Raw genomic sequence first — 72,089 nt, forward strand, 5'->3', positions numbered from 1 at the left:
CTCTCTAGTATTACACTGCTAAATTAGGGACGGCTAACGCAGCTAGCCCTCGTGTAGCTTTGATCGACATTTAAAACAAACAACATTTTCTGTGTCTCATCGTAAGTTTGATATGTACGGTTTGTCATTACATACAACTCTTACAACTTTACTTGGAGAAACACTTGCCAAAGACAAATCTCACAGTACATTGTTCCTTTCTTATCCGCTAGGTTCTTCTTGACCTAGCCTTTCACTCAGCAGGAATTGAGGTTTAAATACAAGCCCAGTTACGAAATTAGGTTCAGAATAACTTAGACGAGTTTTTTATTTCATTTACTATTATTTTAAAATACAGAAGCTTTTAACAAACAACTACTGTCCACCTATGGTTTTAAAATACGATTCAATAAACATCAGCTTACTTAGCAAACGTAAAAAAGTGTATTACTGAAATTTACTTTTTTCACGGCCGTTACGATGTCTTTTCATATGCAAAAAAAATATTCCAGTTTTTTTCTTTACTCTGAAAACCTGGTAACCCAAAAATATTTCAAAACTTTTGATAATATTGATTTTTGTGTTTTAATATTGCCACAAACTCCATTTTTGTGTTTATTTTAAGACAGTTCAGGTTTGGTTTCTTTTGGATTTCACGCAAAGCTACACGAGGGCTATCTGCGCTAGCCATCCTTAATTTAGCACTGTAAGACTAGAAAAAAGGGAGATAGTCATCACCACTCACTGCCAAGTCTTGGGCTAGTCTTTTACCAACGAATAGTGGGATTGACCGTCACATTATAACGCCCCCACGGCTAAAAGGACGAGCATGTTTAGTGTGACGTGGATTCGAGTGTCTTAACCACCTGGCCGTGCCGGGAAGACAGTTTAGGAATAAAACATATTCACATATTTAAATTTGCAGGTAACTATTTTTTTGTTTTTACTTTTTCTTTTGTCTTCATATCGTTTGTTTTTCTACAAAATAAAATCGTTAAAAAAAACCTTTTACTTCACTCTGTGTGAAATTAAATTATCTACACCATTTTGAACATGCAAATAATTTTGTGTGAGATCACGTTGTATAGAGTAAGAGTTTCCAAACTTTATTAGCTCAAGTCTCCCCATGATATTAAACAACATGTCTCAGGAGCCCCTCCCAGTAAATCCATAGATATGGATCAACCTACTTTCATTTGTGTTATTTTTACACATTTTCTTCTCCTTAGAATTACCCCGTATTATTTTTCTAATGGAAATCTGATAGCGTGGGCAATTTTTCAATGTTTGTTTTTCGAATTTCGCGAAAAGCTACACGAGGGCTATCTGCGCTAGCTGTCCTTAATTTAGCAGTGTAAGACTAGAGGGAAGGCAACTAGTCATCACCACCCACAGCCAACTCTTGGGCTACTATTTTACCAACGAATAGTGGGATTGACCGTCACTTTATAACGTCCCCACGGCTGAAAGGGCGAGCATTTTTGGTGTGACGGGGATTCGAACTCGCGACCCTCAGATTACGAGTCGAACACCTTAACCCACCTGCTCATGCTGGACCAATTTTCAATGTCAGGAATATTTCTGTACGTCCTGCTTCTCGTCTCCTTAAGTATCGCACCCCTTAGAGGACCTTCAGTTTGAGCCCTTGGTACAGAAATAAATGTATCATAGAATTTGTACAACTACTTTTACTGTTCGTAGAACTATGACAGTGATGAAATTTGATGTTTCATGAACAATAATCAGTGGAAACAGTATCCAAGACTTCAAGCAGAAGAAGGTTATCAGACTGCAGGGTCCTCCAAAAGTTGCACACTAACGGGCGTTTTCAGGGACCTCGTAATTTTGTTGCGCGGTTGTAAGAGATAAACACTCCGTTACCTTATAAAAATCAGTGTTATATATGACAGAAAATAAACGGCGTCAAAATATCCGAGCGTATAATAGAATTTACAGTTTAGTACAACGTGAAATACAAATTATAAAAAAAGTACTGTATAAATATACGTATGTAATTACAAGCATTGTTGATTAATGTATTTATGTGATTAGCAACTTGTTGAACCGGTATGGCCAGATGGGTCAAGGCGTTCGACTCGTAGTCACGGGATCGAATCCCCGTCGCACCAAACCAGCTCGCTCTTTCAGCCGTGGGGGCGTTATAACGTTACGGTCAATCCATTTATTCGTTGGTAAACGAGTAGCCCAAGAGTTGGCTGTGGGTGGTAATGACTAGCTGCCTTCCCTCTAGTCTTACACTACTAAATTAGGGACGGCTAACGCAGATAGCCCTTGTGTAGTTTTGCGCGAAATTAAAAAAAAAAAACAAGCTAACTTGTTCAATCGGAAATACTAGATTACACGCAATTTGACTATTGAAAGCTTTCACAGAATGTATTAACCAATCGAATCTGTTTTTCGGGCCTCAGTTCTTGTTCGATAACTTCATACTTTTTGTTTGAAATTCAGAGATATATAATAAGCAATCTTGTTCAGCTACATTTCTGCGACTCGTTCTCTTAGAAAATTGTAAAGTATGTCTCATCCAGATAATGAAATTTAAAGGCTTAAAAAGAATCAGCCAATAGGTTTCTACCATTTTCTACAGAATAAGCTAAAAGAAATTAGCAGGCGCCGTTATGCAAGTGTTTATGTATTTCACGTACATTCATGATGACGTAGAAAATATGTTTTCACTTTGAATCTATCTTTGAGCGACGAATGAAAAAAAAAAAAAACCTCGTGTTCTTAATGAAGCCGCACGGTTGAAAACAAGCGAGTATTTGTGTGCAAATAACTGTGCCAAAATGTTTTGATTATTCAACATTCACAGAAAGTCCATCAAGTAACTTATTTGCTCCAATAACCTCACCCCTCTATAGTTCTGTTCTCCTAAGGTAGGGGGACGTAAGGTTGGTTTCATACCACATTGGGTTGTCGGGCAACATTCACGTGAACTGTCGCTTCAGTGAAAGACATTCAAGTCACAAAGTTATTGATATCTACTGTGATTCGATCGATGTTGGTGGTTGTCAGTTTAGCAAATCAGACATTACAGTAAATACCATGGCAACATTTGTTTATTGGCTGAACCTGCACTTATGACTGAAAATATATATATCTGCTAATTATAAAGCAAGTTTTAAGTTCTTGTGTTAAAATACCTACTTATTCCAGAGAAACGGCTGTGATGTAGGTGAGGTTAACATTTAAAAATATTAGTGTTGTTTGGAATTTTGTGCAAAGATACACGAGGGCTATCTGTACTAGCCGTCCCTAATTTAGTAGTGTAAGGCTAGAGGGAAGGCAGCTAGTCATCACCACCCACCACTAACTCATGGGCTACTCTTTTATCAACAAATAATGGGATTGATTATACATCGTAACGCCCCCCATGGCTGTAAGAGCGAACATCTTTGATGTAACGGGGATTCGCTACTTTCAGATTGTGAGGCGAGTGCTTTAACCACCTGCCCATGCTGCGCCTGAAAATATTAGTAATATAAATATGAGCTTTACATGTTTACCCTTTTTATGTGAACTGATACTGTTGGTTTGAGCATTGAAGCAATGATTTGGGGCCTAAATATACAGAGTATATATTAAAAACTTTGTATTTGCACATAATGATTTCAATTTTTTTTAAACGGAAATATTAAAATAAATGATTGATAGAAAAACTAAAGTTCCCTAGCTTTACCATTAAGTTTCTAACTTAAACTAACATAATTTAAAGTTTGTATCAAAACATCCATGATATGAAATATTGAAAAAACATAACACTACTTAGAACTAATGAAATTTAAGCACCTACAAATTTTGTTTTACATTTGTAATACTCAGTTAAAGAGTCTGGACGTGTTCTAATAATTAGGAAACAACAAGCTTATTATCCCCGCCCCAGTGACACAGTAGAATGTTTGTGGACCAACAGAGGTAGAAACCGAGTTTCGATACCCGTGGTAAGCAGATCACAGATAGTCCATTGTGTAGCTTTCCTTAACTGCAATCAAACGAAGGAAGTATTGAAATGTCCAAGGACTGAATTAGCGATATGTCGCTGAGAAAATTCCGCATTTTCAGCTGTATACGTGTTATAAAAGTGACAGTCATTTTCACTATTCGTTTAAGTTCAGCCACGTACGTGGCAAGTCTTCTGACTAGTTATCCTTCCTTAGAGATCTTTGACCCAGCTGTTTAACCCATATTTCAAACAAGGTGCCGTTCAGGTTCTCGAAAAATAATAATAATAATCTGATCGTTTAATTATTTGATTTTTTATAAATCATTAACATTATTATTTTTGCCTTAAAATATTTATATGAATGTAAAATGTAGATGAAATAAACTCCGAAAATAGTTTAGCAAACCAAAGAAGCAGAAAGTTATATAAACATAAAACCATTCGGATTTAAGTTAAAACATAACGGAAATAGATATTTCTCTCACTCTATTTATTTCATTATGTCTCACTTTTTCGCTGTTTTGTAATCGAGAGGAAACCATAGCGAAAAAGCAGTGTGTGTGTGTGTGTGTGGAGCTTGTGTAACCTTCAGATAATTACGGTGATATTTCCAGGTGGTATTTACGTGTATCGGGATATTGTTGGCAAACAATCACACTGCTTCAGTATGGGCAGTAGGGCGTGACTGTGTTTGACCTCTGCAACATGGTACGAGAAAATTTTCTCAGGCTTCTATGACCATTGGTTGAATTTTCCAGAAAAATATTTAGATCGAAAGACTAACGTACTTGACCTATTTTATGTATACGTACGGTTCGCAAGTGTAGCGTTTTTAGTGGAAAAGTGCTGATAAGGAAAAGTGTTTTCAAAGAAAGTAACAGAATACAATAACGAATGTGTTATCGATCTGAGATACTTTTATATATATCCAATACTTATACGGCATTAATGTATGTGAAGATTATGGCAAAGGTGGGGGTTAAACTCCGAAATATAATAAGTTATAAATGTTTCATTCTACTCAATATTTTTGATAACGTCAACAGTAATCAAACTGTATTTAGTTCATAAAATTCCATCATTCAACTTTCATTTTTTATAATTTGTACCGTTCTATATCTTCACTTTTAAAAATTTGTACTTCACTAATTCACTAAAATTTGTATCATTCTGAACTTTCACTTTTTAATTTGTACCATTCTAAATTCTCGCTTTTCAATTTGTACCATTCTAAATTTTCGCTTTTTAATTTGTACCATTCTAAATTTTCACTTTTTAAAATTTGTACCGCACTGAATCTTCACCGTTTCTTGTTACTTTGAAATGTCTTAATTCTTCGATTGATCTTTAAACGTCTAATACTTTTACAACTGCATTCAGAGAAACAAGGAAGCTGCGCCACAGTTAGCATTAGTCTGATTTTGTAACTACTCTCGCTTTAATAAGCCCTTAATAAACAAAATAAATTATAGAGTTTTCCTGCGCTATTGCTAAAGCTGTTGTCAGTTTTATTTTTTTGCTAGAACTAGTGTGTCTTCTTTAATATTCATCAATGTATTTCCCAATTGGCAATGCCGCAAATTTCTGCCCAAGAATATCTCTTGACTTCTTCTAGGGCCCGTTTCCATTGAAAATATAATAAAATGTTCAATAAATGAAGTGCGAGTCTCGTGTTACATATATATGTATACAGTACATTATAGTGTACCCAATAGTCTTTTAAGTTCATAATATTTATACAGTGATTGTGTGCTTCACCTTTAACTTTTTCATAAAAAGACCTCCGGGTGTAATGTATGGTGTTCAGATAAATAATGTGTTATAGTATACTACCTTACCCTAAATCTGATGTGTTGTGACATAACTAAACTGGATGAAAACTTTTACTCTTCTTACCGTCCAGTTTGTATCGCAATAATTCTGAAGATCCCTGGTAGAGCGTTGTTACACTTTACTTTCACACATATAACCTAGTGTGGTTCTCTCTGCCTTTGAAAGAAAAACAAGCAACCACGTAAAGTTAATTAATTATTTGATTCTCAAACATATGAGAACAGCTTTGTTACCCGTGGCTTGATTTAGTGATGAGAATGTTATTGTTCGGACTACAAAGTGACTAACACTAAAGTCACACAACAAACATTCAAGTTTTCTGATGACCTTGTTAAGCAGTCGATTATTGCTTGTTTGTTTGTTTGTAGTTATGCACAAAATTACACAAAAGGCTACCTGTGATCTGGCCATCATGGGTATCGAAACGCGGTTTCTAGCGTTGTAAAGTCCACAGACTTGGCACTCTACCACTAGAGGGCGTTACGTAATTACCTGACAAATAAATAAATGAAATACTTAGTTACCGGATCGCTTTCTTAAGCTTTTTGTCATAGTTTTATGACGAATACGCATCACTTTAACCATAGTGTTAATACTATTACTCAAGTCTTATCGTTATTTGTTTGAATACTTAAGGCAATAATAAATCTTAGGATCTGGTAAGCTAGAAATCTGCCTGAAGCTAATGCGTACAATAACCACTGTGCCACGCCCTATAAAAATCAAGGACATTGCTGGCCTATATATGCAGTTTTCAAATCAAATCGCTTTATGTATTATTGTCTAGCTTTGTACAGTTTATACTTTTTACGTGAAAGGAAAACGTTTAAGTTACAAACGGAAATGATAATCACGCATGGAAAATAAATAGTCATACAACGATGTCCTTTAGAAAAAACCGGATTCGAAGTTATTTGTTCCATATATGACGTCACAGATAGTTCAAGTCCTTATATACCCATTCCTAAGCTACGTTTGTTCGCTGGTGCGTAAAAAAAACAACAAAGTTCTCTTGTTTGGTGGGTTAAGGCAAGCCGTTAGAAATACATACAGTATACCACTATTAAACATACGCTGCTATGTGGTTAATAAACTGAAAAGATAAAGATATGGTTAAAATCGCCGTAAGATTAAAAAAGAGAGAGAGACAGTTAATATTTGGGCAAACGTTTACTTCGATCTTAACTGTTTCTATACGTTTTAAGATTTTATCACGCTAAAGCTGAAACTCTCAGTTCGTTTTGTTGCTAGTAACACTATGGCTAATAAAAAAAATAATAATGGTTAAATGCTAATTGCTAAATTATTACAAGAGGTTAAAATATGCTGATGTATGACTCGCTTACTTTGCAAGTGGTTTACAGTTGCAAGTCACCTGAAACATTTTAACAAAGATTGGATAATAAATAGTTGAAGCTTGCAAAGTTAGTTTTTGTTTGTTGTTGTTTTATTACATATTTGAGTAAAGTTCTCCAAGATTGTCTACACTAGCCGTCTCTAATTGTGGAATTGATAATCTAATGAGAAAACATTTAGTTAATAGAACCCACCGCCAACTGGATGGATTTTTTTTTCTTTAGCAATCGGGCAGGAATAATGAATCTACCAGTTTACAGTCTAGCACGCTATGGGTCTCGTTGGGCCAATCATACCAAAGGCAAAATCTATGTGACGTTTTATTCAGGATCACGTCTTCTCAGAGAGGAGCAGGCCACCACTTCTGTCTTTCGAGCCCTTGGCGATAATAAAATTTAAAACTTATGACACGTAAAAACATGAAAGTGAAATATAATTTGAATATTTAATTTCTATGCATAATTTACAACTCTAATCTGAGAATGTGTTCCACATTTCGGTCTGATTGGTAAATGCATAACAACTGTAAAAAAAAAATTAATAATTGGTTTAATTTAAAGCTTCCTCTTGACCAAATGATCATTTTGTCCCCCCCTTTGATTGGTCCTAATGGTGCAGATTTATACGTCAGCCACAATTACCTTAAAAGTACACCAGAATATAAAAGTTGAATAATATTCGACAGATATATATGTATGTAAAAACGACTCGTTTGGGTTGAGAAATTTTTTTACGTAGAGGAGCAAACAACGTTTCGACCTTCTTCGGTCATCGTCAAGTTCACAAATTCGACTGAAACATATAAACAGAGACTAAAAGTGAAAGAAGTTGGACTGAATACGAAAGGTTCTCACAAAAACCTTTGTTTACTTTACAACACACAACTGTATCAATGTAAAATAAATAACGTTACAGGTCAGTAAAATATTTTCTCAACCCAAACGAGCCGTTTTTGCATAAATATTTCTCTACAAGTGGGTTTTCTCGACATCACTGATTAAAATCTTTGAATCGTCAGTTAAAGTACGTCTCCTGTATATGGGCTTTAAACAATAATAACCTGAGATTTGGTAGCCACCTGTCGCAATTTCTTTACATAACCTACAAAGCCTGACAAAAAGCCTTGTATGTTTGGTTCTCAGACTTCGTGAAAAATACAAAAATTCTAACCAGTTCTCATGTACTGAATTCAATAAAAGCTTGACATAAGTTTTATGTTGTTTTTTTCTCAGATTTAATGAGAAATAAAAATTTGAGAACCACTTCTCATATACTTAATTCAGTAAGAGCCTGAGGTATGTCTTACATGTTTTTGTTCTCGGACTTAAGAAATAAAAAATTGGAAACATTTGTCCATTATAAAACGTGATAATAATAAATTGGAAATAATATAATTTGAATTTTATTTATCACTAAAATGTTTGAGAATATTTAACTTTTGAAATACTAAAATATTTATCACTTTTAGACCCTAATCTCGCTCAAACTTTAATTTGTATCTCCTTCAGGAATACAAATACTTTCTGTGTACCTACGTAATGCTTACAAGAACTGTCTGTTTAAAAAAAAGCAATATTGCGTATTATTAAAACAATGTTCTGATAAGCCAACTTCGCATTGGACTTCTGAAACTTTGGTACCAACCACTGATCATATAAAAATACAAGATCATGTAACGCATATTTTATCTCTTTTAAACTCCTACGGAGATACAAATGTCCCATGCGTTAGGTCTGTATAAAAACTGAAGAACAGTCATGACTTCGTGTGTGACGTAACAGTGTTTTGATATAAAATTAACCAGTTAAAATTGTTCATCAGATACTGAAGCCACGCTTTTCATTTTTTCCTGCCCCGCCCCATAAGTAATTCTCATTTACGCCTAACTACGCCCTTGATACACATTGTAAAATTGTTACGTTCTAAAAACCCGTGAACGAAAGTAAAGGAAAATATATAGCAGTATGTCAAACTTACTTCATTTGTTATAATTGTGTCCAGAGTCGACCAGACGTTTCGTACAATACCAGGGCTTGTCAGACCGGCTGAGATATAAGACATAATATTTGGTTTAGGCGCTATACATTAATTTTCATAAGGAACAATTATTAGGGTATGAATTAGATTTAAGTAAATGCAATTTAATTATTAGCAGATTTATTTAAGTAATTTGCAATTTACATTTTAAATAAAAACTAATAACACGGCATTATTTAATTTTAGCAATGTTCATTTAGTTAAGTTGTTCGTTTATTTACACTATTTTACAATTACTTTAAATGAACTAACTTTAAGTCTTTCACAAAGAATGGCAAACTAAAAGCTAGTTTTTCTGTTCTTAGAGCAGTTAATTCAATTAAACTATCAACAGAAGAAAACTGTATTAGTTTTTGTTTGGTTGAGAACAAAGATACCTGGGTTATCGGTTGTGTTCACTGAGGAGAATCGAACCCAGGATTTTGGCAATTTACATCCTGAAGCTTATTGCTGTCTGACTGCGCAGAAGCTGAATTACTAATTCTACAAACCATGAGAGAAAGCAAAGGAAAATATATTATAATATATCGACCACAGTTTAACCAGTGCTGGCGAAGCTTTTCGCCTACTACTAAGACACATAAACGCTATACGCATGTATATTGTAAATACAGTATTTACATTTTAAATAAAAACTAATAACACGGCATTATTTAAGGCTATAAAAGGTTCAAAAAGTTCTCGGTTTACAAAATGTAATAAAATAATGCGTTAATATTACACAACCACACAAAGTAGGCCATTAACATTAACTCAGTTTCATTCTCGAGACCGGTAATACATACAGACGGGCTGGGTGGACATGAGCGCCAGCGATTATGCCCAAAAAAATGCCACTTTTTTCAGTTACATAAAATTGTCAAGGACTAATAAAAGATACGACTGATCTCATTTTTTCGTTACTGCGAACTATTAGGTTGAAAAGACAAATTCAGCTTTAAAATGAATGAACACAGGGACTTGTAGGCCTTCACATTAAAATACAATAAACATTGTAATATGTTAACAAGTGTTAATACAGAATAATTCACTGTTCAGTTTTAGGTTTTGAAAGTGTTTATAAGGTACATTGGATAGGAATAAAAGAGGATCTTCTGCCTTTTTTCATCCTACGTAAGGCCCGGCATGGCCAAGCGCGTTAAGGTGTGCGATTCGTAATCCGAGGGTCGCAGGTTCGCATCCCCGTCGTGTCAAACATGCTCGCCCTTTCAGCCGTGGGGTCGTTATAATGTTACGATCAATCCCACTATTCGTTGGTAAAAGAGTAGCCCAAGAGTTGGCGGTAGGTGGTGATGACTTGCTGCCTTCCCTCTAGTCTTACACTGCAAAATTAGGGACAGCTAGCACAGATAGCCCTCGTGTAGCTTTGTGCGAAATTCAAAAACAAACAAAATCATCCTACGTATATCAAGGACAACCCGTAATCACTATAGTCTACTCTAGCACTTAACCCCCTGCAGAAAAAAATAAACAAACAAACTCGCCTTAAGATGACCTTTTTGTTTTCAATGAACCCCTACCCTTTTAATATGCCCTACACTTTATTGATTTTAACTGTTAAAGTGACTTATAAACAGAAGAACTGATATACGAAATAATTACCAAACGGCTCAAGGACAAAAACGCAGGACGAGGTCAAACTCAAAGACTTGATTCTCATAAATGTGAATCATACACCGAAGGTTCTTCATCTGACAACAGACGAATAATATACCGATCTGTACAAAAACGTTATAACTGAAACACATACCTCTTTGTTATAGCTACAAGTATTACTGATCAAAATTTTAGTCCAAAAGAGAACGTGTCGCCATCTAGTGCATAGAGTCTAAGACAGTTTCTTGGTGTTTTGCTTGCCAACGTTTGTCATCCAACACTTACTACTTTTCCTGTATTGCTTAAAGTGTTTAATATTTGTGTCTCATTATCGATTATTCACGAACATGATGGGGCGATAAATAATATTATCACATTTTCAATCAAAATATTCAAAAGATTTTATTTATTAAACTTCTAATCTTTTATAGTTCTTAACATATGTTTTTAATTTTATTTATTATTTTTTTAGTTGTATTTTATTTGTTTCTTTCACCTACATATTACATTTTTCTATCGAAGTTTATCGTATAAATTTAATTTCTATCTTTCTTTTTCTTATCACGTTTTATTTTATTTCATAACGCAATCCAATAATACGTTTTTTTCTTTCTTTCTTTAACGTTCTTAGATTTTTACATCACTAGATGGCAGCAGTTCGATTATAACGTGTTTTTTATTAAATATTTTTTGTGTACCCTTCCTCTCATGGTACAAAGTCACACATATAATTACATGTCTTTCTGTAACAAGCTCTGAAGGTCAATGTACACATAATCTTTCACAAAACTGTCTATACAACAGATATCCAGGCCAATAATAATACATTCAAAATATCCAATGCAATTCAGAACGGTCTTATCTGCTAAGGTGTTTGGAAGTGTCTGTTAAAATAGATTCAAATATTTTTTAATTAATTGAATGTTGTAAAACGTACCCACTATTTCTTTAAATGTGCGAAGTTGATTCACTTTTATTAAAATCATGTATGACAATACTATCATTACTTCGTACAAGTGCCAGTAAAAATCGACGAAAACATGTAAATACATTGAGAAGAAAGTGACGTAAACGTATTTCTTTAGTGTCCAAGTGGTTCTCAATCTTTAATCTAGGGGATCATGGAAAGGAAGCGGCTGAATGGAACAAAGGTCTTATTGTGCCCCAATGAGACACAAAAATTAGATGATCCACGAACAAATTACTTTAAGAACACCTTTTCCGGTAAGTAACGAGTTTTCAAAACCCCACATTATTTATCTTATCTTACTTTGGGTATATTTTAAATGAAGTAGAAATGAGTGGTCAAACATTGCTATAGTCTAATACAGAGCATGTCCAGAAATCATTTTGAAATTGCAAGACACCTTATATTGTACTATGAGCTCGAATGTTTGGTTGTCTGAAGTCGGGCACAAAGTTACATAACAGACTATCTGTGATCCCCTACCCACCCACCCACCCACACGCACACACACGCGGGTATCGAAATCCGGTTTCTTACATTGTTAGACATATTGCTATTCCACTTGGGAGAGGGTGCCCCAAGAGACTACTTATATATGTTTTTAGATTTTTCTAGTGATAATTCATCAGTCATACTAAATAACCAAAGTATTGTACTGCACACGTATTTTTAAATCACTTCTCCGGAATGTTTTTTCTAGCTCTAGGGATGTTCCTCTTTTTTTTTTCCTGTCATTTATTGTAAAACATGTGGGTTAAATTTTATGTTGCAAATGTAAATTGCCAATAATTTTTTTTCTCTAAATCAACAAAAATCCTGTATGCATTTATCTTAAGGAGTAAATAAACTGAATGTTTTACCAGTGTTTAGGCTATTGCGTTGTTATCTAAAGCGCATGATCATACTGTCATGGAGAACTACATCAGGACCAGTAGATATGTGATGGAATTTAACGGATTTAAAAGGAAGATTCTAGAGCGTATGAATGGGTAATTGGAATTTAATATATAAACAAAATAATGTATTCAGAGGCTCCAAATAAGTAAACTACTGGAATAAAATGCAGGTGCATTTTGGGTAGTGAGCTTACTATACTAAGGTTGAATATGTTACACAGTATGAAAACGTGTTTGGAGCCTTAACACATTTTAACAGTTCATGTCGACGTAACATAATCGAAAAGCATATCGTTTGGAAACGATACTTAACGGGGATGGATTCCCTAAAATAAAGCTTCCAGTCATACCTTTCGTTCATCCACCGCATACCTCAAACAGCTGAAGAATGAATCGCGTGTTAATACTATGTCTTTAAGACATACTGGTTGGTTTAGTCATATATGAAGTTCTCTGTAATTGGATTGTTGAAACTGGTGCTGAAAATTTTTCATTGTTGCAAATTATATCTATTACCAAAAGTAGCAGGGAGAAATGACGTGCTTTGGATATGGTAGCCTTATGACGGAGACTTTTGCAATGAAAACTACGCATGCGCTAGCCGTCCCTATTTATTTGTTTGTTAACTTTCACGCAAAATACGTAAGGGTTGTCTGTGTTAACCGTCCCTAATTTTTGAGTGATATACTAGTGGGAAGGCAGCTACTCAACACCTCCAGCTTTTATGATACTCTTTTCCAAGAATGCTGGTATTGATGGTCAAATTGTATTGTATTCGCAACCTGTAAATTGCGAGCCACGTGCCCTAACCACCAGATTATACGTGGTACATTAGTCCGCATTTGATCGCACATTGCAAATGCGTTTTGCATGTTTGGAGAACCAGTAATGTTTGTTTGTTTTAATATCGCGTGTAAGTTACACGAGGGCTATCTGCGGTAGCCGTCCCTGCAGAAGGTAGCTAGTCATCACCACCCACCGCCAATTCTTGAGCTACTCTTTTACAAAAGAATAGTAGGATTGGCCCTCATATTATAACACTCCCACGGCATAAAGTGCGATGATGTTTGGTCTCACGTGGATTCAAACCTGCGACCTTCCGATTACGTGTCGAGCGTCCTAACCAACTGGCGATGCTGAGCCGAATCAGTTATGAAAGATAACTGAAAAATAAAAATATCATGATAATAAATCATTGTCCCCTCCAGTGACACAGTGGCGTGTCTGCAGTCTTCCTAGAAACCGGGTTTCGATACCCGTAGTGGGCAGAGCACAGATAGACCTTTTTTGTAGCTTTGTGCTTAATAACAAACAATAATAATAAACAGAAAGAAGCTTAAACTAAATCAAGTGACTAAATTAATTAAATTACTGCTAGAATTTTAAGTTAATATGAGAGTTCTACACTGAATTCTTAACCTGTTTAACAAGCTTAATCCAATACATTAACGTGATATAACGCCACTCCTGAAACGTTATCGACGTAGTGGGTTTATGATTATTGCTTATTCTATTATGTACTCTGTATTTCGTTATAATCCTAAACATCTTAGCAGTTAAGCGTAAATGTGTATTAACCTATTCGACAACTGGTATAGGTATTTCTACAAACATTTTTTTTTAATTTTATATCAATGTGAAAACAAAAGTCAAGTAACAGTAAGTTGCCTGATTAATTGGTCTGGGGGAAAAATTCGCTAATTCTTTTTGTTTTGGTACATTATGTTTCTTTACATATTTAATACTTAATTTCGAACAGTTATTCAAAATGTAACAATTTTTGTCGGGTGTTTGTGAACACTTTACAGATTTCAGAATTTATTAAACACTTACTTGTATGCAGTGAAACATATTATTAGCTTACAAACCAAATATACAAATATGCACGTACGCTACCTCCGCACCCCGCTAGTACAGCGGTATGTCTCCGCCTTTATAATGCTAAAATCAGGTGTTCGATTCCCCTCGGTGGGCTGACCAGATAGCCCGATGTGGCTTTCCTATAAGAAAAACACGCGCGATACCTACATACATTAGTAATATAAGATTAGATTATTTTGTAAAAGTTCTTATGATGTTAATGCTATAACAATTATTATATCTTCAATTATACAGAAAAAGGCAATTACCTAAATCGTATTTCCAAGACAAAGGGATATTAATTAGATTATGTAAAAAGGTTGTCATGAACTTGCTTCTAACGAGAGGTTGGACGAGATAAACAGGTGTTTTGGATCACGCTGGTTTTCACTTGAAATATATGTAAAAATTTGTCAATTTCAAACATTTTTTTTTTTTTTTTTCTTTGTGTGAAAAGGTATTTTGCCAGTTCCGCAAAAAATGGAAATCTTTCCTCCTTCACAAGTATTTATTAAGTCGTAATATATTTCTAACGAAGAACCCTTGGTAACATTAGCTCAAGAACAACGTTTCGGTACACTTGTTTTCAACCAAGCTCTCTGTTAAACATGAATAAAATTCTAACAGTTTTAACGTTATGTTAATTAAAGGTCAGCGTACAAGCCGCGTTTGTCTCTGTCATTTCAGAAATACAGATTAAATTTGCATATAATTCACGAATGATCCAAACTATGCAAAAGTCTGGGGTAGCAGATTGTAACATGAAAGAAGTCTGTTCATATTGGATAACAAACCCCTTACCATGGATAGCTGAAAATAAGCTGTAAAACATATAAACATATCTCCTATAACCGACCTAAGTGAGGTGATGAAAACTTGTACCTCGAAGTTGCAGTTCTCATCTGGTCATTGGTGATGGTAAGAGACTTAGTATCCATCACGAACAAAGGCTGTTAAGATTATATTATAATCCAAATGATACCAATGCGAAACATTGTGAAGGGTTTAATTACCCAACGTAAACGAGTGGTTCACATAACGATCATCATTATAATAGAAGTAAAGAATGTAAGAGATTTATACACAACATGAGGAAATGTTACACGTATCATACTACGATCTACATCGTCACAAAGTTAAGTATGACAAGAGATTTATAACACGGCATTAACACATGCTATATATTTCATACTACAGCATACATCACCACACAGTTAAGAACGATTAAGAACTAGTTACTTAACGTGAACAAATGCTGTAGGTTTTATATCTGTAAAACTGCACTTTAAAATCATCACTGAGTCTTTGCGTATTATGCATGCGCTAAATATGATGGTAGCATAAAAACAATCACATTCGTTCAATGAAATGTCTTCTATAAGTTACAACATGACTGAACAAACTGTTTCTGAAAGTGGTGTTCAAAATAAAATGTTGTCCCCCAAGTCTCATTAAGATATTAAAATCTATGTCACCACAAAGCTGGGAAACCTCAAGAGCTAAATGTGACTGGAAAACCAGATTACCTCATGCACTTTCTTGAGAAGTAAGAATTTAAAAATGTGTGTTTGAGTTAATAAACTCTTTGTCATACAAACATTTTAACACCAGTACTAAGAATTTGCCATATTAATTTTCGGGTAATTTTAAGAGACTTTGTCAGATGATCTTAATGTAATAGACATGTCACTTCTATCTCATCAACTAACAAAGTTGACAAGATTCAAATGTTGTTTGAAATTGTTATTGTTATATTATGACGATTACGTCTATCTGTCTTAGAACAAAGTCACATTGAGCTATCTGCTATGTCTACTACGAGGAATCGAACCCCACATTTTTAGCGTTGTAAGTCTGTAGACTCACCACTGTCCCACCGAGGACCTACTAATTGTGAACATGATATTTAACTTGCTAGGTAATTATTTGTTGCTGTAATGAATTGATCAAAGATAATAGAAAAATGATAAATCAAAATATCTTGATTATAAAGCTTACGGCCCATACCTATTAAAGTGATTACAACTTAAGTTAGAAGCTTTTATTTAATCTACACTTAGGAAGAATAAATAGTAGAAAACGCATAGAAGCGTTATCTACCTGTATGAGATCTAATGCACAAAACCTACCCAAATACCTTCAAAGTGTGTAACTGCTATTTATAATCTCTGAAATACATCTGTGTAATTAATACATTTCACTTCCTGCAGTGGCCACAATTATACATTCCTTGCTTTTTTAGGCCACATTGGCAAACGTTTCTTCCAATCAATAACACTTTAAATATAAAACCACAAAACATTCTGAGTAACAACAAACCAAACACTAACTATGACCATCGACTCATCAACTACGGTGACTTTCCATACGTGTAACAGAACAGCATAAGATAATGTTACGATTAATGTCCAAAACAAATTATGTTTAATATAAGACGAGGAAAGGCGGTTACGCTTTGGTTAAGTGATTAGAGCAAGTGTCGAGGCCTAGAGCGAATGCACGTACCAGACGAATTCTACGAATTCTCGATGACTATAAAATTAGGCCTAAAACACTTTACTTTTCTCTCTCTCACACATAGATGTTTCTGTTCAAAACGGGTGCTTTACCAATTGGATTATCTATGAACAACCTTGTTATTACGAAGGTTGACCAGTTGTGAATTCTACTTCATTCAATATTATTATAATTATCCAACGTACAATAACATGTGGCGGTAGTTCACAAATATTAAAAGTCCATTCCCGACTTACAAATCTCTATTATATAACTGGATTGTAGATTAACAAGAAAAATCTCATGTAAAACCAAAACATGTTAACTTACTACAAGAAATCCTTGAATAACTGGAGTACAAACTGGTCAGACACGTTGCCAACTGCTCGTGTAGTGCCCTTAATGACCTTGTATCGCCTTCTGCTGGCCATAATGCACCAGAAAGGAATAATTTTGAAACTGTATAAATAAGAAGCCCAGACTTCAGACCTCTATCATTCCTCCACTTCAACAGACTGATCTCTTCAGCTACTAGCTTTAATCGCCTCACTCAAATTTTCATCATGAAAACCGCTGTAAGTGTAAATATACTGTGTTCCTAAGTTTACCAGAATCAATGTTATCAATGATTTAAGTATTTTCAAGCTTAAAATGTAAACTCTAAGATCATAGTATAAATTATTACGGTTAATTGCACCAAGCGAACAGTGTAAACTGGAGTGAAAATACCGTGTGATAACAACTGTACAACACTGAACTGGTCTAATAAGATGTTGTAAAATTAATGTAAATGTGTTTTGGGAGATTACATTAACAGTATGCAATCGAAATGGTGCTTAGCTTGAATTGAAAATCTGTAGTTTTGATATATTAAGACTGAATAAAAAATTGCTATGACAATTATACTGTTTGTAATTCAGAATTCAAAATCATAAGTGTTTGTTTTTAGGTTGTTCTGTGTGCCTTGATCGCCGTGGCGAGCGCTGGCATCTTTGGTCCAGGAGCTCTCGGTCCAGCCGGATTCACAGGAGCAGGAGTTGGTTTTGCAGGCGGTCCCGCCTTTGCAGCTGGTCCAGCTTTTGCCGCTGCTCCTGCCGTCGCCGCCGCTCCCGCTTTTGCCGCCGCTCCCGCCTTTGCCGCCGCCGCTGCTCCCGCTGCCGTGACCGGAAGCTCTGCCGTTACTGTCAGCACTGACAACCAGCGTGCCCTTCCTGCTGGAGGAGCCCTTGGTGGTGTTTACGGTTTTGGATATGGTCTTGGTGGCATTGGTGCCCCAGCCATCTATGGAGGCTATGGTGGTTACGCTGCTCCAGCCGCCTATGGAGCCTACGGTGCTTACGCCGCCCCTGCTGCCTTTGTTGCCCGTCCCGCCGTCGTTGGAGCAGGAGGTTTTGGTTTTGGTTTTGGTGGTAAATACCACTAAAATCAGCTCATTTACAGGTAACTAAGTGGCACGAGGTTTCTGACAATATGTCCTATTTGTTTATCATTAGTAATGCAAAAGATGAAGTACGAAAGATATGAAAACAATTGAAGTTAATAGAAAAACTACGTTTTGTAACTTAATTATAATTCCGTATTTACAGCAGGGGTGATAGAGTTATTGATGTCCGCAGTATATTTAATATACTAAGTACTAAAGTTGTGTGTATATCTCACTTTCAACCTATTTAATGTATAATATTATTTTCCTTGCAAAAACTGAAGAAAAATAATATTTTTTAAGATACAAAAGAATCTTAAGAGAAATATATGTTGCAAGACATCCTTTTCTCTGTTTTTGCTCTAATATATAGAATCCTAAAAAAGTGTGATGTTCTAAAAAATATTTTTCAGATGCAGACAGAAAACATGAAGAACGATTGTTGAATGGTTGGGTATTCAAGGCTACGACTCTTTCCGTTAATTAAATATGTACTTAATTAATTAAATCTGTCTTCAAAAGATATTTATCAAGGTTTATATGTACAATGTAAAATTCACCAATAAAGCTTTTCTCTGTAATTAATTTTCAAATATCTCTTTTAATTACTGCAAAACTGTTTTAGTTTCGAACTTTGGAACCGCATTCCTTCACAGTTAAAGATAATAACTTCAATAGTTTGGGTCAGTCGTACCTAATTTAAAAGGGAAAAGCTTGTCATCACAATAAACCGCAGACTCTTGGGATACTCTTTTTCCAAGAATAGTGGGATTGACCATCATTTTATAACGCCCCACTGCTGAAAGGGTAAGCATGTTTAGTGGGACGCGAATTCAAATCCGCAACCCTTAGGTCAAGTGCCCCAACCACCTGGCCTAGTTTCATTGGAAAACTGAATATTTAGATGAAATGAAGAATATTCAATATATTATTGGGGTATTTATAAAACGTAAATGTAATTGAACACTTTTTTAGGGGGAGCTTGAATATTTAATGAAACCAGGAATGTTTTATCTTTTAGTAACATTAAGAGATAAAGAATTCTAAGCCTTGGCTCAGGTCTCTTTGGTCGAGAGTAATTATATTTTGAGAACTTTATAAAACCTTTTTTTTTTTTAACTTTGATAAACATCGTCATTGGTGGAGTGCCAGAGCATCGAAATCATTTGCAGGTCACTAATGTAGCATGAACTTATATCCCAGAAAACTTAGCACTGATGGAAAGTCACGAGTTTAAGAATTACTCGAGAAATAGTAGATGTTGTTGTTGTTTGTTATTAAGCACAGATCTGTTATAAAAGACTATCTGTGCTCTGTCCACCGCGGGTATCAAAACCATGTTTCTATCCGTATAAGTCCGTCACGCTGTGCCAAGGGAAGGGGGTGACAGTAGATGAGTTAAATATATATATATTTAGCTCATCTACGAAACATATGTATATATAGATAATGATCCAAGTCATTTAATAGCATAATGTTCTGTTAGGACTTTCTGTGATGAAATACATCGAATAACTTCAAAATTCAGTCGCAATGTTTTTTTTTTCCTTTAACTGATATAAAAATCTAACTACTGTTTTTTGTTTGTTTATAAAATTTCATGTAAAGTTTATAAAGGACTATCTGTACTAGCTAACCCTACTTTGGCAACGATAAACTAGAGGGAACACAGCTAGTCAATCACCAACCGCCAACTTATGGACTGTTCTTTATCATTGAAACGTGGGATTAACCGCGACATAATAACGCCCCTTACCCCCTAGCTAAAAGATCGGACAGGTTTAGTGACAAAATTCGTACCCACGACCTGCAGACTGTAGCCATGTATTATGTTACCCGATTCATTGCTGACGTGGCCATACTGATCATGTTAAACAGTAGTCCCTATCTCTTCTATCTTTGTCAAAACCCATGTAAAACATGGCAACTTAACGTACTAATAATCAAATTCATAAGAAGATAATTACAAATTTCCATTAGGAATTTATATTTATTATAATCTCATAGCACCTTGCTTACTTATGTCTATTTATTATGAAGTTCACATTGTCGAAATACAATCTTACCATCATCTTTAACCCTTAACTGTCCCAGCATAGCCAGGTGCTTAGAGCGCTCGACTCGAATCCCCGTTCCATCAAATATCCTTGCCCTTTCACCCGTGAGGGGTGTCATAAAGATCAGGAGGAAGACATCTAGCCATCACCACCCACTACCAACTTTTGGGTCACTCTTTTACCAACGAATAGTGGGATTGATCATCACGTTATAACGCTCCCACCGCTGAAAGGGCGAGCATGTTTTGGTGCGACGGGTATTCGAACACGCGACCCTCGGATTACGACTCGAGTGCTTTAACCACCAAGCCATGCCGGACCACTTCACGTAAGATAATTAGTTTTTCATAAGATTACAATCTGAGCTAAACCACGTAACTATCTGTTTACATCTGAAAAAAACAAGAATAATCATAATTCATCTGGTCGAGACAACTTGTTCATGAAGTCTGAATGTATCAACGTCATAGTAATCTTGGTCTCAAGACATTTCCCATTATGTGGCAAATGAAAAACGTGTTAGCTTCTCACTCACCCTTTTAACTTTCTGTAACTGCGCTAAATAATTTCATAAAATAACTTTTAAACACATAGAGAGAAATATTTTGTTGTCCTAGCATTAATATATCTTGGCTTCAGAGCCAACTTTACAATTATTTGGTTCGATGTTAAGTGTTACATTACAAACTATCTGTTTTCTGCTATCACGAGTGCCGAAACCCAAGTTTTAGCATTATAAGCCCACAAATGTAAAACTGAGCCACTTCGATCTTAAAAATTAATCCGATGAATGTTTCAAATTTCCTTTTCAATATTTTTACAACAATGTAAGAGAGAAGCGAAGAAGATTTCCATCAAACATTCATGCGCAACTTGATAACGAAGTAACAGTGTTAAGAAAACGTATTAAGATTTGACTTCTCCCTTTCAACTATTCGATTTAACTTTAAAGACTACTTTATCTATCGTTATCGCTACTGAATAATGGAATACGTTGTACATTGCATTTGTGTCTAGCATGATGGAACGTCTGAGCTGGTGATAAGCGTGTTAGGCAGTGTCGCCAAGTCTCACGTGAAACATAACGTGCAATGCTTTTCGAAGCTGCTCATTTTAGGATAAGCCATAAAAAAACAGTTTCAAATAGCAGTACTACTTTTGCGGCTTAATTAAAATACAGAATATGTCAAGTGGAGCGGATCATAAAGTTCGCGATTGTTTTATTTTTGTCAATTCAACAAGAGTGAATGCAGTATGGTTCTAAAATTGTAATAACGTGCAAGGTATTCACCGACCTAATCATTCACTGCAACCGTTTTACTGTGTTAGAATCAATTACTACAAAAAAAAAACAAAAAACAAATACGTCCTCGAAATAAAATAAATCCCCAAATCGAAACCCATTACTTTAAAGAAATAGAGCGCTTAAAAAAAAGAAAAGATAAGCCCATTTCCGTTTATAATAAACGGGCTTGTCTACACCGATGTTGGGCTGTGAACACAAGGTTTTGGTAAAAGAGACATAATAAATCTAAACACGTCCCACAGTTTCGATTGTGTGCTAATAAAAATCCCCATTGTTTGATTCAAAGAGCTGTTGGCTGATAGACTTTCCTCTAATCAATAGTTCAAAATTAGGGACGGATATGTGTTTGTTGGAAGCACAAAGTTACAAAATAGGCTATCTGTGCTCTGCCTACTACGGATATCGAAACTTGGTTTCTAGATTCTAAAGTCCGCTGTTTCATTTAGGTGGAGGGGCGCTATAACCAAATTCTTGAAATCTCCGATCTGGTTTTATCCCGCCCACACAAAGTACAGCTAAAAGTTGAGTATTTCAATTAGTTTAGCATGAGATAATTACAAATTATAGGTCTATACAGAGAGGTCTAGAGATTTTCACAAATCATTCATAGATAAAGAATTACTTTAAGTCTTTGTAAAAACGTGGATGGGTACATGACCTCAGTAGACACGTCATCTATAGTATAGTGCCATGATTCTTAACTTCTAAATTAGCCACTGTAATAACGTATGCAATCATTCAGTTAAATAACAATTAACCTTCTTTATTCATATCTATTGTTCTCAAAAGTTTTAGTTAAGTAAAAAATAAGTAATTTGTCCAATAAACAGAGTATCATATTTTTAACACCCGGTTGGTGAATCAAGCAAAAAATGATTTGAGGGTCAGACAGCCCATATCACTTTCCAGTAGTTGTCATAATGTAATTCTGAATGTGCCAAACATTTCTTTGGTATATGCAGAATCGAATCAGCTTCATAATCATAATAATCGAAAAGAAATGACTGCAAAATCTACTTCCCCACCTACAATCTGACAAAGCACACCAAAAAAAAGATAATTTCTGCTTTAAGGAATCAGTTCTCACTAATTTAGTCAATGAAAATTACTGAGGAAGCAACTTTGTCAAAGTTTACATGCAAATAAAAGGTGCAGTAGTTACTTAAAAAGTAGTCAGTGCAGATGTTGTGAAACTAGGTTATAAGAGGACTCATCATAAATATTTGCAGACAAATACTGCTGTGTACCTGTTTATTTATCCATTAGAGCCAAAAATTCAAATATAAGAGAAACAACTATACTTTGGTTAATGACCAGGAAAATACAAAGTAGAAATCTCAAACCTTGTCTCACAGAGAATGATATCAACACAGAACTCAATGATAAGTTACATAGTAATGAGCCTTACTCTGCTCTAGGTATGCTTATGTAATTGTTTATACCCTTTTCATAGGAAAAGTATAATTGTTCTTTTACTGATGTTCTCACTTTTATATTTATAACTTGTATGCACCTTATACAACAATGGGGTAAATGGCTAATCTTCTAAGATTCAGCCATAGTTATCTCTAATTTATGACTACTTTAGTATTAACTGTGAAATCGTTTGTAGCATTAATTCACCATCATAACTGTTCGTACTCCTCGCTTGTGACTCTGTGTGTGCCATTTATGTATTCCAACAATCATTTTCATTACTACATGTCAAGTAGATGATAGCAGGAACACCTTGTTTCATTCTTTGTTTTATAAAAAGTGGTGCTGTGGAGTTCAACATACAACTTGATACGCTATAATGGAATATTACATATCTTCTTGGTATCCTGGTTATAGAACAGTAACTTTTATTGCTGATAAGTTACATTACCATTATGTTCTCCTGTTAGCAGCTGAAGTCACTTTTCTTCTAGTGTTCATTTGTTACAATTTTAATTTTCGTAACAAACATGCAACAATCACAAAGCCCAATAAAGAATTTTCTTTACATTGTTTGTTGTAATTATTGTAGTGCACCCAGTTCTCATCCAATGTTGAGGCAAATTTCTGTTTTTCATTCTTAAAATATTTTTGATAAGGTTTCCTGCAGTTTAATTTCTTCTCACCATATTTGAAAAAACTTGTGCCTTGTTGTTTGTTTCTTTACAACAATAAGATCTTTGTGAATTATCTTGCAGACAGTGAAATATGAAATGTAATCAACTCTTTAGCAATCACTTTCTAATTACAAACTTATTGTTCTTTATGAGATGTAAACTTTGTCATTAATAGCAGCTGTTCCAGCATGTCAAGATTTTATATTTTCATAAAGGTATGTTGATATTCCCTTGCTGCTGAAATTCAAAGTTCTATTCACGGTCGTTTTAGAGACTGGTCTGCATCGATCTTTGCTTATCCTTGCTATACATTTTACCTTGAAAATGGATGTTAATAAATGTTTTTGAATACTGATAAACTATAAGAAACATCATTTTGTTGAAAAAGTTTGATGTTACAGGTTTTTAAATATAAACAAGTTTGTGTTTGAACAACAAAGATATCTAAACATTTCTTACACCAAAAATGAATATTTTTCTATGCTAAAAATAATTTCTGATAGATACCTCTTTGCATGAAATAGCTGTAATTTGGAATTGAACATCAGACCGTCAGTATGTGGACAGTCATGCCTCCTACATAGGCAGAATGTCACCATCCTACTCTCAATTAAGTAGAAATGATCACACTCTAGAAGAAGCCTTCATGGTCCACCATCTTAGTGACTAGGATTCCAATACTCCTCTGGAAGAAGGGGGAAAATATTCACTGGAAAATCTGGAGAAACGTGTAACACCAAAGAAAGTGCAATGGGTGACTGCAAAACCCTATTTTTAAATCATTTCTAATTTATTCAATTAAAGGAGCAGCAAAAATGGGCAGCAATCCCTTACTGCTTTACTCATGTTACTCCATGAATGTATAGTCCAATACAAACATACTCATGAAGCAATACACTCTCAAGAAGAGCAAACAAGTGGTCTTGCAAGACATCCCATCTCAACATTAAGCATTACAGACCTGTTAGGCCATACAGTGCAGTTTTAAGAAACAATATACTACTATTTATTCACAATATTCACCTTTTGATACATGAAAAATGATGCACAAAAATTACATGGTTTTTCAATCTGAAAATGTTCTATGAGAAAAGACTATCAAAACTCCTACAAATAATCATGTTTTCAACTGATAGCTAAAGCATCATTTTGCATTTCATGACTAAGTTGAGTCTGAAGGTCACTAAGTTTCTTTTTTAATACATGTAGACCTGATAACACAATGGTTTCTGGTTTCAAGGCTCCTGAAGATTCTACATTAAAGAAGAACTTGTTAGGTTTGCTATCCCATACAAATTCTCCTTCATCTAAAAAATAAAAAAAACATGAATGAGTTAAATATACTACTTAACAAATGTCTAACTATAAAATACATACACACATACATACCTAAATGTGACCACTAACATCAAAATTGTTTAATTAGAATACATTATTACTTCTGATCACAGCAAGCTACCTATATAAATCAGAACCGACACTTGACCCAGAAATGCATTGTATTCAGTCATACCTCCAATAATATCTCAGAAGGTTCATACAGATTAGGACATTTAAGTTAATCCTAAATTTGTATACTAAACTAAAAATACATAATAACCTTTTAAATGAAAACATATGATACTAAAAGAAATAAAAATAAATTTAATATAATAAATAGTAACCAACACATATTAAAGGGAGAATACAGTACAACTTATTTAGGGACCATACATAAACATTAGTATATTACTTTATGAATCACCATAAATAGATTTCATGTTATTTGTAACCAATAAAAACACTATTGAAACACCTCAAACAGTGTAACATTTGAGACAAAATAGTAAAACAAGTTGTTGTTTAATAAGTCAGACAGCAAGACAGTACTAATAGTACATCAAAAAAAAACTAATGTTTATACAGATATAAAATAATAAATAATAATCAACAAATTATATTAATAAAAGCAAAAAACTAAAACGTTTAAACCTTCTGCAATGGGCTTTGTATAATATACACAAGTTTGTTCACACAGTTGCACGTTACGTATTTACACTATAACTTTTATACAGCATGTGCTGTATCTTCACAACATTTGGCAGACTTTTAGTAAAGATTACAAGTACTCTGTATACAAAAAATATTTTTTAAAGCAATACTTTTACTGTCGATTTGCTTGTTAAAATATTGAGTCTGTTTCATTACTAGTCTAAGTACAAAGTGATTTCATGTTATGATTAAAAAACTAATTGTCTCAAATGTCACAAATATAATATACATAATCTATAAAACCACCTAAATACATTTCAAACATATGTTTTCGGTAAGACTATATTTTATGTTACTGTCTATACTCTAACTGTGTGGAGTCTTACTTAACCAACCTCTTAACTACCATAAAACAATAAAATAATATAAATTATGCTTTTTTGTGCTAGAATGATTACATATTACAAAACAAAAATATGTCATGTCTAAGTAGCTTGAGTCTCATAACACTATACACACACACATATTTATTATTTTCTATTATATTGACCTTCCAGTCATGCCTAGCTAACATTAGATAACTTGCACTGACATGGTGCACATGCATCATGTCATGTATCCAATAGTATAAAACTAACCTTTAGTCTTGGCTGTGTGACAGTAGATTAGTATTTTGTATTATACAGTTACATTTAAATTATTATACATATGTATATATATATTACTACTAATTATAAATAAATTATTAAACTTATTTTTCTTAAAATATAGTACAACAAATTTAGAAGTAAAGTAAACAATTATCTATCCTCACTACGACCTTTGAACTTGGTTGCTGCTGCACTTAGGTTGCTAAGCCTTTTAAAATTTCACACATGGAGGATATCAAACAAAAATTGTTTTTATGTTTTATGTATGTATACCAAAAAAATAATAAATAATTGTACTGATACCATAAAATTCCATTCAATAAACTTTTGAATGGAAGTCAAACAAATGCAATGACATGGCCTCTGACCCATGATCTGTCACAAGAGAGTTAATGAGTTAATGGTTTAATTACTAATTTCATATACAGACAAAATAAAAAGAAATTTAAATGTAAACAATATTTTTAAATGAACAAACACAACTGTTTCTAATAATACATAATATTTTCCCTGCAAACAATTTTCTCACAAAGTGTGTATGTGAATGAATATTAATTAATAGAAATGTTATTTACTTAAAAGCTATTAAAAATAAAAAAAACTTTAAATCTCCAACTTACAAGCATCATCTTCAAGTTCCGAATATTCACTCTTGGGCCTGAAAATTATGCATAAATGAATTAAATAAACATATAACCACTAAAGAAAAAGATCATATAATACTATATAGAAATTTTTACTTTTTCTTGTTCCTGGGCTGAAAGTTTTATTTCCCAACTGCTTATGCCTAAAGTAAATGGAAAAGACCTACTTTTCTCTTCAAACTTAGCTTTTGTGACCAAGGTAATAAAATTTTCAAATTTACCCATGTTCCAAAACATTTCAGATAGATTCAGTGCTGAGTAGCTGATAGAGAATTTCTCAAACTTACAAATACTATCCAGGAACAAAATCTGTGCTACATAACATAATCTGTTCAGTTCTAGCTGCCTAACTGAACACATAGACCTATCTGATTTTATCAGAGATGGCATCAAGAAGCTGCAAGCATTCTCCAGATGCATTCTGTTATGTATGTGGCCAATTTATCAAGACAAGGGTAAAAATGTACTCTGTGACAGCATCTGCTAAAACTTGTGAAGCCTACAAAAAATATTCCGGCATGCCTGTTGGGGATCAAGATAAACCCTGGGTTTCCAAGGAGGCTTTACCAAGTTTCCCTGTTATCTTTGCCTTTGAGACAGCAGGGACACCACAGCACATTACAACTGGAAGCACTGGCCAACAGACAGAGTTTTCAGTGGGGAGGCACAATGTCAAGTGTGAGCCACTAGGTGACCTCCAGAAGGTGTTGTTCCCACCATTGCACATAAAATTGGGTCTTATGAAACAATTTGTCACAGCTCTTGATAAGAAGTCTGTAGCCTTCAAGTACCTTTGAGACTTATTCCCTAAGCTATCTGAGGCAAAGGTCAAAGCTGGTGTCTTCATTGGATTACAAATAAAGATGATCCTGGAGTGCACAGAATTCCCCAAGAAGCAAAGTATGAAGGAAAAAAAAAAGCTTGGGGCAGCTTTGTTGAAGTGATTCGAGGCTTCTTGGGTAATTACAAGGTCAAAAATTATGTGGAACTGGTTGAGGCTCTGGTGAAGATCTAGGAAAAATGAGCTGCAGGATGTCCCTGAAAGTCCATATCCTAGACACTCATTTTCAAGAACATGGGAGCATACTCAGAGGAGAAAGGCAAGTGCTTCCACCAAGAAATACTAGACTTTGAATGCTGCTACCAAGGAGCATATAACAAAAACATGATGAGAGACTACATTTGGGGACTGATATGTGAAAGTCACTTGCACCACAGTTGCAAATCTCGAAAAACTACTCACTTCTAAACATTTTTGTATAACTTTAGTATAAACACACGTAAATCTTGATTCATATATTGTTTTATTCCAACCTTATATAAATGAAAATGTGCAAATTTGTGCCTTTTTTATGTAGAAAATAGGTTAATTTCTAAATTTCATTATCCAGGTCACAAAAGCAAAGTTTGAAGGGAATAAAGGTCATTTTCTGTACTTTAACATAAGCAATTACGAAATAACACATACTATCCAGGAAGAAAATCTGTGCTACATAACATAATCTGTGGCACATTAACATTATATAACCATGTACCCTTCACACACAGGAACCACTAAACATCAATGTTGAATATAAACACCAATTTATTGATGAAGAAATTCTCACCACTGTAATTCCTAAATTTCTATGTCATAAAGTCTTAAAAAGAATAACAAACACTTAAAGCATAATTCTAAAACATAATCACATTTCAATTAGTAGCTCATATAAAGACATTAGTGTTTTAACTTGATAAATTATGCACAAGCCAGAAGATATATATCAAAAAAATATTTTATCTGGAGGTTCATGCTCATTACATTTAAGTATAGTAATATTAATATCATTCAGATATTACTATAAAAGGAGTACAGATGCTTTCATAAGTTTATATGGTTTTATTCATCCTCATATTATGACAATTTCACAAATCTGTTATCCCTTGATTTTTTTCCTTTTCACAGTCATATGCCTTAACCCACCTGGCCATGCCGGGACATGACGCTTATAAAACAAGAAATACTCATCTACGCGAGCGCTGATTGGGTGACAAGCACTGGTGACGTAACTATGGATTCCCCCACGTACCCAGTATGGAGAAACACCACACTCAAACTATTGGTAGACATCGGAGATACAAATATTTTTTATTATTTGAAGCACAAACATGATTATTGCAAGTAGCCATTTGGACTATGCCTTTTATTTGTTATCAAAATTTATTTGTATCTCACTAGAAATTTTATTTTCACCACTTTCAAGCCCTGAGACCTCTTGTTGGAAATTTCCTACCCTGTTTAGGATTTCTTTTTGGTATGGTCTTAAACTTTTGACCAGCTAGTATTTAAGCTAATTTTATAGTGTTCACATTTACCCTATTAAATGCTAAAAAAGTCTTTTAATTTTATTTTCCCTTTTCTTATTTTCATCTTTTGAAGTTGTACTCAAATAAGTGGTTGAGTCTAACAACTCAAAATGCATATTTTTTATATATGTTCATTGGCCTTAAGATTTTGGCTAGCAGTGTATGAGTTAAAATTGTTAAAACATGGTTATAATTATTATTCTTTAACTAAATTCTGAAAAGAATTAATGTACACCAACAGTTTGTAATTGAACATATAAAAACAATTTAAAGAAAACCAATTACATTTTGTAAATCAAATATTATGCATAATATTTACCATTCTTCAGGCTTTGGAAATGTTGTGTGTCTAAATATATTATCAGGATCATATTCAAAAGCAACACCACAAGTTGGGTTCCACTTGGCATGCTCCTTTCCAAAACCTTTCTTGGCATATGCACGGAACTTAAGCTCTTGGCCTTTCCTAAGTTTCACTATAAGAATATCTAAAAATTCAAAGTAATTTTATTACTTTTTCATTACATTACTAATGAATAAAAAATTGGTCCATTCTTTATATCTCTACACTATAACATCAAAATAATTCAGCAATACTTTTTTTTATCATCCGACATTCATTACCCATTCAAAGAGCAAATATAAGTAAGTCAAATATAATAGTTAGAAGAAAGAAATATTAAATAGCTTTTCTCCTTTACACTTTGACAGATTATTAGCACATTTGATGTTATATGCCACACCAGTGAGTCATAACTGACTTTTAGTTATGGACCTCATTACAAGCAGATATGTTTCAAAGACAAATTTCTCTTGTGGAATATGAAAGTTTCAGACACTGAGACCTTTACTCTATTTAATAATCTTATTTATACTGAATGTATTAATACTACTGGTAGCAGCCAATGTTTTAAGACTCCAATAATTTTACAATAACTTTACACACTTCACCCTTATCTACCTCTGCCTTCAAATTGCATTTAAGAATTATGTAACTGCAAATTCTATAACACTGTTTGCTGGAGGCTAGTGTCTTTCAAACATTTTAACCACCCCAGAATTAAGTCAGTCAGTCTGATTTACATCATTCAATCTTAGTCCAATCAATAAATTATGCACAGTCACGACAGAAAGTGTTCGTACTCCTGTGAGTAGTTTTTTCCTCATAACTTAAAATGTATCATGATTAGGATAATGAAATTAAAGTACATTATAAATATTATACTAACACACATCTACATAAATTTTTATGTAAATTAAACGACAAATAAACTGTTTATAAACAAATAATCAAACATAGGAGGGGCAGAAAGTGTTTGTGCATCTACTTTAATGGTCAGTTGTGTAGACTTTCAGGTGAATTACTTACCGCAATTTCTCCTCATAGCCCTCCTTGATCGTTTGACAGTACTTGACTGGTATTTTCTTCCATTTTTCTTTACAGAAGGCCTCCAATCCTTGCAAATTTTTCAGAAGACGCTGATGAACCATGAACTCCAACTCATGCCAAACGTTTTCAATTGGGTTGAGATCAGGTGACTGCGATGGCCACTACGGAACTCTTATATAGTTCTTCTGCAACAAGGATTGCACATATTTCGATGTGTGCTAAAAGATCCAACAACACCCAAGCTGCAAGTTCCAAGTATCATTCTTGATATAAGTGCCTAATATATCAACGTACTTTTCTTATTTCATGATTATGTTGACGTGGTGAAGGCTGCCTACACCAGAAGAGCTGAACGAACCCCATAGCATGATCAAGCCACCTCCTTGTTTAACTGTAGGGATGGTGGTCTTTGGAAGATTTCGTTCCCCCTTCTTACAGAAAATATTGCGAACATCATTGTGGCCGAAAAGCTCAATTTTAGTCTCGTCTGACCAAAGAATACTCTTCCAATAGGTAAAGAATTTATCTAAATGCTTTCTTGCATCCCTTATTTGTGCTTCTAAATGAACAGGCTTTACATATAGAGTTCTACAAGGACGGCATGCTTTAAACCCAGAAGAGCGTAACATGTTTGTAACTGTAGAAGTGCTTACTTCAACCTCAGTTTCCCTTACCAGTTTCTGTATGTCATTATGTGTTAAATGAGGGTTCCTACTAACTTCTCTGAGAACCTTCCTCTTGGTTCTCTCTGCAATTTTGGTGAGGCGTCCGAACGAGGGAGGTTAGCAGTTGATCCTGGAAGCTTAAACTTGGCAATTATGCTTTGAACAGTATATTTTGGCACATTAAGTTGTGTAGCACTACACATACGAAACTTATATTTTACAATAATTCGGTTTTTTAAATTACTGGACAGTTGTTTCCTGTTTGCCATGATGACCAAGCAGATAATGACAGAGATGGTGCTAAATTGCTGGAAGTAAATTTTTTACTGGCTAAATTCCAATAGTTATGAACCTAGTGTCTAGTTCTGGAATGGTATAATGTAGTTTATTTGCCAAACTAAACAAAATTGTTACAGGAATATCAGTTTTTCACATGTTCTGAAATGTAGAAACACTTTCTGCTCCTCCTATTTTTGGTTATTTGTTTATAAACAGTTTATTTGTTGTTTAATTTACATAAAAACTTATGTAGACGTGTGTTAGTATAATATTTATAACATATTATACGTTTATTAGCCTATTCATGATACTTTTTAAGTTATGAGCAAAAAAACTACCCGGGACGCAGGGGTATGAACACTTTGTCGTAACTGTATACTGATCATTTGGGTTATCAAGTTCTCTGGTGTATAACATCTATGTAAGCAAAGCATGAGCCATAGTAATGACTCAGAAATATCATGATATTAAAATCAACACTACCACACACATGTGGGTCAATTTGATGAACCTATTGTAGAGTACATTTTAAGACATTTCAAAAAAGTACAAGATGAAATAGCTTAAACTTAAGAAATTTCTAAATATTATATAATATATATGAATACTTTTACAAATACATAATATGTACAAGAACTTGCAACTCTGAAAATTGAAAATTAATTTAACGTGACATGTTTAACAATTAAAAATGCTTACCTCTGTTGCAAATTTTAACTACCAAATTTTCTCTTCCTAAATCATTATAATATCTTCTTATAGTATCATTTAATTAAACTGTAAATCATACATGTTTAGATTACTAAAACACTACATGCAATTTTGCTGTTTCAAAAAAAAAAACATTACCACATCAAAATGATAAGCAAACAGTTTTGGTTGTTAATGATAAATTTTCATCATATATTTATAGTGTTTTTACATGTCTTTTAACTGAAATATTTTGTCAAATAAAAGAATTATTTATGCCAGTAAAGCCTAAAATAGTGGCTTTTTCACCATAATGAAACATAATATAGTCATGATTAAAATAATTTTACAAAACCTATTTTATCTTTTTGTATGAAAAACATTTCTTTACCTGTTCTACAAATGATAAAGCAAGTTTTGAAAACAAAATCAGGATTGTAATCGCAGCAGAAATTTCTCACAACAATCTTTTCTGTTTCTAATAAAATATCATCAAGTTAAATTTTATTTTGTTCTAATCTCTATGTGACTCTCTGCTGAACATGCAGCCATTCTGACTTACAGTTGAAGAGAACAGAAAAATAACTTTTATTACATATGCAGTTCGCTAGCTTACGATTTCTTAAAAGCTTTTGACAGAAGCAATTTCATCAAATCATAACAACCAAGACTGAGAAATAGTAATCAACTAAACAGTGATAAACCTCTCTTCATTTTCAACATACAAGAACAAATCAGTTCTGAAAAAAATTATTGTGAATTTCTGAAAGGTTGTGAGCCCCATATTAGTTCTGCTTGTAGTTAACAGAAAGCAAGTGAGCTATCTGTGCTATTCTAACCACAGATATCAAAACCTAGATTTTAGCATTATAAGATTTATTGATGAGCCACTGGTGGGCAGCATACTATGCTTAGATAAAATTCATAAATACTAATTATTTTAAGAGCTCACTGGACTCAACCAATAACCAAAATTTGATTAAAAACAAATTTATACGTAAATTTAAACAAAAGAAATTTTCTTTCAAATAAATTTCAACTCCTAAGTGGAAGAAAGACTACAAGTTTATTTTGTATAAAGCTTTTAATTCAATGGTGCAAATTTGTGGAATGCACCCATCCAGACATTATGTTAAAGACACTAATATGAGTTTACAGTAATATAAGTGTGAGAGTACTTTAAATTCACTTTATTAATTGTGTACCACTACCTGTGTAGCATTATTATATTTACATTCCACTAGTTTACTTTGTTTCGTAAGTATGGTTATCAGTTTCTAGCTGTGAGAACTGTTTTAAAAATAGTATGCTGGTCAAGGAATGTTGTTGTTAGGATCCTCTCATTCCAGTTTCCTATTATTCTACATCATGCTTTTACAATATCCTGTATCCCTTCTCATGAGAAAGATTACTGTGAAGCATATACTATATAGAGATAGACAGTGATCTATTGCATGGGTGGGTAAGATGATACAAGGGGGAAAGTATACAACCTCCTCCATTTTTCTGGGTGAGCATGAGCAGCACACATGCACTTACAGGATGGTATTACAGAATCTTGTATATAATGCTATGCTTTCTTAGGTTGGAACAAGATGCAGATCCAAGAACAAAGATATATAGATCTAGAGAGATTGATGGCTAAACTTCTTCATTAACAGTGAACTTGTGGCTTTCACTGTCTTTCTCAAAATACAGATTTTCCCTATCTTACTCTGTGTCCAGCATCTTTTTTGCTTAAACTATGATTTATTCTGTAATACATTTTCCCTTAGATATTTGTGGAACTACCTGAAAAGGATACCAAAGAATACCACATTTTTGCATTATCTAATGGTCCCACTTGGACAGAAAAATCTAAAGACAACATTAAAAAAAAAACATAATTTAATAATTAAATCCTGATGTATTTCAATAATTATTGAGAAAAAACTAACTAAAACCTGTGAGAAAGACATAAACACAAAAATAGCTTTAGTGGGTTTTCTCGACATCACTGATTAACATACTAAACAATTCCAGAAAAATGCATTAGTACAAAGGTAATAACTGTATTACCAAACAAATATTGTGATAACAATCAAGTTCATATTATGTTTAACTTCTTATCCAAGAACCTAATACACTAATACATTGATTTTTGTGTTATGTACAATTTTACTGTGTAAAAGAAATAATTACAAGATTACCATCTGTTTCTCCATATTCACTTGAGTCATCTTCTCTGTGTCTTGAAGTCACCTGAAAATTAGGAGAGAGAAAAAAAAAAAAAGTTAAATTAAAATTTTCAAAAAATGTTTGGTTCACTAAAACAAAGGAATATCCATTTCAAGCATAAATTATGCAATGTTTACAATACTGTTTTCAATAGCATTCTTCACTAAATGCAGTTAAATTTTCATACATTAAACAAACAAATTATAACAAATAGTAAATTCCACACAAAACATTTAGCAACACAAAATTAAAAGGAAAAACACATAGCACATGAATCAGACAAGTATAATAAAATCCATATTTCATAAAATAATACACTTAAGGATATACTTAAAGATATGTAACTAAATTTATGATCTATCTTATACTTACAAAGTGGCACTGCTCAAAAGATAAGAAATGGATAAAACTGTGAATACCTCTTAAATATAAAATGTTCATCTCTTTATAAATATACCAAATTACCTCTATATTTTCCAATTTTAAGCTCTTTCCCCATAGAAATCTCAATTATTCATCTTTAGACTTACATATATTTAGTAAATAAAATTTTATTATTCCTTAAAAAGCAATATTAAAAGCCAGGTGAACTATGTTCAACAGACAATTTACAGTTATAACTTACAGGTACAACTCTTGGATCACTAGATTTCAAGTCAGCAGTTGTGACATGTTTTGTCTGTTCTTCAAGACACTTGACTTCAAGTTGAAATTCTACTGAACATTCTGGGCAGAAATCAATGCAGGTGCAGTCCTGGAAATTATGCACACCACAAAGTATGTCAAACATCCAAATTTTAGACAGAAGAATTATTAGTTTTTAAACAACTGTTTTTCCTCAGTTCACCTTCTTTGCATCCTTATTTTTTTTTTTAATTTTTGCACCACAGATATCACTATATATCTTTTTAAAGTTTTCAGTTCTCTTATTATGAAGTCACATTTACCAGTCATATATGTTTACAAAACAAATAGCAATAATTCATATTTTTTTTTGTATATAATGCAAGGACAAATATAGAGGTGGGATGCAGCTTTCTTTATAGAACATTTCCTAAAAAAATTTAGAAATTGTTAATAAAAAAAAAAACAGATTTAGAAAAACCTACAAACATCCCAAATTCTATTCTTCTAAAAACTCCTGTATTAGTGCTTGCACTGTACTCCTTATACATAAAAATAAAATACAAACTGTGTTAATAAGCAGGAAAATAATTTTGTATAAATTCATGCATAATAAAATATAAAAACCTTAAGATTTGTTTACCTGTAATCTGGCTTCTATGATTAGAATTTGGATTTGTTGTTATAGTCCATGAAGGAGATAAGTGTACACAATTTACTGTTGGAAAAAGAATAGCAGAGCCCTAAATGTGTATAGTGACTCTTCCAATGTTGTTTAGTTACATCAAATAACAATAGATGCCAGTAACACAAAATCAGTGGAAACATTTGGGCTGAACAAAGTTCACCCAGAAGTTGTTTCAAGGTGAATGATTTTTTGCTAAACCTGAGATTGTAGCAAAGTAACTACCAATGAGGTTAAGCATCTACAGGTAAAACCTGCTATAATAGGTAAATGCATTGATTAGATACTCTATTAAGACCCACCACTACCATAAACACACATATGTAAAAAACATTTTTACAAGGTGCTCACTTCAGACATATGCAAGTATAATGGCAAGTCTTCAAGACAATTGGTTATAATGTGACATCTCAGACTCTCAAAAAGAGCATGATCACTGGAACACCTTTATTAGTCATTTTTCACCAGTTATTCAAAAATATATCAGTAGTTTATTGACAATTTTAACTAAAAGAGAATAAATCTACCACTGTGACAACCATATGCTATGACAGATCATGGAAAATGACAACTAGACATGCTTGTAGGATGCAGCTGATATCAAGCTGTGTCACAAACAACACATTATTTTAACCCATTCCATATGGGTCATTGGTCAAAATGTATGTCATCACATTTGTTGACTGACATCCAAAATTTTATTGCACTACTATTTTGTGAATTTATTTCATTATGTTTGGTATCAAACTGTAGATTATAATTCAAAATTCAGTATTATATATTATTCATTCTTAATTTAAAAGTGAGTATAAAAAACTTTTAAAAATTGATTTTTGTGTGTCATGTGGTATGCTGAATGCAGCACTAGTTCATATTAGATGTTTGTGATGTCAAAACACAAAGTCTATAATTTTGTATGAATTAAGAATTTAACTTACTGAAAAGCTAGAATATAATATAAGAACTTCCTAGCTTTTCTATTTGCCAAGATATTGCTGACGTACTAAATCAAATATAGTGACTACTCGTCTCTTACCATTTTCGGCAACTGTCCCTTATACATATACTTCTTTATATGACATACGTATAACCAGTTGAAAGCTCAATGTTTTTTTAGACATTTTTAACTATAACAGTGACATCTCCTCCCTTCTAAACAAGTCTTCAAGATGGTAAATCGAGTCTTTAACCTGTTACAAATTTCATATTTTTTCAGATTTAAATACAGCTTGGTAACTAAATTTGGTATATTCTAATGGAATTCTATGGTACTGATATAGTTACAGTTTTTTGGTTATTCATATTTTGGTTATAAGACCTAAAAAAATTACTTCATTTCACATTGCATGTGTGAAATTTCTTAAGGCTTAGCAACACACGACAAGTAGCAACCGAGCATAAAGGTTGTAATTAGAAAAGATACATGTTTGTTTTACTTCTTTATTTACTGTTCTATGTTTTAAGAAAAATAATTTAAAAACTTATTTGTGAATATTTACAAAATATTAATCCACTGAAACACAGCAAAAACAGGTTACTTTGTAAAGGACAGTTTTATATTCTTGGATATGGTAACATGAATGCATGTGTAACTTCTATGAGGTTACTTTTTTCATTTTTAGCCAGTGTTTACTGAAATGTCAATATAATAAAAATAATAAATACGTATAAATGCATAATGTTATGACATTCAAGCGACTTAGACTGAATTGTTATTGAGTTGTAATTTGTATTTATTCTAGAAAGAAAAAAGCATAATTTACATTTATTTCCTGATTGTTTACAGTTGTCATAACATTCATCAAATATACCAAATATATTATTATTTTTTTCATAAAACATTTGATAATAACCTAGAGGTTATAAAGATATCACATGTGAGATTTGAACATTTTCTGACACATAAAAGTATTTTTAAAATAAAAATTACTCAACATGTTGGATAGTCAACATTCTGAAAAAGAAATTAATGAAAAGAATCTTTAATTGAAAAATCTTAATACTTAATTCAAAAACCTGATATTCTGTGTACAAAAACCTTGCAATGTTCACCAATAACTTGCAAATTCTTGTAAATACATGCTTACATTATCAACAATTATAGTATAATTACTCAAGTGGATACTTCTGTGCTTATGAACTGGGTGTATTCCACCCAGCCCATAATGAAGGGGTTAATAATGGTGAGAACTGGGCCATTTCGAACTTTATCAGGTGAAAAGTCAGTAAGCAATTCAACAAATGTTCATTTCAGATACAAACGAGAAAGCATAATTTCACTGATGCTTAAAATAACAAGTGTGAACTGTGAATAAATTCTTGCTTATAAATCACATTCATGTTTCAACCTTTTCGTTATGATAATAAAGTAAAAAAATACAGAGTAAAATCACAACGTGCTCAAGCCTATTTCTATTTTGTCAACAGAGCAAAGTAATACTCAATGGTGTACAAATATTTTGTTGCAAAGACTGGATCTTTTCATTTCCTGAAAAGGGTAAATCATCTAGGAGAATACCTGAACACACTTTCCGACAATGTCCACCTTAAAATGATTTCAGGTGAAAAAGCCTTCAGACATCTTTTTTAGTCAGTGCAATGAATCAACATAGCCTCGATGAAATAAATTCAATCATTTCAAGTACTATTATAACCTTCTGCTGAATCTATAAACTAACTAATATTAGGTGTCACAGTAAAGACACCAACCAATGTTGGTATAAATGTCTTTATTATATAATTTTTAAACAAAGAAAAAAATTACAGAAAAGATCCTTAACATAGCACTTCTAACCACCAAAATCTACAGTAAAATAAAAACAAAAAATAAAATACCCGTGAAAACTGCATCTTATCAACAACATCATCACTTGTGAGAGGAATTAGGCCAAGACGATGAGCAATAAATTCATCGTGTAAAACTGAAGAATTCCCTTCCAGCTGTACCCAATCAATTGCTAACGTTGCCACTTCAGCAATAAATACTCTTCTCAGACTGTTTGCAACACTGAAACCAAAAGTAGATTATAGTTAATAGGCTTAACATTAATCAAAGTGGTCTCGCCTTACACAACATACATTGTTGTTAATATGATATGCAATTGTTTAAGTTTATTCAATGTTAAGGTGCAAAATCATCACAACTACCTTTATAGGTAGTTGTTTTGTTGTTGTTTGATTAAGAGGTAAATGTTGTTATTGGATTTGACATCTCTGGGATGCATTATATGCTCAGTTGAACCAGCTAATTTTAAGTATTAGGATAAACATGATTCCTGTCAAGTTAATCAGTTGTGACATTCTGTATTGAATGAATTACAACAAATATTGATAATACTACTACACTGAAGTTTAAAGTACATAAAATAGAGTTAATTACTTAAACAGCATTGACCAAAGTACTTAACTCATAACAAAACCACACACAAAACTAAAATACATTTTTATAAATTAAGCAGCATTAAAGCTGTAGCCTTATGCTACACATAAGTAATTATCACTGGTAAATGGTATTTCTTACAAATGAATGGATGATCAGATGCCCTAATTTGGCTGAAACAGTCCTAGTTTTTGAACAACCAGTCACTCTTATCAGTAACGTGACATTTTTCTATATGTAAAAAATACTACGAACATCTGGAAACCATGAATCAAAACATACAATTTTTTTTGTAAATTAGTAGAAAAAACATCACACAGCTTAAACTGACTCAGCAAAACTTCTGTTGCTTGTCATAAAATTGGTTAAAGGCATAGCAGATGAGAGAATGTCACATTTGGATATCTCACCTAAACAGAGAGACAGCTGAATACAAGTGGAAGATGCTATTCACAGATGAAGCTCAATTTTTAAACCTTGAAGCAACTATTTAAATTAACTGAAAGGTTAATGTGAATGACAGTTGTTCAGAATTTAATGATAAACTTGTGGCCAAGAAGTTGTTTGAAATACATTCATTCATTCAGAGGTATCTGTTGTAGCAGTAATTTAAATAAAAATATGATTTCCAATCAGTGAAATTATTACTTACATAACTGGCTCTTTATAATTTTCCAAAAAAAATGGTATTAGTTTCAAAATCTGCAAAATACAAGTGTCATGGTTTTACAACTTCAATTTTTTTTCCCTATCAACCTGTAAAGTTAAGTAAATGTTCAAACTATAGAAAATATTGAAGACATTTGCAAACAGCTTTTCTAAAGACAAAAATACTATGTATAACACATACATCAGCACTTTCAAGGAAGCTGAATATCACCTGTTGCTATTTTTAATAGTTTTCTTTAATCACACCTGACATTGCAAACTCCATATCTCTATACAATTTTAAAATTGAGAAACAAAAAGAGTGTCATACATTTCACAAATATGTAATATATCCTTGCTTTCCTTAATTATGTAATTATGGAGTTTCACCACACAACAACATTTTCAAGTATTAAGTATACATCATATGGTTTGTAATTAGTGTGGCTGTGTTATTCAAATCTTTCACACAATCTAAGCTTAGATCCTGGCACAATTCTTTAAAACTAGAAATCTTCTTGGTGATAAGATTCTTCACTTATATAATCCACACACTTCCACACAAACATTTCTCAGGTTTATCATTAGCAATGACAAAGGGTATTTTCCATTACAATTCACATTTATTGAACATATAGTTTGAATAAAAAGACACATCAAGAAAAGCTTACAAATTCTGAATGCATATATTTTGTACATATATATACAAATGTGTGTGTGTGTGTGTGTGTGTGTATGCACTGCAAATAAAGTATCACTTTCACATAAAACGTGTATATACACACACACACACAATTGGTGTGGGCTTGGTGAAAGTAGATTTTCAAAATGCTTCTGATAAATATCAGAGAGAACATTAATTAAGAAATATCATATTTGTATGAGTGAGTTGAAAAACCATAATGTTATCAACAGAGTTCTTTAAAATGACCTTTTTAATACTGGTGTGTCCTACAGGTCATTAGTTTGGTCTTTTTCTTATTTACAATATTAGGTGTTCACTTCATAAATCATAAGTCAGCTCATGACATTGAAGTCTTTGGTATTTTTAGATACACTGAATCACTATAAAATAAGTTGGACACATAACTGGTAAATGTTCTTTAATATAGTAAGTGCAAGATAACACATTTAGATTATAATAATTTGGATTACATGTTTAGAATACACTGGAAACTATTCAATAGTATGACTTAAGGAATAGATCTTGACACAGTGGTAAATAGACACTTAAGCCACTGAAGCAATGCTCTACTGTAAATAGTAACACTGATACCATTTTAGGATGTACTTAATAGATACCAATTAAAAGCAAAAATAAAAGGTAATTATCCATTCCTATGTCATTAGTTAGGCTTCACTTGAAATATTGTGTACACTTGTAATCTCATCTAAATATAGAATACTGACAAGTATGAGAAGGAAGAATGTATTCTCAAGACAGCTGGTATGAATATTAAAACTTTAATTAAAATAAAGTACAGGTTAACCTGAAGATGACCTTAGAAGGTAAAAACATTCTGTACATTATTTAATTAAAGTTTTAACAATCATACCAGCTGTCTTGAGAATACATTCTTCCTTTGAATCTCCTCATACTTATCAGTATTCTATATTTAGAATATCTCATCATCAGGAGAGTTCAAAGGAAGATGAGCAATATGATTGTAATTGGTTAGGATCCCATAAATTTCATAATTACAATTTTTGCTCAGATGCAGCCCCAAACTTGTACTGATCCCTTACATAACTTCACTATAGATATTACATATTGCCTTCCATGCCATTCCCATCTCTACCATATAGCACACTGCTGTTAATATTTACAAAAAACATCAACCTTGAATTCATCAGTAAGGAAAACATATCTAGTTTTACATATTTCACTGTTCGTGGTCAATACACTTCTCAATAACCACTGACGACATTAAAAACTTGATGAACAAAATATCTCACACACTAACATAGACTGAATCATCTCAAAAGTAACACAAAAACCAACAAAATGAGTCAACACAGAATACACCTATAATACACTAAATCTAATAAATAATGGAATTATACGCACGTATCAGAGATACCAAGTAGAACAAATGAAAACACCAGAAACTGTGGTAACACAATGCTACAACTGCCAGAGATACGATCATGTTTCAGCAACATGTCAAGCAACACCAAGGTGTTTCAGATGTAGTGGGAAACACCACAATGCAAAAAGAACAAGAAAAATTAAAATGTTGCAACTGTGGCCAAGAACACACAGCAAATTATAAAGGCTATGAGAAAATACAAATAAATAAAACAACAAATCTACGAAATAAAAGACACACCATCAAATGACAATGAATCAACAAACACTAATACACAACAAACAAAACCAACATTGACGCAAGACAAAATAGCATATGCACAAACACTCAATAAAGCAATCACACAACTACCAAAACAAAACGAACAGCAAGAAACAACAGATGTAATAAACAATAGCACACAGATAAAACACAACAATACACATACATCAAAACCATAAGATAATGGCAACTCCACTGAAGAAACAAACACAAATTACAAGACAAAGCTATTTGTAAATATAAACACAAATTTCATCACAGACTTTACAGCCAAGTACACAAAACCCACACAAACAACAAATTGCCTTGACTTCCTAATAAACACAGCAAAAAAACACATCATATCTTACATACCACAAATATTAACAACAATTACAGGATACCTGCTATCAACCTAAATTTACTGTTGTATATATCAACATCTAAGGCGTACTTACTTCCAAGAAACACGAGATCAAAGACATAATTCAACAAACTAACCCAGAAATTGTAATATTAAGTGAAACCTTACTATACAAAACCAATAGATTTAAAATACCATACTACACAACCATCAGGAAAGACAGATTAGATAAACAGGATAAAAACAGAAATGTTGCTGCTACACAAAAGAAATCTATTAGTTACTGAAATTCAAGTCAGCAGCAACAATGAACATGACTACTAATATCCTGTTAAATGTTCAACCTTTACAATAGCAGGAATTTATTGCTCACCTACAAAACAAAGACTTAAATTTAATATCTTTTCCCACAATCAAAATACCATTTTAATAGATTTAAACAGTAAACACATCAATCTTGGATGCAACTCCACAAATGCAAATGGAAGACTTCTCCTCCAATTCACAGGTGAACACAACATAACCTTCCTGAATGACGACACGCCTACACATACTACATATGCAACTAATACCAATGACATACTAGACATGCCTAAACTCATACAATATGAGCCGAAAACTAGTTAAATTTCATGGGGGAAAAGATGTAAACAGTGATAATTTACTTATATGGTGCATCTTTGATCTTACCCCCATAAAAATGCAATTTATACAAAAGAAAAATTTGACTACAAAAAAGCAAATTGGAAGGAATATAAAAAAGAATTAGACCACTGGCTATCAAACAAAATTATAAAAACAGCTAAAAATAAAATAAATATTGATAATTGCTGTCAAATAATCACAGAGTGCCTTCAAACTGCAGCAAATAAAACAATACCAAAACAACAACATAAAACCACAAATAATGCATGGAAACTACACAAACAATTAATAATACTAATCAAGCATAGATGTCAATTAAGAAGACAATTCATGGAGACAAGAGATAGAGAATTAAAAACACAAATAAAAAAAAAAATAAACCAATTCAGAGCAGAAGTAAAATTATTAAAACAAGAAAAAACACAACTAGTAGTATTCACCAAGTTAACTAAACATAAAAAAGCACAACCTCAGATCTATATGAATGAAGCACTTCTTCGGACTGCTACATCTGCAAATTTTTAGGACTAACATTTGACTCAAAGCTAACATGGGTAAACCATATAAATAATATTAAAACAAAAAGTTGGCAAAGAACAAACTATGCTAGGAGTCTAACTGGTAAAAATAGTGGAGCAATGGCAAATAACATCATAAAAATATATAACATATACATTAGACCTATCATTAACTATGCAGCTCCTACATTAATAAATGCAGGCAAAAAACTACTGCAAAGAATACAAAATACACTACTTACAACAGCTTATAAAGTACCTAGAACTACATTATCAGAATTCATGCATACATACGCACACATAGCAACAATAATAGATAGACTCCTACATAGTAGAATAAATTATTTTGACAAAAATTGGAGAAAAAATGAACTAGTAAGCAAACTAGACAGATACTATATACATGATGAAGATAGTCCTAAACACCATTCCCCAGTAAAAGATATTAAAAAAAAAAAAAGGCCACCTACAAACTAGACTCCACATTAGTTTAGGGGTTAATTAACTAATATTGCAAGGGTTTTATGTAAATGTTTTAAGTTAATAGCTATCTAATGAAAGTGCAAATAATTATGGAACTATAAAGAGAAATGATTTATTTCAAACAACTGTATGTGTAGATAGTGCATGTACATTGCCCTGATAGAGGCCTGAGTAAGTGCGGGTTACTCTGGCTATCAATGTATATATACACTTGATAGATGCTGAAACAAATATAAAGTAAGGAGAAAGAGGTTGACGAAACCTGACCCTCATGGTTATATAAACACCAATACCCAAATAACTATGAGAGAGAGAGAAGTCAATTTCAATTGCTTTTCATGTTCCTGATCAATGGTGAAACCTCGTGTTGTTGTGGGAGAACACAAACAAATGTATTATGAAGACAGACTTCTTTCATACATATCCATCAGCAAAAAAATGTTAGTTAATGAAGACAATGTACTGCAAAAAATGTTGGAAACTAAAGAAATATTAACACGTTTGTAAGTGGAATATCATGTGATTTAGTGTTTTCAATTTCTTCAACATCCTTATGAGATGGTTGAAACATGATTAAACCAGGTACAATAACATCAGAAAGATAAGAAAATGTACAAAACATGAACCATATATCAATCATATAACACAAATGTAACTGTAAACTAAACTAAGCAATGAAATAACATGAATATTTGAACACCAACATTCAGTTGAGAAAAATAAATAATTATAAAAAATAGCATGCTCAGTGAATGCCATCAATATATAGGTATTTATAATTTTACACACACTAATTTACTCTATACAACTAAAAGGGTGTTTTAGGCCAAACAGCAGTCAAGCTGGCTTTCACAAACTATAACACATTACAGCACTTAAAAGTTTTATCATAACTTCATTATAGTAACACACACACACACAAGTTTTTACAGCAGTTTAGCTTTTTCATGTGATCATCTGCAAATTAGTGAATTTAGTGGGCAAACAAGGAAGGATGAACTTCATAAACTTAAACTGAGCCTAGAAAATCAAAGTATGGTACTCAAAAAATAAATTGCAGAATCAGAAAGAAATACATGTGCCAGCTATGTAGTATCAAAGTTGATATCAGAAAATATGAAGCCCTTTACTGATTGGGATTTCATGAAAGTGTATTTGATAGCAATTGTAGAGATTCTATGTCTGAAGAAAAAGACTATTTTCAAATATCAGTCTTTTTGCAAGAACAGTTACACAACAAATAGAAGAAATGTCAGTGGATGTGAAAAATTGTACAAGAGAATACTGCAGCAATTTCCAGTTCTCAATAGCACTGGATGAGAGTAAAAATACCAAAGACACCGCTCACCTTGCAGTACTTGTACGTGGAGTAAACTCAATTTTTGACATTGTTCAGGAATTTGTTCAGCTGGAATCTATGAAGGCCACTACCACAGAAGCAGACATTCTTCAAGCATTGCTCAAGTGTACTACAGTCATTAAGCTGAATTTATCAAAGCTAGTATGTGTAAGAACTGATGGAGTGCATTTAATGGTTGAAGAAAAGAAAGGTATCATGGCTTTGCTTTAAAGACACATGGGAGGCCTCAGAATTAAACAATGAAAAATGCACTGCATAATCCACCTGAAAGCATTGTGTACCAAGTCCTCAAATTTGAAGGACATGATGGTGAGGACAGTAAACTTGATCTTGTCTTGGGGATTGAACCATCATCACTTTCAACAACTTTTATCAGAAGCAGAGACTCAGTACAAGTACCTGCTCTACTTCTGCAATGTTTGGTGGCTCAATCGAGTCACAATGTTAGGAAGAGTATACATGCTGCGGGAAGATCTTGCTACATTCCTTGAAATTAAAAATGCAAATGTCCCAGAAGTTCACAATCTCAAATGGCTTTCAAATCTGGCATTTCTGGGGGATTTAATATCTCATTTAAACAACCTGAACTTGCAACTTCAGGAAAGAAATCAGATGATACATGTGATGTGTGAATACATTGTCACCTTCAAAACAAAACTACAACTGTGGGAATGCCAGCTTGAGAAATCAAACTACACATATTTTCCAAAACTCCAGGAGACCAAACTAACAGATACCAATGTATTTGTGCCTGTGATACATAACTTGAGAACTCAGTTTTCTTCCCATTTTACTGACATTCATTCTCGCATAAGCGATTTCAGGTTATTTGTCACCACATTTGACATCAAAGTACACACCATACCAGAAAATGTTCAAATGAAACTTACTGACATTCAGTGCAAGATCTATGAAAATCCAAATTTCATGCAACTGGCATATCTCTACTAGAGTTCTTCAAGAAATATCTTTCTGAATATGGGCCACCCTCAGAGAGCCAATAATGAGAAATAATTGAAGGCCTTAGTTTAATGAGATACCTGTCAAACCACAAGAAAACTTACCTACAAACTTAATATTCATTATTCAACAGTTTCTTGACATCTTGAAATGAATAGTTAGGTGAAAATCATTCATAAATGGGTACCTCCTAAATTGACTGAAAACATCAAAGAAGACAGATAGAAGTCTGTTTCTCATTCCAAGCTCGCAGCAAAAACAACCTATTTCTCCACAGAATTGTCACCTATGATGAAAAATGGATTCTGTACAACATTCTGTGATTATGAAAAAGTATCAAAACCAGCTCTTCACCATAAGAAGCTTATGGTCAGTATTTAGTAGTCATCAACCAGTGTGATCCATTATTCATTCTTAAATCAAGGAGAAATAACCACAGCAGAGAAATACTGTTGTGAACTTGAAATTATCCATCCAGCAATAGTCAATCATAGTGGATTCGTACAGCTTCATGACAATGATTGATCACATGTCTCACATGTATCAAAGGATATCCACTTCTTTAAAGATGGCATTTATAAACATAAAACTCATTGGCAGAAGTGTATTAAGTCTAAAGGAGGTTATTTTGATTAAATAAATAACAAAAACATATACATATTTCACATTTTCCTTCAAAAATCAAACACTTCATATACACAGCCTGATATATTTAAGTTTTCCAACATAGTGGTATGTTGCTTTTGAAGACAGTCCCCACAGGCACTTTAACAGTTTGTTACAAATGACAATAAGTCAGATGGTTCTTTGTCTTTAGTTACTGTTAGACATACAAGACTGTTTAGTGTAAGGTTTGAATCTGGTTTGATTTTGAATTTCGCACAAAGCTACATGAGAATTATCTGTGCTAGCCATCCCTAGCTTTGCAGTGTAAGACTAGAGGGAAGGCAGCTAGTCATCACCACCCACTGCCAACTCTTGGGCTACTCTTTTACCAATGAATAGTGGGACTGACTGTCACATTATAATGCCCCAACGGATGAAAGGGCGAGCATGTTTGGTGTGACGGGGATTCAAACCCGCAATCCTCAGATTATGAGTTGAGTGCCTTAACTACCTGACCATGCCAAGCCCATTTAGTGTAAGAGTTATTATTTAGTTCATTTAGTGATCCAATATCTAATAATTATTTAGCTTCATAACAAGTTAAAAACCAATTATTTTAAAAATAATTAAGACACATTTTGTCACATAACTCGGTATGAGTCGCTATACCATGTGTGCAGTTCAACTGCTGTAAGTTGATGTCACATTACTCAAGCTTTCTGTAGTTTTAAGTGATTATTATTATATCATAGTGTCTATGTGTCAGTTGCACAATATATATATATAGACAGAAATATTGGTGGCCAAGTGAACACAAGTAAAATTGGAAGAAAGTGCAGTCAGAAAATGTTAAATTAGTGAAGTTAGACTGTGATTGTTATCTTAGCCATAATAGATAATATTCAAAGTGAGATTTACAGTTTAACAGAGGTAAGGAGAATAATTTGTCCTGTCAAAGGGTGTTCTAATGTAACTAAGCTAGCCCATATGGACTTTGACAAAAAAAAAAAAAAAACACTTATTTAGACCTCTGGATACAACTGTGGTAACCCATGGGGTAATGCAAGTGAACTTATCACTAATCACATTATAACAGAAGAAAAAGAGAATTATTTAGAATTTTAGATACATTTGTGACATTTTACAGTGTAAAAAATATCAATACATATGACAACATTTTGGAACAACATGGATCTTACTGGCCCATCTTGGCTATGCCATCTTCTAAACTAAACTATTAAAAAATTTTAAAAATATCTTAAAGCCAGGCCTTATCATTCACACATTTATTAAACTTTCTATTAAGCTCACTTAAATTTGCTGCTTCCAGAATATCCATAGGCCACAAATTCCAAAGGTTACCCCCTGTTGGAAAAATAAAACTATTTTAACTGAAGATGACTCCCACCCTGCCAAAATGTACAGTTGTGTCCCCTAAACATACTATTCTCACTTTTGAGTATGATAAAAGAGGATACATCAACTGTTTAAATTCCATTTACAATCTTAAACACCTAAATTAGATCTCCTAAACTCTAATTTTATTCAGGAGAAAATTTCATATTTTAACTTTTCCTTATATGACAACCCCTCCATCCCAGACACCATTCTACTAACCTTTTTCTGAACCCTTTCCAACAGTTCAATGTATTTCCTAAGACAAAGAGCCCAAGACTGAACATCCAAATGTAGACTAACCAGTGACCTGTTCAACATAATTATAACCTCATCAGATTTTTATCCAATATTTCTTTAGATAAACCTAAAATCCAATTTATCATAACACTACCAACACCACAATGTTTGAATGGCTTTAGAGACTGCTTGACTATTACACCAAGATCCCTTTAGAAATTTCATGACATTGTTTAGGTTATTTCCATCAAAATTGTATTTATAATGCAAATTATAACTCTAATGCATTATCTTCATTTATTATAATTGAAACCCATCTGTCATTTATTTGACTAACTCACTAAATGATCTAAATCCTTTTATAAACCCACAGCATCTACTTCACAGCCAGCAACACCTAAAGTCTTGATAACATCTGCATATTTAAGTAGCTTCTTATTCCTTCTTCTATGCCACTGATGTAAATCAAAAAAAGCAAAGGTCCTGAGACTGAGCCCTGAGGTATTGCACTTGTAACATTAATTAGGTTTGACTGAGCTCCATTTGTAACAACAGTTTACTTCCATCCAGCAACTCTATTCTGTCCAAGTTGTTAACTTATCTCCCACACTAATAGAGATTTTTTACAAGCCTTTTATGTGGCTTCTTGTCAAATACAGTGGTACTTTGGTTCTCAAACTTAATCCATTCTAGAAGACTGTTCGAAAACTGAATCAATTTTTCCCATAAGAAATACTGAGAATTAAATTAATCCGTTACAGACCTCCAAAAATTATGCCTTTATGAAGCATTTTGAGTAAAAATATTGCTTATTTATACCTGTATAATAATACATGCATAAAGTCAACCACAAAAACTATAAACACAATAAAAAAACAATAAATGAAAATTTAACTGCACTTTACCTGTGCTGAGGAGAGCTGATGGCGTAAGTGAAAGGTGGTGAGGAACGTGGAGAGTAGAAGGATTATTATTGTTTGGAAGGAGAGTCACCTTCCATAAAAACGTCAGGTAATTCTCCTTCTGGGGTGCTTTCTCTTTTGTCTCTTAGCATTGCTACAACCTGCTTGAGACTCACTGGACCTATTTCTCACTAAAAACTTGTCTAATGCAGTTTGTTTCTGCCTGGCACCCTCCCCATGTCTCACCACATTATGTATGCCACTTCTCTTCCTAAATTTTTCAAACCACCCCCTACTAGCCTTAAAGGCATCACTTGTATCAGCACTCCTTCCAGATGTGTTTTTCACGAGGTCAGCATGCAACTGCTTTGCTTTCTCACAAATGATGGTCTCAGAAATACTATCACCAGCTAACTGTTTTTTGTTTACCCAAATCAACAACAGTTTTTCTACCTCTTCCATTGTTTATGATCTTTGTTTCATAAGCACTGTCACTCCTTTTGCAACATCAGCTCCTTTGATGACCTCTTTATTTTTCAGTATGGTGCAGATTACAGACTTCTCCATATCAAACTGTGTAGCAAGGTCAGACACGGGAACACCACTCCCATACTTCACTATGAGATCTTTTTTCACCTCTATTGTGGCTCTAACAACTTTTTTTTTGGTTTACTGCTTTCATTATCCTTCTTTGACCCCATAGTGGCTTATATAATCAGAATATTTAGAAGAAAAAAAAACAAAGAAAAATGAGAACGTTCACAGCAGATTTTAGCAGGGGTGTGGACTGAGCAACAGGTGCAGGTAAAATGTTTTGGGCAAGACTGGCATGGGTCAAAAATGGTAGAAGAGTTGTTCAGGTCATCAGTTGGATTATTTCAGGGGTTTGGGGGAACGACATCTTGGTTTGGGAACCAAGTTTATGTTCAACAACCAAAACATTTTTTTCTCAAACAATATGTTTGAAAACCAAATTGTTCTAGAAGGGAGTTGTTCGAGAACCAAAGTACCACTGTACTTTCTGAAAATTCAAATAAACCAAATATGCACTCTCACCCTCACCTACATTAGCAGTATCTTTTTCAAAGAATATAAAGAAATTTGTAAGGTATGATTTTCCCTCAGTAAAAACATATTGACTATCCAGTAAAATTCTGAACTTAGTTACATGGCTTTGAAAAGCATCTTTATCAGACTTTATAACACTTTTTCCACAACAGATGTAAAACTAATGGGTTGAAAATTACTGGGATAATTTTTATCATCTCCCTTGAAAAGAGGAATTGCATTAATTCACTTCTAATCTTCTGGTATCTGCTCACTATTCAAAAACTTATAAAAAGAATTATAGTAAGTGGCTCACATATTCAAATTTCAATCTCCTAAACTATAAGGGAAATATAATCTAGCTCAGGAGACTTACTGTTCTTGTATGACTTGTTTTAAACATATTATTTTAGAATAAGTAAGCTGTGTATTGTCCATTTATTGTTTGAGTTACCACAACAAGTTACATTCACCCACTGTAAAGAATCCCAACTCATAATCAAAACATGACAGTCACTAAAGTGACTGCCATTGTTAAATGCAGAGTTTAGACAGCATGTTAACATGCATTCACCACAATGTTCTTGTTCATATACATGATCACTGTGTATCTCAGGGTAGCTGGTATGGATATAAATGCTTTTACTAATAAAGCAAAGAACAACATTTTGACCTGAGAAGATCAAAATGTTCTCTACTTTATTATTAAAAGTGCTAATACCTATACCAGTTGTCCCGAGATACATTTTTACTTTAAATGGGTTTCTCCTTATCACAAAACCCAATCACTCCTATAAATTATAATGATTAGAACATTCTGCCAACAAATTAATATCCAATGTACAAAGTAAAGCTTAACATTTTTATGTTATACAATTTAATAGTGACAGCAATCTTCATAAAGAAAAACCTAAACAAATTAATTTCACTAAGATCAGTTGAAAAGACTTATTATTTCTACAAAAACAATTAAACTTTTGTTACTGGGAATGGAAATACAGTTGTTTTAACTGAAATAAAAAGAACATATTATCTATGGACAACAAGGGACCTGTTGGTCCTTCTTGACTGTCCCATCCTATAAGCTTAACTAAAACTATTAAATAAAATAATTTAAAGCCAGCCCTTATCATTCAAATATCAATCAAACTTTCTTTTAAACTCACTCAAATTTACTGCCTCCACAACATCTAAAGGCAACCCATTCCATAAGCCAACCACCCTATTTAATAAACAAAACTGTCTGAGCAGAAGACATTTTCTACTTTAACTATATCTATGCTTGTGTCCCCTACTTCTATAATTCTGAATATCAAGTATAAAAAATGTTGTTGCATCAACATTATCAATTCCTTTTATAATTTAAACATTTCACTCAGACCCCCTTGAACATCTTTTTCATGTGAAAACAATTTTAAAGATTTTAATCTCTTGTTTGATAGCCCCTCCATCCCAGGGACCATTTTAGTACCTCTCCTTTGAGCCTTTTCCAACCATTCAACAATTTTCTGATGTAAGGAGTCCAAGACTAAACACAATACTTCAAATGTGACCTAATTAGTGTCCTATATAATAAAATTATAACCTCTTCAGACTTGTATTGAGAAACACACTAAGAAGCAGATTCTGAAACCATCATTTTCAAAATTTAAAACATAACATGAAAATACTCTAGTGAACATTTCTCATACTTGTTTCGCTTAAGGTTTCAGAATAGTTCAAGCTTTAGTTGCTTTTTGCAATCAAACTCATATTATGCACTACTAGCCACCAACTGCAAGATGTGACACGAGTGCTACTAACGATTGCACATTCATTGGAGTAATAGTATTACTCTAAAAATTATGCAAATAGTGTCTGTGTTATGGTTATATTCAGTGCATGTTTTTCTTCAAAATCTGATACACTGGATTGACCTCTTATAAAGTTTACTAAGGTAAATTTAAGGTGACACTTTAAAAATTAATGCATACACAATTTTATATTATAAACGATACAGCAGTCTTTTAATTTGCACAATTAAAGCCCAATCACGAACGTGCCTATTAAAATAAGTTCCCTCCCCAAAAAAAACGCAACTCGAGACCTCCTAAATATTAAAATGACTAATACAAAATAAAAAAAACGCCAAATCCGTAAATAACACGCAGGTTTGACAGCCCTATAACACTTCAACTTTTTAATATTACGTTAGGCTTAAGAAAATTGACAGATTTAACTTAGTTCATACTGTCATAATAAATCACATAAATTTTCCAACTTCGCGCTTAACAAAGATTACCTTAAATCAGTATCTTCAATAAAGAATTTCACATTTTCTTTAGTGATTTCACTGATATGAACAGAAGGCTGGTTGGCGTACGGCATTTTTATTTATTTAACAAAAATGTCACGACACGTTTAGAACACACAAACTGCTAAGCCTAGTATTACGAAATACTACTGCACATCAACAGCCTCTGTTCTAACATCCAGCACAACCGACCACTCGAAAAATCAAATGATCAGTTGTTTTTGTATATGTCAAATTAATTTCACAATATCAACTTAAACATGAAGAAGAAAAATATGGATAGAAATTTCATACACACATAAAAATCTACCAATACTGAATACTGGATCAGTTTGAGGCATGACTAATTTAAATAATCATATATACACAATGGTGTAAGTATCGTAGTAATAACAATTTTTTTTTTTTTAATTGGACACTCAACGTTTCGTCTTACAGCTGGTTCAGGAGGCTCTATGAACACACAAACTACTTCAGCTGGTTTTAATAATTAATTTTGTTTGAATCTATGGCATGCATTTGTACAGCGTTTATTTGACATGTTAAAACCGTTACCTGTAGTAAACAAATGTTCTATCTAAGTTACAGATTAAAATATAAACACATTATAAGGCGCCATTCTTCGTCCTATTTATCTGTAGTCGTAATCATTCGATGATGAAAGCGTCTTTAAATTTTCTGTTAATGTGCTTAGTATCTTTGATAAGGATTTCTACGGAGAATGGTTACTTCATGTCAAGCGTTATTAGTTCATAATCAGTTAGACAATGATCTACGACTGCTCCTTTTTCATGTTGTTGTTTATAAAGATAATCAATATCTTCTCATATCCTTGTGTGTAAGGTTCTTCTGGTTTCCCCGATGTACTTATGATTGTTTATTTGGTTTGTTTTGGAATTTCGGGCAAAGCTACACGAGGGCTATCTGCGCTACCCGTCCCTGATTTAGCAGTGTAAGACTAGAGAGAAGGCAGGCAGCTATTCATCACCCACCGCCACCTCTTGGGCTACTATTTTACCGACGAATAGTGGAATTGACTGTCACAATATAATTCCCCATGGTTGAAAGGTTTGTCTGGTGTGACGGAATTCGAACCCTGGAATTACGAGTCAAGTACCTTAACCACATGACTGTGCCAGGCATGTACGTATGATGGCAGATGTTTCATGTAAACTGGTAAACAATATTGGAGGGAAGACACCCATCTTTGAATTGCGAAATATATCAAATTCATGATATTTGCCAACAAGATTGATACAATAATTTTCTTTCTTAACACAAATGGAGTTTAGTACATAAAAATTTTACAAACTCACAAACAATATTGAGTTTTCCATCTGGTCTGGAACTAAATATTTTATTAACAGTTCACGGAGAACGAATTAACTATAATTAAAATGCAAAAGTTTTAAAACTTACAAAAAATATTAAGTCGTCTATCCGGTCTGGAACTCAACATTTTGTCGGCGGTTCACGAGCCACAAATTACGTTTAGGTTGATACGCAGATACTCTTCAATTAACGGGAATATGCCCGGCATGGCCAAGCGTGTTAAGGCATGCGACTCGTAATCCGAGGGTCGCGGTTCGCATCCCAGTCGCGCCAAACATGCTTGCCCTTTCAGCCGTGGGGGCATTATAAAGTGACGATCAATCCCACTATTCGTTGGTAAAAGAGTAGCCCAAGAGTTGGCGGTGGGTGGTGATGACTAGCTGCCGTCCCTCTAGTCTTACACTGCTAAATTAGGGACGGCTAGCACAGATAGTCCTTGAGTAGCTTTGTGCGAAATTCCAAAACAAACAAACAAACATTAACGGGAATGCTAGCTAACTTTATTCTTCGCATGCGAATTTTTTCATGACGAAAATATTTATTATCCTTGTAAACATACTAACGTCTGGAGTTAATTCACTGAAGTTTGTAATATTCGAAATCTATAGAAGTTTCTGGTCAAATATCTCTAGTTTTCCGAAGCATTTGTCACAATTTTAGCTTCTGAGGCTTATAGTATTCTGACTGTAGCGACTCAACGATATTATTCTGTCTCTTAACGTGTCAATTTATAACTTATAGGGTGAGGTGCGTGTGTTTTTCTAATAGCAAAGCCACATTTAGCGATCTGCTGAGTCCACCGAGGAGAATCGAACCCCTGATTTTAGCACTCTAAGTCAATAGACTTACCTCTGTACCAGCGGGAGACTTAGGGAAAAGTTCTCGAAAGTTCGATTGACAACAATATTCGAAGATACGCTAGTGCTTTCGTAAAACATATATTGTTGATTCTTACACTCAATAACCTACAAATTTAGAGACCAGGCGGATCTTGCGCAATACATATTTAACAATATAAGTTAAATGTATTTCTAATTATATATATAACAGAAGCAAACAGAAGTATTAATATAAAATTAAATCCGTTACATTATTTGCATAAAAATACTTTAATATATTTATATTTAAAACTTTCTAATTGTACTTATAAGACATCCTTTAAGTTCCAGCTGAGATATGACGCTGCATACATATTACCTTTCAACTGTGTGAACACGACTGTCAATCCGAGTACGGCTCGGTATGGCCAGATGGGTTAAGACATTCAACTCTTAATCAGAGGGTTGCGGGCTCGAATCCACATCGTATCAAATATGCTCGCCCTTTCAACCGTGTGGGCGTTATAATGTGACGGTCAATCCCACTGTTCGTTGGTAAAAGGGTGTCCCAAGAGTTGGCGGTGGGTGATGATGACTAGCTACCTTCCCTCTAGTGTTACACTGCAAAATTATAGATGGCTAGCGCAGATAGCCCTTGAGTAGCTCTGCGCGAAATTCAAAAAACAAAACAAAAACAATCTCACTATTTTGTTAAAAGTAACTGTATAGATTGTAGTATCTTATTATCTTGCATAGAAAATTTGCGATTTGCTGATGTTTTGGTCAGTTCTTTACACTGAGCATTGCGACTTACAGAAATATGAAATAACTTGCTAAGATGCAATATGTGGATCTGACCGGTAGTAAACGGCATAACTGGTAATTCGAGAGCTGATATTACCATGTTACATTAAAGATGGCAACAACCAAGCTAAAAGAGTGTGATCAACCAACAAAAGATTTTAGCTGTTTTATAAAATTAAACTTTTAAATGATCTATAAAAGTTTTAATTTTTAAATTCAAAATCGAAGAAAATTATGGCATATTTAATTATATCGAACTATAAATTTTTTTGTGCACAAGTGGAACTTGTACAGTTGCGTTCTTCTCATCCGACGTGCACAAGACACAGCTGAAGCATTCAAACATGTGCATACCATTGAAGAAAATGCAGGCAATTTAGGTTGTGGCGTGGCCGACACGTGTGCCCATTTCTCTACAGCTACATTCTAAGCAAAGGTGGTGATCGTTTCTCTATCCATTTTCATAATTATGCTTTCAAGAAAAGAAGGTTAACTTCATTTTTTGGTATGCGAGAAATTATGTGGTCTATATTATTTTAGTAGAACTAGAACTAGTGTTTTTACTTCGTATTTTTCCAACTTAAATTATTATGATTTCAGTACCGTATTGCCATCAGCCTTTAAACGTGTAAAATTTCAGAAGTCAACAGGAAATTGAACATTAATGAATACATTTAATTTTGATAAACGCTAAAAGTAAGCTAGAAAGCAGGTCATTCCAAGTTCAGTTTAATCTTTATATTTTCAAGTGATAAACACGTGTCCTGATATCTACTGTAGAGATCTGAAGATTGTACAATCATGAAGAAAAGCAGATCATCATCTATAGCACAGTCCCTTAGTGAAAAACTTGGCGGAGTTAAATCCATCAGTACACTTACCTTGTACACTAACTCGGGCAAAACTGCAACATCATCAAAATGGCCTCCAGCGGATCTTCCGAATTTAGTAGAAGGAATTATAAACGCTCGAAAACGAATATGTAAACACATTGTTCACACATCGACGGAATACTCTCCAGTGATGAGCCAACTGGGATTCTGTAAAGTTTTTATAAAGATGGAGAATGACCAAAGAACAGGGTCTTTCAAGATACGAGGGGCTTTGAACAAGCTGATGCAAATGAAAGATGATGATATTACCAACCAGTGTTTACCCATTTTGGCGTCAACAGGAAACCATGCTTTGGCTTGTGCTCATGCTTTTAATGTTCTAAATATATATGGAAAGATTCTAGTTCCAGAGAATATCAACTGTGAGATACTTTCATTTCTACGTGCACTTAACGCTAATGTGCAATTTTATGGTTCGTCAATTGAGTTAACAGAAATAAAAGCAAGATTAATGGCTGCAGAAGAAGACAGGATTTTTATTTCTTCATACAATGACCTAGACATTATTTGCGGCCATGGAACTATTGCAATTGATATTATAGAAGACATACCAGAAGTGGATATTGTAATTGTTCCTGTTGGAGGAGGAGGTTTGATTTCGGGAATTGCTGCTTACCTAAAGCAACTGAAACCCCAAGTGAAGGTGATTGGATGCCAACCTGAGAAAGCTGCAATTTTGTCGAAGTCAATAAAAGTAGGCTATGTAATCAAAATGGACAACCTACCAACGATAGCGGACTCCACTAATGTTAAGTTAGAAGAAGATTCCATCACATTGAATATGTGTGCCCAACTTGTGGATGAGTGGATTTTGGTTTCGGAGGATGAAATTGCAGCAGCAGTTTATTACATGATGGAACACCACCACCGCATTGTAGAAGGAGCTTCAGGAGTGGCTATTGCAGGGTTTAAGAAAACCTCGTCAAGATATCAAGATAAGACTGTCGTCATTATATCCTGCGGATCTAATATTAATATGAAAGAAATAAAAAAAATAGTAGAAAAGAACGGGCCTCAAGATGATTAACTGGACGAAAGTAACTTTTCTTTTAATTCTGCAAGTTTGTTTTTGCTGTAAGTTATGAAAGTACAAAATTACGCCAACAAGGTATTTATGGCAGAGTATTAGCCTTAAACGTGAGTTGCCTACAGAATGGTTTTTATCTTTGGCAGTTTAAAAATATCTTAAAGTGAAGAAGTACTGACACAATGAATAATTTATATAATTTAATATATATCACATTATTTTTTAAATGTAGATATAAATTTATCTTTTTGTAAACAAAAGTAAAAAGGAAATAGTAAAGACAATTTGGATATCGTATAACTGGGTGGAAACTAATATTCATAACTATTAATATTTAATTTTGTCGATTATGTTATGAATTTAGAATTTTCTTCATATTTCACATAGTTGTAGGATAAAATTAATATGTTTTACTCTATTATGAATGATACACCTAGCAATGTTGTTTGTTATTAAGCATAAAGCTACATAGAGGACTATCTGTGCTCTCTCAACCACGACTATCGAAACACGGTTTTTAGTTGTGTAAGTTCGCGAACGTACTATGGTGAAACGTACTAACAAACTGCTCCAATAATATTTGTATTTAATAGTGCGTAATGATATTTTAATATCTGAAAATAGTGCGTAATGATATTTTAGTATCTGAACTGAGACTCTTCTGATGCATGATTTTTTAACTTTTATCATTAAAAAATTATTTCATGATTTGAACAAGTTTAAAACTCGTTATGCAACGTACAAAATATTTTGTTTATCTTTTTCCCGGATTTCAGAAGACGTTTGTTTCGTATAAAAAGAATATGACGAAATTGTCTTATAATTCGTTGAATTTCTATTCATTATACTACTTTAAAAATCTGATGGACTGTAAAACTTATTTATGTTGTGTGTTTGGTTTGTTGTTTTTTTATATAATTTTGTTGTTTATTCGTTTTACTTTTTTGCTTTGTTGAAATTATTTTTGTTGGGTTTTTCAAACTTTATCGATTGCTGGATATATAGTTTTAAAAATCTATTTTCTTTGCTTCTCTTAAAGTAAAATAAATGTTCTATCTTCTCTTATAACTCGATCTCTGTTTCCTTTATTTCTGAAGAAATACACCTTAACTAGTGAGATAACTCGCAGTAGGAAGACCTTTTGCTATCCATTGATGTCTGTAAGAATAATTCAACTTTTCTATGTAAAAAGGAGAGTAATTATAAATTAGATCACATTTTAGATTGAAACATTTTACTTATACAATGACCAAAAATTTTGCTCCTGCCATTTCGTTAATTGTTATATATCATTTTGACAACATTCCTACAAATAATTGTATACATACTATTAAATCCATATACAGAACTGGAATATGTTATATTAAGAACATTTTATAACCAGACCACGTCGTTACTGTCCATGTAGCTAGGTCTGATCGTTCTCTATCAGATGACTATTTATCTTTATAATAGCCTTGCAATATAGTTTCCATTATAAAAGGCTCTATTACACGCCCATCATGTTCAAAACACCACACTCATCTCTGTTAACACTCTATAATCTCTGCAATATATGAGGATGACAATTTTTTAATTCCAATTTCAACAGCACAGCCATACAGAAGTCCATAGGTACAGTGATTTGACCAATATATTTTTATATGAAGCAACGAGAATACCCGTTTCTTTCTCCATCTGCTTTAGGTATGGCTGGTAACCTTATCTTGATGAACCCGCGATGTCTTATCTTTGTTTATTAGATCCCTCTAATAAACCATAGTTTTGAACACTGTCTACCTTTATAGTGAACATTAACCCACCTTATTCAGAAACAAAGGAAACTGTTTTCACATTCTGTTAATTACACTTTTAAAGGTACGTGTAGTTAATTTGCAGTACCTTGCTTTGATCGGTCAGTTTCTTTTCGCCAGTTGCTTTCTCAATAAGAGACGCACGTAAATGTTTTCTTTGAGTATATTCATGAATCATGGACAACTTGAAGCATTTTAAATTGTGATTCCATTCAAAGTGACAAATGAAACAAAGTTGTTGAGATGCTATACGACAACACAGGCTGAATGATTGATAACTTGCCCGGCATGGTCAAGTGTGTTAAGGCGTTCGACTCGTAATCCGCGGTTTCGAATCCCGGTCGCACCAAAAAATGCTCGCCCTTTCAGCCGTGGGGGCGTTATAATGTGACGGTCAATCCCACTATTCGTTGGTAAAAGAGTAGCCCAAGATTTGGCGGTGGGTGATGATGATTAGCTGCCTTCCCTCTAGTCTTCCACTGCTAAATTAGGGACGGCTTGCACAGATAGCCCTCGAGTAGCTTTGCGTGAAATTCAAAAACAGATTGATCACTTGAATTTCACATTACGTAACATATAATCTTTATTTGAATTTGCTTAACAATAAACAATCAGTTCATTCATATTATTTTGTAATTGTAGTTTTGCCTTGTTATAACTTTAATTTTCTTTTTGTTGTGTTGTGCACGGTAGTTACAGTAGGAAGGTAACCCTTACAAGTAAGCATGTTGTGTTTTTGTTTTCATATACAATGAAGATTGTGTTACACTTTACATCATTTATTTAATCTCTTGATGCCTTAGCTTATTTATCTAAATTCATGTTACTTCATAATTTTATGACTGATCAAATTCTTATAAATCTGACGTATCTAGTACCAATAAAGAAATCAGCTTCACCTGAGAACATAATTAGTGGACAGGAAAAAAAAAATCTGTTTTAGTAACTATAGGATTTATTGTAGCTTTCTGCCTTGTGTATACAACAGTATACAAGGATAGCTTATTTCCAAAGTATAACTACTCATAACCAAGAGGCAGAGTTTGCAACTAGGAAGAGATCGCTGTGCAAGAGAAATGTTTATGCTAAGAGAAATTATCTTCTGAATGCTACAAAAGTCCCTGAAATTCTTTAACCTACAAATAATATTCAGGATGGTTAGCTGATGTCTGGTACACTTAGACTGGTAGATCAAGTCATATTTTTGAAGATCAATCTTGGTAAAATAGAAGTGTATAAAAATAGGAGTTTGCAAAATGGAATAGAACCTAAAGAATATGAGACCTCTTGGGGAGGTCTCTACAGGATTTCCATGCTTTTACTAAATGTACTACCACAACCTTAGCTATGTTCAAGATAATTGAGACCACATTAAAAGAACTGTAAATGGTGCTGGCAGATGACCTCCAACAGTTAGAGCTGTTTCCTTGGCAGGCAAGATAGCAAGTACTACAGGTAAGGACTTTCAACTACGGTTCAGTGTGCCTCACTCAGCTGAGAGGTATCCTACAATGTCGATAATTACTCGTAACAAAACAATGAGTTATGCAGCGCTGTATAGTGAATTATACCAAGAACAAATTATGTGCCTGAATTTCAGATTCCATAAGAGCATTTATTGCACTACATTTGTGGATTCTTGGTCAAGTACTGGCTAAGAACCAAAAAAGTTAGGCTTTTCTGTTACCACACATCCCTGTGAGTGAAGCTAAAAATATTTTATTCGCAATGTTTAAAAGAGCAGTGACAAATTATTGGATTGATTCTTAGTTTGCTCCAGAAAGGTAACTACCTGGAATGGTTGGACTCAGAACCAGACAGTCCAATCTACCATTCCGAGTCTGGACAGTTCAGCCTTGCATGCCATCAAAACACCTGGATGAGAAGCAGCAACAGAAATTAGACACAGTCATCTTTAAGCTGTGCTGTTGAATAAATATTGTGGAGAATGAGAAGAGCCACCAGAGCAACTTTAGTAGTCAGAAGAAGACAAGAACCAAGTGTCTGGCTGTTTATGTAGATAACCTTTGTTAACTGCATAGTAAGGCCTGCTCTATAATGACAACAGTATATTGAGGAGCAAACTTTATGGACAAGATCGTTAGGTAATGTTCCAGCAAAGCCATAAAGTATCATATAGTTGTAAAGGACATCATCACCTAGACAGGAACAATATCGGTCATGGCCCAATATGAAATAGTAACTTTATCCCATTTGTAAGAGAGGTAAAACCACAGCAAAAATTATATTAGCTACTTCTCAGATGAACCATCTATTACGTCCATTAAGCTTATATAAAGCTGTAACCAATACATCCTGACACTCTGTTGTTACCACACTGGTTCCCAGTGAATGAGCAAGGCTAATCAGGTTCACCTATGGAGCACATACCATAGACAATGACAGCAATGTCACTTTCTGGACGTTGTTCTGATGGGAGGTGAGAAATGCGTGCTGTGGTTAGGGACTGATGGGGCACTGTTGAATGATTTATCTATATATTTATAATAAGTAGAAGCTTTGCAGAAAAGTACACAGAGTTATCAGACACTGTCCAATATCTCAGCAGACCCACAAAACTCAACAGCTAGCAGTATTTGATGTAGAAAATGCTCGAAAAACTAACAAAACCCAAGTCATGTTGGTCACCAGTTTACGGAAATACAGCGGATTGTTTACACCAATTTAATAATCAATCCAACTCTCTCAGAGCTGGGAGGAGCTTGGTACATTCCTATAAGGATAGAATGGCATGATAATGAGTTCCTGTTCAACAAAGTAGCAGCCATAATACTGAGAGACATCACAATATACCATGCTTTCTAAGAAACACCAGCACTTTAGTCAGTAAGTATTGACTTCCTTCTTAGAAACGCTGATGGATTAGATACTGTAAAATTATATCAATTCTTTGTTGGAAATTTCACGCACAGAAGGAAGATTGTTGTCTTAAACTGTTTTTATTTGTCCTTGAAATGAATGAGTTGATGTTTCATAATACAAATAATGTAACCTTGGCCTAGGGACAGTGGATTTCGTAAGCATGTATAGTGAAATGATAGTATTTCTTTATATAAAAATGGTGATCTGTGGTATAGTATGGACAAAAGTTTATGCCTTGACACCATATACTGCAGTCATAGAGTTATGTATGGAATGAACCGTTTCCTGTCCAAAAAGTAGGCACCATTACCTCAGACAGACATCTATCTGATAAGTGTTGAAGTCCCAGTGTTATTTTGTAATTACTAAGGACTGGCTTTGTTTCTTTATTTGAAGTTAAACATAAAGTTACACATTGGGCAATCTGTGGTCTGCCAACCATTGGTACTGAAACCCGATTTCTAGTGTTGTAACTTCGCAGATGTACCGCTGTACCACTGGGAACGATGGGGATTCGAACCCACGACTCTCAAATTACGAGTATGGCATTTTAACCAACAGGTCATTTCAAGATAAAGTAAATTTCAACAAGAATTGTTGAACCTTCTCCACAGAGGATAGCCCTGGATGTCACTAGTTCATTTCCAGAAACTGAGAGAAGTTATCAGTACTTACTTGCAGCTATTGACTACTTCATGAAGTGAGTCGAGGCTTATCCATTGTACAATACATTGGTAAAGTCCATAGATGATGTATTTGTACAGAACTGACTAGTAGGATTCAAAGAACCTTCAGATATCCAGATGGTTCAGGGAGCCAACTGTTTGCTGAGTTGTGTAAATTATTAAGTATGTTCAAGATGCGTAGTTTACCTTATTACATCAAGTATGAATGTTTTGCAGAACAGGTAATGCATACTATCAAGTGCATGCTTTCAGTGTTTGTTAATTCTGGCTGAAACAACTGGAATGAATACTTGTCATATAAGGCAATGTCCTACAGTAAAACACAGTAAGGATTTACTGGCTCTTTGTCACACAAATTAATGTTCAGACAAGAAACTCTACTAATTGTTCATGTGATGGATGGTCTTCCTCCATGAGAAATTGTTCCAAAGTGTCCACAGAAATATGTAGAATAGTTGAAGTCTACAGGTTTATAACTGTCAGTGTACACAGTCAGCCCAACAATAACTGATAATGGTCACTCACAAATAAAAATGCTATGATAGGATTGTAAAATAATATATTTTTCACTGTGGAGATTAGTTCTGGTTGTAGTATGAACTGGCAGCATGGAAACAAAGTGTTTTGAGCTGGACTTGTCTCTACTTGATACTTCATCAAACTTTCCCATTAATGTTTGAGTTACAGCAGACATTAGGCACACAAAAATGTTACAAATGAACCTTTATTCCTTTGGTTGGACCTGAAGTCTGAGGATAAGATTGATGAATTAGAGGTGGACAAAAATATCATCTATAGTCATGCTAGCTCACTGAATGAGAGAGGAAGAGCAGAAGTTACTTTTTGGTTGTCCAGAGCCAGAAACCATTAAAAATAGAGGTAAAAAATGTGTCAGAGGTCACAGAATTTATAAGTGGTAAGAGAATGCATAGTTCTATGATGATGCTTGTATCTAATGATTAAAACTTGTTCTATTTGGTTTTAAACGTGGGTCGATATTCAGGTCATCATCTTGAGGAATACCACTGTTGATTCATTCCAGCATACAGTGAGGAGGTGACCGTCTGTGTGTTTGGTTTGACACATAATAATGATTGAATTACACTTTAGATCACATGTCAATTTTGTTTATTCACTAACTTAAAATCTCTCCAATGAATTAATTTCAAATTTTCCTGATTTACCCTCTCATTGTCAAATAATATTATCTAATACCTGTGTAAAAATAAGTTTTGCCATAAAATATTACAACAGTAGCAATATTACACTGATGAAATCAATATTTATAAGTTACTTACTGTATAGTCCTCCAGTGGAAAAGCATTAAGTATTCTAACTTATAGTTCTAAAATTTGAGATTCGATTCCCCATGGTAGACACAGCAGATAGCCCAGTGTAGCTTTGCTGTTAAAATGCACAAAATCACACAGCTATTGTATGATACATATATATTACTTTAAAAAGTTATATATTTCATATTGCAAATGAAAGAGTACTCACATAAAGTAAACACTAACTAGAATATACATTCCAGAAATATTTAATTATGGTAGGCCACTTCAATGGCACAGTGATATGTCTGCGTACTCACACCGCTAAAAACCGGGTTTCGATACTTGTGGTGGGCAGAGCAGAAATAATAGTCCATTGTGTAGCTTTGCACTTAATCCCAAACAAACATATTTGTGAGAGAAATTCGAAAATAAATGTGACAGAAGCGCCCTTTCAGCCGTGGGCGTGTTATATGTTCAGTCAATTCCACTATTCTTTGGTAAAAGAGTAGCTCCAGAGTTGGCGTCGAGTAGTGATGACTAGCTGCCTTCCCTCTAGTTTTACACTGTTAAATTAGGAACGGCTAGCGCAGATAGCTCTCGTGTAGCTTACCGCGAAATTCGAAAGCAAACAAGCTTTTAGACTAATAATTATTCACGTAAGACTTTTAGTGACAGGAAAACTAAGGTAAATATTGTAGTATTTTCAAGTGCAAAGGAATTAAATAGAATCTGTACAATAAAAGAAAATTCGAAATAAAATGCTTCGTGGGGATAAATATGAATTCTCTGAATTTGACTAAATTTTGAAAAGACTCAACACATTGTAAAGTATATGAAAACAGTATTTATCCAAGGCACAAAAGAATTAACCTGACAAGCGTGGAATAGGCTGTCTCCTTTATTGGAGTCTGAGAGCATTCACAAATATTTCTGTTAAGTTGATGAATGTCTGTTTGAAACTGAGGAAACATGTTGTTATTTATAAATGCAATATCAGTGAGTGACTGCTAAAGTATTTTTAGTTTATATATGAGAAAATAATGCTATTACTCTAAAAATATATGCACCACCCAAGTCAGTGTTGTTCATTGATATTGCAAAATAAGAGCTTTCATGTTATCATAGTATCACTGACAACCAGAGGAAAAGATCGCTCTCTACTTTCACAAAGCACGCTCTACTTTAAATAGATCTATCATATATAAATATACACATGAAGCTATGTCAAATCGGTAACGAGGGTGAAAGGAACTTAAATACTTCCTTATGTTGTCTTATGTTTTGTTTTAAAACCAAGTACACTTATATGTTTAAGAACTTTGATTTTTTCTAAATGAACAAGAATTAAAGAAAAAGGATAGAAAGCACAGAGTATTCTTGCATATTATGTAGTATATATGTATATATAATAATAATAATAAATTTAAACAAACTAAAAATTTTTGTCTGTTTTTTAATTTCGCGCAAAGCTACACGAGGGCTATTAGTGCTAGCCGTCCCTAATTTAGTGGTGTAAGACCAAAGGAAAGACAGTTAATCATCAACATCCACCACCACAACTTGGGCTACTCTTTTACCAACGAATAGTGAAATTAACTGTCGCATTATAACGCCCCCACGACTGAAAGGGCGAATATGTTTGGTGCGACAGAGATTCGAACCTGCGACTCTCATCAGATTACAACTCGAAAGCCTTAACCCACCTGGCCAGGGTAAAAATAAAAACACAGAGACTAAAAATACTCATAAGTAGTTGTGACAAAGCATAAAAAACATAATTAGTATTATTTTAAAAGTGTTTTATTTTTTAAGCATGTTTCTCAGATTAATGCTTGCCTTCATATTACATAATTATAAGTCCTAGAATATCATTTTTGTGCATAAGTCTTATAAAAAACGAAGTAACAATAAGTAGAACATACTTCAGTTAATTCATAACCTTGCTCTTTCAAGAGTTAAAGCTGCACAGATAGCTCTCGAGTAGCTTTGCGCGAAATTCAAAACAAACAAGCACAAGTTAAAGCCTTCTTTAGGCCCGGCATGCCCAAGCGTGTTAAGGCGTGCGACTCATAATCTGATGGGTCGCGGGTTCGCATCCCGTGGGGCGTTATAATGTGACGGTCACTCCTACTATTCGTTGGTAAAAGAGTAGCCCACGAGGTGGCGGTGGGTGGTGATGACTAGCTGCCTTCCCTCTAGTCTTACACTGCTAAATTAGGGACGGCTAGCGCAATAGCCCTCGAGTAGCTTTGCGCGAAATTAAAAAGAGAAAGCCTTCTTTCTTCAGAACTTAGTTAATCTTGTTATATTTTTAGATAAAAAATCCAGAAGCATTATTGCTCTCTGGAAACAAAATTAAATTGTGGCCAGTTTCCAAAAGGAAAGTTCACAGGTCAAAAAAATAATCTCGGTTTTTCTTTATACTTGTGCTTGTAGGTTGTTTGAAGTTGGGTGTGTGGCTCATTTGCGCGTGAAACATTGTGTCAATATATTTTCCTCTTACTCTTTGTAAGCCCTTATTTCTTTATATATATTTTTTTTACTTTCGAATAAGAATTAATAACACTTTGATTACTACTGAAAACTGTTAGTTTTGTTAGCACTATAGACAATAAAAATATACTGTTACAGCTATTAAATATCAGTTCGCGGCCCGGCATGGCCAAGCGTGTTTAAAGCGTGCGACTCGTAATTTGAGGATCGCGGGTTCGCATCCCCGTCGCGCCAAACATGCTCGCCCTTTCAGCCGTGGGGGCGTTATAATATTACGGTCAATCCATTTTATCACTATTCGTTGGTAAAAGAGTAGCCCAAGAGTTGGCGGTGGGTGGTGATGACTAGCTGTCTTCCCTCTAGTCTTACACTGCTAAATTAGGGACGGATAGCGGCTTGATTCGTTTATTTATTTTTTATAATTTAGCACAAAGCAACACAACGTGTTATCTGTGCTGTACTAACCACACTATCAAAACCTGGTTCATAGCATTTCAAGTCTGCAGAAATACCGCTGTGTCACTGGTTGACAATGAACTTGAAGCAAAATTTATAATTAAGAGATTTTTCTGTGTTATGAATTATGTTTTGATATTTTTAATTGAGACGTTTAATATCATTTACGAATGGTGGTTTTGGCATGAGGTGTGACACCTAGTAGTTTCTTGAGTGTCTAAATTTTAATGAGACGTGATAAACTTACGTGGTCTCGATTTTTGTTTTTTCGTTTTGAATTTTCGCGCAAAGCTACGCGAGGACAATCTGTACATCCTGAGGTGACTACGATAAGAAAAAAACAGACGCAAACACCCCTGGTGAGAAGGCGATAAGTTTACAGACTTGCATTGTTTGTTTGATTTTTGAATTTCGCGTAAAGCTACACGAGGGCTATCTGCATTAGCCGTACCTGATTTAGCAGGGTAAGACTAGAGGGATGGCGACTAGTCATCACCACCCACCGCCGACTCTTGGGCTACTTCTTTAATCAATGAATAATGGGACTGACCCTCACATTATAACGCCCCTACGGTGAATATGTCTGATGTGACGGGGATTCAAATCCGCGATCCTCAGATTACGAGTTAACCGCCACTGTGCTTAACAATTGCGAGTTCTCAAATTGTTGAAAATTGAAAAACGAAAAAAACAGTGCAATATTATAAAACACAGAAGAGTTTCTATTGTTGATTATAGAGTTAGTTAGTTGGCGAGTGTTATTGCGTTATTAATCGAATACTGACTTAGTGAGGCCATAAGTCGGACTGTTTTGAGTTTGTGAAGGGAGACGAAAGATGAAATTTAACAACTGGTCAGGTTTATTCGAAACTAGTCCTATCTTTTAGTCATCGTTAGTTACGTTAATGAATGTGAAATTATCAGAACTTTCATTTGAAGAAAGAATACGTTTTTCCTTTCGTTTAGTGAACTGGACTTTGAATTATTTATACCGAGACCAATCATGCCATAAATACCGTGACGTGCATAGTACAAATAGCATGTTATGTGGTTTGCTCTTAACAACGAACGTATTGTATAACAGAAAGTTTCGAACTTTCTTCTTTGTTTTGGTTGTATGAAGAACAAGGAAGGTACTTGTTATTCCAAGTTTCCTTCTATATCATTTTTTTTTCTTTTAAAATAGTTAGGATAGAATATCTAAACGTATTTAATATAAACAAATACAAATGAATTGTGATTTTTGAAATTAGTGCTCAGATAGAAAATTGATCGATATTCAAAAAGTGTGTGTGTGTGATCTTTCACATAGCAAAGCCACATCTATCTATTCGATGGGTCCACCGCACCGAGAGAAATTGAGCCCCTAATTTTAGCGTGGTAAATCCGTAGACTTACCATTGTACCAGCAGGGGAAAATTCAAACTAACTAGTGTGTGTTGTGCTTATTTGTAAGCTTATTTAAATTCGTAATAGCTCTTTGGTTTCATTTGCCGATTTGCAATGTTTTTTCTTTGTTACTTCATATAAATATTATTGATACTTTTCTTAAGCGGCAAGACACATTTTTCGTCAACGAAAATTGAATATCAAAAACACAAAAAATAAAAATAATAAAAACTGGAAATACAGATCCCCTTTACAACGTGTTTTTAAATTTTCCAAGTTTTTATTGTTCCGATTTGCATAAAAGAAGTGGTGATTGATGAAAGTTTGGTTTGTTTTGAATTTCGCGCAAAGCTACTCGAAGGCTATCTGTGCTAGCCGTCCCTAATTTAGCAGTGTAAGACTAGAGAGAAGGCAGCTAGTCATCACCACCAACTCTTGGGCTACTTTTTCACCAACGAATAGTGGGATTGACTGTCACATTATAATTCCCCCACGGCTGAAAGGGCGAGCGTGTTTGGTGTGACGAGGATTCGAACCTGCGACCCTCAGATTACGAGTCGAGTGCCTTAACTACCTGGCCATGACGGGCTAAAAGAAAGGATTGTTTGTATTAGAATTGTTTAGTAATAAAGTTATTTATTTTTTTAATTAGGCTGTTTATGTAACATAAAATAACACTTGTTTTACTTACAACTAACACCCTTGTGCAAATTAATTGAAACAAATGGTCATTTTACAATATTTTCAGCATGGCGGCCGGTGTAGGCTCGCTGGACCCGCTGATTTCCTTTAATATTCATTTTTTCACACAGACGGCGTCATTAGGTGTGTTTTGACGTACGATCGATCTATTTTTGGGATAAATGACGAAATTTTGAGGAATATTACGTCATTCGAAGTTGTGTTAGAAGGCTGGCCCGGCATGGCCAAGCGCGTTAAGGCGTGCAACTCGTAATCCGAGGGTCGTGGGTTCGCATCCCTCTCGCGCCAAACATGCTCGCCCTTTCAGCCGTGGGGGCGTTATAATGTGACGGTCAATCCCACTATTCGTTGGTAAAAGAGTAGCCCAAGAGTTGGCGGTGGGTGGTGATGACTAGCTGCCTTCCCTCTAGTCTTACACTGCTACATTAGGGACGGCGAGCACAGATAGCCCTCGAGTAGCTTTGTGCGAAATTCAAAATCAAAGAAAGAAAACAAACAAAGCGTTAGAAGGGCAAGAATACCAGTCAAAACACAACTTTTTACCAACTCAGTGAAGAAAAAACGGTATTAATGGGGTCTGAAATACAAGAACTGGACGCAAAAACAATGGAGAAAGATGTTATTCAGTGACGAGACTCATTTCTTTGTACAGGGTCAAAGAAGTCTGCATGTTCGCAGATCTCCAGGTAAGAAACTTCGAGAATCTCACATCAATCAGTTAGTAAAACATCCCTTGAAGAAGATGTTTTGAGGCTTTTTCAGCTACTATGGCGTCGGAGGCTTACATATCGTAGAAGGTATGATGCGAGGACCGCAGTACATCAAAGTTTTGCGGAGAAGATTCGTTCCAGAATTGAAAAAGAGATTTCCAGATGGATCTGGCATTTTTCAGCAAGATCTGGCTCCGTGCCACACATTGAAACTTGTGAAGAATTTTATGACTACAACGCGAATAAAGGTGCTGGACTGGCCTGGAAACTATACGAACTTAAATCCTATCGAAAATCTTTGGGCGATTTGTAAAGATAGACTTTGGGAAAAATATTGTACTACGAAAGATAAGCTAATTAAGGCCATAATTGAGGTGTGGTACCGCGAACCAAAAATTAGTAAAGATTGCAGTCAACTCGTGGACTTGATGCCAAAAGCGGATTAATGATCTTCTGAAAAATTAAGGCGGTCATATCATGTATTAATTTGTGAGTAATTTTTGGATTCTCAGAAATAAAACGCAAAAAATTGAAAAAAATCGTAATTTTCCGTCTTGTTTCAATTAATTTGCACAAGGGTGTATGTTTTACTAGAATCAAAAAGTTAAATGAAAAAGTCAGTGAAAAACAAATTATAGTCGGAAAGGAATGAAATCTTGTACGTACAAGTATGAAACATTTCTTTAAGGAATCACTTGATTATATTCGAAAGACGGCTGGTATGGATAATAAAACCTTAAAGTAACCTGTTTCCCCAGATCTTGCACCTGTTACTCATGATCAGGTTGAATCTGTTTGTATTGATGAGGGTTTTAACAGCCCTTCTCCTACACCTGATTCTGCCAAATCTTCCTTAAGTATTTTATAATTTTGGGAATGATGACATCATATACTGTATGTATATCAACTCTGATATATCTCAAGAGGTTTTAGTAACGTATCAAGATATGCACCAGCAAGTTTTTTTATGTTTACATTAATATATTCTTGTTATATTTATAGGTATTTCTGTCACCATATAAGATGTTTTTCACTTAAAACACACAGGTGTTCTGTGTGTTACATGCATTAGAAATTTAATAGAATCATTCATAAGTTTGCTCACGAAACTTAATGAATGCTAGTTCCCTAATTATGCGTTGAGTCTGACTTTGTCCATTGCTAGAACTATGGTGTTAAAACCATATTTCATCCTAAAGGCTTTTAAAGTGACTTCATCCAGTTCTTTTCAAGATTTTAGGAAATGACATTTGGACTTCTGTTTTAGTGTACATAAAGATAAAAAAGTTGTGCTAATACATCAAAAGTCTGATAACATTTATATTAAAGTACTTTCACGTGATTTATAATCTCATATACGAGGTCTGTTAAAAAAATACGCGGACTGACGTCATAAAACAAAATGTACTTTATTGAGAAGTTACAGGTCTGGGACCCCTTCAATGTACTCTCCTCCCCAACGCACACACTTATCCCAACGGTGTTTCCACTTGTTGAAACAGTCCTGGTACGCTTCTTTTGTAATGTCCTCCAGCTCCTTCGTCGCATTTGCCTTAATCTCGGGAATCGTCTCAAATCTTCTTCCTTTCAAGGGTCTTTTGAGTTTGGGGAACAAGAAAAAATCGCAAGGAGCAA

The 72,089-nt window shown here is 33.9% G+C and overlaps 3 protein-coding genes across 5 annotated transcripts; 2 read left to right on the top strand and 1 right to left on the bottom strand.

Annotated features, from left to right (window-relative positions):
* Positions 1-11,633: 11,633 nt before the first annotated feature.
* On the top strand, positions 11,634-18,988 carry LOC143256731 (uncharacterized). 2 transcript variants are annotated; one of them, XM_076514341.1, is made up of 3 exons: positions 11,634-11,989; positions 17,934-18,424; positions 18,821-18,988. In XM_076514341.1, exons 1-2 carry the CDS (start codon positions 11,951-11,953, stop codon positions 18,405-18,407), a joined length of 513 nt encoding a protein of 170 aa, XP_076370456.1. In that variant the 5' UTR covers positions 11,634-11,950; the 3' UTR covers positions 18,408-18,424; positions 18,821-18,988. The 2 variants fall into 2 exon arrangements, with proteins under 2 accessions (XP_076370456.1, XP_076370457.1); XM_076514342.1 differs by lacking the exon at positions 11,634-11,989 and adding an exon at positions 17,412-17,559.
* Positions 18,989-24,845: 5,857 nt separating this feature from the next.
* Polr2C (RNA polymerase III subunit RpII33) lies at positions 24,846-53,416 on the bottom strand. Of its 2 annotated transcripts, XM_076514344.1 has the most exons (7): positions 53,183-53,405; positions 38,860-39,031; positions 35,341-35,469; positions 34,688-34,739; positions 29,794-29,962; positions 27,105-27,142; positions 24,846-25,170 (listed from the first exon to the last, which is right to left on the bottom strand). In XM_076514344.1, the coding sequence occupies exons 1-7, from the start codon at positions 53,266-53,268 to the stop codon at positions 24,989-24,991; spliced, it is 828 nt and encodes a 275-aa protein (XP_076370459.1). In that variant the 5' UTR covers positions 53,269-53,405; the 3' UTR covers positions 24,846-24,988. The 2 variants fall into 2 exon arrangements, with proteins under 2 accessions (XP_076370459.1, XP_076370460.1); XM_076514345.1 differs by lacking the exon at positions 35,341-35,469 and having other exon boundaries at positions 53,183-53,416.
* Positions 53,417-56,577: 3,161 nt separating this feature from the next.
* LOC143256735 (L-threonine dehydratase catabolic TdcB-like) lies at positions 56,578-59,133 on the top strand. The gene has a single exon (XM_076514346.1). It carries the CDS (start codon positions 56,950-56,952, stop codon positions 58,066-58,068), a length of 1,119 nt encoding a protein of 372 aa, XP_076370461.1. The 5' UTR covers positions 56,578-56,949; the 3' UTR covers positions 58,069-59,133.
* The last annotated feature ends 12,956 nt before the right edge of the window (positions 59,134-72,089 follow it).

Source organism: Tachypleus tridentatus, chromosome 7 (assembly GCF_004210375.1).
Source record: "Tachypleus tridentatus isolate NWPU-2018 chromosome 7, ASM421037v1, whole genome shotgun sequence".
Lineage (NCBI taxonomy): Eukaryota > Metazoa > Arthropoda > Merostomata > Xiphosura > Limulidae > Tachypleus > Tachypleus tridentatus.

Coding starts and splice junctions, on each gene's coding strand:
- LOC143256731 (XM_076514341.1), top strand. CDS start 11,951: ATGATCCACGAACAAATTACTTTAAGAACACCTTTTCCG. Junction 11,990..17,933: donor CTTTAAGAACACCTTTTCCG/GTAAGTAACGAG, acceptor GTTTGTTTTTAG/GTTGTTCTGTGTGCCTTGAT.
- LOC143256735 (XM_076514346.1), top strand. CDS start 56,950: ATGAAGAAAAGCAGATCATCATCTATAGCACAGTCCCTTAGTGAAAAA.
- Polr2C (XM_076514344.1), bottom strand. CDS start 53,268: ATGCCGTACGCCAACCAGCCTTCTGTTCATATCAGTGAAATCACTAAA. Junction 35,470..38,859: donor ATAAGATGCAGTTTTCACGG/GTATTTTATTTT, acceptor CATAATTTCCAG/GACTGCACCTGCATTGATTT. Junction 29,963..34,687: donor TGAATATGGAGAAACAGATG/GTAATCTTGTAA, acceptor TTGAATTTTTAG/ATATTCTTATAGTGAAACTT.